At 45.3% G+C, this 72089-nt stretch overlaps 1 protein-coding gene across 1 annotated transcript; it reads right to left on the reverse strand.

The window, feature by feature from the left end:
• Positions 1 to 9163: 9163 nt before the first annotated feature.
• Positions 9164 to 31641, reverse strand: EVA1A (eva-1 homolog A, regulator of programmed cell death; the record flags this gene model as incomplete). Its single annotated transcript, XM_080711967.1, has 2 exons — positions 9164 to 9540; positions 31542 to 31641. The coding sequence occupies 2 exons, from the start codon at positions 31639 to 31641 to the stop codon at positions 9164 to 9166; spliced, it is 477 nt and encodes a 158-aa protein (XP_080568093.1).
• Positions 31642 to 72089: the final 40448 nt, after the last annotated feature.

Below are 72089 nucleotides of genomic sequence, written 5' to 3' on the forward strand. Positions count from 1 at the left end.
CAGTTCAAGGGAATAATTAGTGACTTGTGAGACATAATTTGAGAAATGTCTTAAAAGATATTGGTCAGAGTGTGGCCTGGTGTCACATGCCTGCAATCACAGTACTTGAGAGGCTAAGATAAGAGGATTTCAGGTTCAAGGTCACTGTGTGGTAACTTAAATAAATAAATAAATAAATAAATAAATAAATAAATAAATAGGTCTGGGGTAGCTCAGAGGTATAAATCTCCTGGGTTCAATCAGAGAGGGAGGGAGGGAGGGAGGGAAGAAGAAGAAGAAGAAGAAGAAGAAGAAGAAGAAGAAGAAGAAGAAGAAGAGGAGGAGGAGGAGGAGGAGGAGGAGGAGGAGGAGGAGGAGGAGGAGGAGGAGGAGGAGGAGGAGGAGGAGGGAAGGAGGGAAGGAGGGGAGGAGAGGGATAGATAGACTGGTCTGTTTAATGCACAATTTCTGGAATAAAGACATGATTTTCAATTCTAAGTACTATATTGCAACAAATAACTGGTTAGCAAGGATACCACTGTGTGCAAACTACAGAAAATAAAATAAGCTGATGGATTCATGGTTGGAGGGAGGGAAAATGACATGAAGGGACAGGTGGAGATAAATGTTCCGATTGGAAAGGAAGTTGTACGGTTTACAGGGCTGACATAAAAGCACATCCTTAAAACGTTAAGGGCTCTTTCCTTCCTGTTCTTCTGCCAAGGAGGATGTCATTTGGTTTCAGCTCAATACCTGGGTGGAGGCCACTTGGAAGCAGAAGCTGGTGAATGCAGCCATATCTCGTCACCCAGGTCCTCGGTCGCCTACTTCCTTCAGCTCTTCTTCACTCTGCAGCTCTTCTCTGTGCAACAGGCTTTACAACAGGCTCTTCCTTGGGTGTGGTCTCTGAGCTCTCCCTAAAACCCACCACTTGCCCTAGCCATGTGTTCTACACTCTCAACTTTCACATTTTTACCTCTTTTAGCCAGCTTGCCTTTGGAAACACACTGCATTTTGTGAGTCTTTATGGTGAAACCTATGATTCTTGTCCAACCCTAGGAGCATAGAGCTGATCAAGGTATTAATTTCCTACTACTGCTATAACAAATTACCATACATTCAGGCTTAAAACTCACTATTATTTTACGGTTCTGATATGTCTTATGGGACTAAAATAAAAAGGAACACAGGCTGCATTACTTCAGGAGACACTCGCAAAGAGTCTCTTTTCTCACATTTTCCAGCTTCTAGAGACTGCCTACTTTTTCTTTTTTTTTTTTTTTTTTTTTTTTGGTGGGTCTGGGTCTGGGGATGGACCCCAGGGGCATTCAACCTCCGAGCTATACCCCATGCCCTATTTTTTATTCTTTAATTTGAAACAGGATCTCACTAAGTTGCAGAGAGCCTCACTAAGTAGCTGAGGCTCTTGGCGAACTACAGTCCTCCAGACTCAGCCTCCTGAATGCTGGGATTACAAGCTTCCGCCTGCATTTGCAATGGCTGCCTGCATTTCTTAGTTCAAGGCTGCACCACTGGAACCTCTGTTTCTGTTGTCCTACCTCCTCCTCTGACCTTCCTGCCACCTTCTTATAAGGATCCTTCTGATGACATTGTACTTATCCAGGATCATCTCTCCATCTCAAGATCCTTAACTTAATCACATCTGCAATACACAAAAGGCCTCTTGCCGTGTAAAGTAATACATTCGCAGTTTCCAGGAATTCACACAAATATTTCGGAGGTGGAGAGGATTATTCAGTATGTCCCAGTTTGGAGGGGAAGATGGGTTCTGCATTGGTCTTTTTCTCTACTGTTATCCCTAGACCATAACTTTATGAAAGGCATCAGCAAAACTTTTTTCTAAATGACTGGATATTAAATATTTTAGGCTTTGTGGGCCAAAAGGCATAATCAAGAATGCGATAATATCAGTGTTTATATAACCATTTACCATGTAACTATTTAAGCCATGGTGGTGCACCCTTGTAATCCCAGCATTTGGGAGGCTGAGACCCGGAGGAATGCAGTTCAAGGACAGCCTCAGCTACTTAGGCCCTTTGCAACTCAGTGAGACCCGGTTTCAAAATAAAGAATAAAAATAGGACTGGTGGTACAGCTTGGAGGTAGAATGCCCCTGGGTTCTATCCCCAGTACTGGATTTAAAAAAAAAAAAAAAGGAACTATTTAAAAGTGTAAAACTCAGCCGGGCGTGGTGGCGCACGCTTGTAATCCCCGCGCTTGGGAGGCGGAGACAGGAGGATCGTGCAGGTTCGAAGCCAGCCGTGCTGGCGTAAGAGACCCTGTTTCAAAAATATAAAATAGGTCTGGGAGTGTAGCCCGGAGGAAGAAGGGCTTCCAGGAACCCCAGTACCACCAAAAAAATAAATAAATAAAAAATAAAAGTGTAAAACTCATTCTTAGCTTGCAAGCAGTACATAAATAGCTGGTGGGTGGACTTGGCCCATGGGCAGTAGTTTCCTGAATTCTGTTTAACTAAGTCTTAGAAAATAGTTCCTTTAGAAGCTCAAGACATTCAGCTAATCTCTTCTGGCTTATCTTGCCTTTATCACTTAGGTATGTCCTTGTCCCTCTTCTGTACACAATGGGGAGGAGTCGTCCACTGGAAGAAGTATCCAAATAGGGAGGGACCGTCCCTTAGATCCCAAGTATGTAAGAGTCTAACCCTTCAAAGTGAGCATAACATCGAAAAGAGAAAATGGGTTTCAGTTCTTGCATCCCTTCTCTACCTAAAATCCCCGATTCAGAAATGTACTCTTTTCACTCAAAAAGCTTACGTGGGAATATGCAGATACTGCCCTGATGGGCCAGCTTTTTTCTTTCCAAAACATATGCCAGATCTGATGTCAAAACAGGATATATGGCATCTGATACTATTCATTAAAAGGCTAGAGACTGGCTACAAACACAAATTTTTAGGACCACGAAGGAAATGTTTTAATTAATCGCCTGGTCTTTCTTGACTATACAGAGCTGGTTTTACGATTTGGAGTTGGAACAGGCTCCTTAGTATGTGCCCTGGCCTCGGGCCCAAAGAAATCTTTTTTCTTAGAGTCTTAGAGGTTCCTTGTGTTTTTTCAAATGAGAGCTGGAAGCCAAGGTCATTTTTAATTTCTCTGTCACCACCAGTAGGCCCAGTCTCAGCCTACTGCTGAAAGAAAGAAAGAAAACAAAAGGGAATAGATGGCTAAGAGAAAAAAAAAAAAAAACTTTCATATTGTAGTTCCTTCTCTCAGGGACTGAATGATGGCTTTTCCTATAAAAAGGAGATGAAATGTGTCTGGGGGTCAAGTGTCTTGGACCAGATGAGTGAGACTGAGATGGTCTTGAAAGCAGGAGTAATAATGGATACACGATGCAACTATTTTGGAGGCACAAGAGGCAGTCCCAGGGGCTAAGTTTTAGATGTTTCATTTCATTTGTTCAACTCCGAATGGACTGAAAATCCGGTGACCAAGTTAGGCTCAGAATAGCACTTATAGTTCAAGACGAAACACCCCTGGTACCTGCACCCATGAGAAACTCTTTAGGACTCTCCATATTTAGTTGAAATTAGAAAATGCACTGAAAGTGCTACCACACAGTCACATCCAAATTCATGAAGAGGAGGCTGCGGAGACACAGAGGTGAAGGAGGAGGCAAAGAAATGGTTAAGGGTACAGGAAAGAAAAAAGACAGATAAAACAGATGTTCATAAACTTAAGATATTGACCTTGCCACGATCAAGGTATGGGACTCTGTTGAACTGAGCGCTGTGATGAGCTCTGTTCCACAATTGGTGAGACTTAAGTCCTTGCTCTCTGAATTCAAACAATATTTAGCCAGGTACAGTGGTCCACCTGTAGTCCCAGCTACTTGGTAAGCTGAGGCAAGAGGAGCCTTTGGGCCCAAGAATTGGAGGCCAACCTGGGCCACACAGTGAGATCTCATCTCAAAAACAAGCAAGCAAAATATGTATTTGAAGAGCCGCTACTGTAAGTCAGGCCGTGCACAAGCACTGAGAATACAGAGATGAGATAACTGAGTACAGATGTCAGAAGCTCAGAGACAATGGCAGGGAAAGAAAAATCACATGAAGAGGAAGCTTGCAAGAAATAGTGGGGACACAATGGAAGCATTTTCTCTATTTTTAATAAGGAGGATAAAAACACAATTCATAGGGGTTGGGGATGTAGCTCAGTGGTAATGTGCTTGACTAGCGTGCATAAGGCCCTGGGTTTGATTCCTAGAACATGTCCAAAATATAAAATAATGTCATTCATGTCTTTCAAATTTAAAAGAAGTTACAAATTTTCAAATTTATAGTTAATGATATAATGAGGCCATGATGCATTTTTCTTTTCTTTTTTTTTTTTTTGGTGGTACTGGGGTTCCTGGAAGCCCTTCTACCTGTGGGCTACACTCCCAGACCTATTTTATACTTTTTTATTTTTAGAAACAGGGTCTTGTAAGCCAGCATGGCTGGCTTCGAACCTGCGCGATCCTCCTGTCTCCGCCTCCCAAGCGTGGGGATTACAAGCGTGCGCCACCACGCCCGGCCCATGATGCATATTTTCAAAAATACCACGTATCACTGTGAAAGCTGATACTCTGGGTGTTGTTTTTAAAATGCCAAATCCAATATTTAGAACAAGGAAATAATGTACCCTGATGTATAAAGACTTGTTTAGGCTGGAAAACAGGAGATTAACTCGTTTGCCCCTAAATTTTAAGAGGGGTCCATTTCTCAATTTGTGCAATGCCAACATAGATGGAGACGATGAGGAAAAACATAAGAAATGAGGCTAATTTTTCTCTGACCTACGGACATTAAGAGCAAGTTTAGCTGCTCAGAATTGCCACTCTGATAAGAGTGACTCTGAAGTTTTGCTGACAGCTCTGATGGGAGGAGGGGGGCTGCCTGACACACTTTACCTCAGGAAAGGAGGAGTCAAGATATGCATACATATGTCTAAATATTAGCATAAAAAGGATCAGTGCCATGAGTAACATAAACTAGAAAATATTTAAGACAAAGAGAAGACAAAGAGCAAATTGATCTTGATTCTCATGTGAGTAATTATAAAAGGAGGACGATGGCAAGGCGTAGTGGCGCACGCTTGTAATCCCCGCACTTGGGAGGCGGAGACATGAGGATCGCGCAGGTTCAAAGCCAGCCGCGCTGGCGTAAGAGACTCTGTTTCAAAAATATAAAAATAGGTCTGGGAGTATAGCCCGGAGGTAGAAGGGCTTCCAGGAACCCCAGTACCACCTGAAAAAAAAAAAATAAAAATAAAATAAAAGGAGGAGGATGAAAGTCTTTTATGAACATGGAGTAACTTCAATTGAAGGATAAGAATTTAAAAGTGGTAAAGGAGATGATTACAAAAGGCAGAAGGCTATTCTCTTTCTCCTACTCCTCTATCCACCCTAAAGACTCAAGAAATGTGTTTTTTCTACCAAGAAGCCTTCCAAGACTTCTTCAGGCTGGGCTAAGTATTCTCCTTTAATTTTACACATGTCCTGTGTGTTACTCTGATCTGCGGCGTCCCCTGGAACATTTCAGGATCAGTTTTATTCATGAACAATGAAATAGGAGTATTCCTATTTAGAGGTAGTTTAAAGCAGAGACTTCAAGAGCCCTTCCAGCTCTAGATTCAGGGATTTATCTTATCAGCTTCTTCTCTTAAATATACAATGTGGATCTTCCTGGTCCATGACTGGCCTGATGTATGATTACTCAGAAAACCACGCTCCTGCAGGTTCTGGAAGCACTTGGCGATTTCCTCACTCATGGCTGATGCTTTGGTAGAGATGGCTGGGAGGCTGAATTCAGCTCTGCAAAATGTCTAGTGGCATCCCTGGCCTCCAGCCATGAGTATCAGCAACATTCCACCCACCCAGCAGTGACAACCAGAATGTCTTCCTGACATCGTCTATTATCTCTTAGTGGGACAAATTGTCTTGTTGGTTGAGGGCTGGTAAGTCACTTAAATCTAAAACTTTGTCAGAAGTAGGCATTTCAAGCCACCAGCATGTTAGATGGTCTGAGAAACCACTGTAATATGTGTCAAGTGAGAAGATCTGTGGTTCAAAGTTAGAAGCCTGGACCCTTACTGAAGGGAGAGAAGAAGAGAACATTAAGAAAAAGTCAAAATCAGACAGTCGATGTTTCCTTCAGCAGTCTCACTCCTGTGACCCAAACACATGGCATGCAAAACTTTAAGGCAGAAGGATTTTATTTGGAGGCTCACAATCCTAGAGAGTTCAGCCCATGTTAGGGTGGCTTCCAAGCAGGAGCTGTGGCTACAAGTCCTCAGGGCATCATGGTGGGGAGCAGAGAGAGAGAGGGGGATAAGAGCACATTGTCAGCTCATAATGTCAAGGGAAGGAGAGGGAGCTGTAGTAGCCAACCAAGGAAAATAGACTGTCTCCAGCCATAACCCCAGCAGCCTACCTCCAAATGTGGCTGCATAGCATGACACATGAGCTTTGGGAATCATTTTAAATTCAATCCATGTCAATAGAAAAAACAAGAAAGCTACGCTAGACTGGTACAGTGGCTCCTGGGGGAGTGTGCTCAGCACCCTAGCTCCACTCCCTTCTCAGCCAGGCCTCTCCTCTTGGTTTCTAGTAAGGAAAGTTGGTGGAGGCTTCTGCACACCTGGAGAGGATGGCTAAGGCTCCTACACTTCCCAAAGTGTTTCAAGCTTCTTTTGTAGCTAATGCTGCTCAGTGAAAGGCCAGAGAAGTGAGATGCATCCATTCCATGTGGTCTTTTTCTTCTGCTGACTTCTGAGCTGGGTGAGTTGTGAAAGTCCAGAACACGCATGCACACGACCTGTGAGCTTTGCGGGGGCTTAACTAGTGGCGAGCAATCCAGCATACTTACCGGTACAGGTGTGGTGTGATCTCATCTGCGAAAGAAGATAAGACGAGCAGCAGAGACAAATAGAGCTGAGGGCTGAGAAAGACCAATCTTTTGATAGCATTTGAGCCCCTGGATCCAGACAACTCTGAAGCCAGATCCAACTCGGCCCTTCAAGTTTTGCGAATCAATAAATGTTTTTTTTTTTTTTAAGTTGGACTATCTTTTGGTTGCAAATGCAAGTTTCCTACACAGAAACTGGAACCAAGAGTAGAAAGATAAACCTAAAAAGTAAAACTGGGCAAGTCAAGACAAGGAAGGCTGGAAATCTGGGATCCTTGTTATTTGGAAGTCAAGCTGCTGGTTAAACCGTTTTCTAGTGTATTCTGTGCCTTAGAGGAATACTCACATCATCCTAATGATGGGAACATCATGGAGGTGGTAGAATGGTATCAGGATAGCAGAGTGATAACTGAGAAACCCAAGTGTCCTGAAGCCCTCGCAAATACTGTAGCCCTGACTAGCAAGGTTCATGATCATTCCCTACAACCAGCTTTCGCTGTATCCTGAAGATGAGAGATGCACTTTTCTAAGAGGCAGAGACCAAGACAGATGACATTAGTTAAGGCCCAGGTAAATGGGATGATTGTTGCGATTGTCACTAAAGGACTGACATTATAAGGGTAAAATTCCTGATCCAAGATGCGACTTATCAAGATTTTTGGCACTTGATATTGACCCAAACAAGGCTACCCAAAGTGAAATAATCAGGCCAGCTGCCTACGGTTTCCAGCAAACTGTACTGCCCTTGGCAACCAGAGATTATGATTGTTTATTCTTAAGATATCCCTCTAAGCCTCTATAACTGGGAGTGAATTACTAAAGCAGTGCAGACCCCCCTGGGGGATATCTATTGACCATCCTCTTAGGCATGGTGACAACGTCCCTAGACAAGAAAGATCTTCCCAGGAGGGGGCCTCTGGGGCACCCAGACAGGCTGACTAAGGGGTCTACTACAGGGCAAAAGAAGGGAGCCAACAGACGAGACAGAGCTCCCGTTTCCTGTTTATCTGTCTAGAAGATGTTGCTTCCTCCTCTGTGACCCATTTCTAAATGTTTCACAGTCTCGCTTCTCTTCCTTCCCTGCCCACTTCCTCTCTCCATGTGAGGACCGTGTCTTATTCCTAGCCTTAGATAAGTTGTGTAACAATAACTCAACTTTATTGCAGCCAACCAACAACTTATCACCTATAGAAAATGAAACACTGGTCACCACACAGGGAGCATTTCTCCATTCGAATGCTGGAGGGCCCTGGCAGAAGCCCATATTCACTCATATAAGGCTGTCACTTAAGCTAAATGTCACTGTAGAGAAGGCATACAACGAAAGAAGATTTCATGTGACCTTTATTTTTTATTCCGTCCCAACTTTGGCTTTAATCCTCACCCCTCCATTTCAATTCTCTTCTTGGAAATCTAAATTGATTTTTTTTTCAACAAAATGTCTAAAATCATGATTATCTGGGGTCATCATAAGCCCTTTTTCTTTCCAACAGGGGAGGAGGACGCACAACTTTAATTTTTATGCAGCACTTTCAAATATGTGTGTCAATAGATATTTTTATAAACGACTTAAAAACCCTTCATCCTTTGAGGTTACTGACATTTTCTAGTTCACTGACACATACCCCCCATTACAATCTTTCTATTCATTTTAATGAATGAGGTGGGAACTACACCAAAAAAATAGGATTTTAATCCCTGAGGTGCCAGTTAAAACGGAGAGGTTGCCATTGCAACAAAGGATTTAAAAAAAAAATTTTTTTTTTTAGCCTTAAATAATAAGCATGGATCATGCTATCTGGATCAGAATCACCCCCACAGCATGGGGTCACTTAGATAACTGCATTTCCTGGGTTGTGTTGCCCTGATATGTCCAGCTCTCATGCTATGAGAATTTATTTTTTTTCCTTTTGTAAAGGAATATAACACAAAGCCACGTAATCTGCAGAAACTTCTGAGATCCTCAGAAATCAAGAGAAACCATCGTCCCGGGTTCTCAAATCTCCATCCGCATTGTTGGAGAGGGTGTTTCAGCACCATTCCAAGACCTGGAAAAGCCATGAGCCCACTTTGGGCTTCCCACTTCTCCGTCGCCGTCGTAGAAAAGGAGAAACCAGTCCTCTTAGCCAGAAAATGGGTGGGCAGGGCCTGCTTTTCTCTGCAGCCCACATCCTGCAGAGCTGGGTTTGGCGCCTTGCACCCCTGTCCCCACAGATGCCCCCCTGCCTCCTGAGCATTTGGGGTCCCCGCAGCCCGCTAGTAGTAGCGGTTCAGGCTGCGGGTGCCGGGCACCTCGGGCTGCCCGTTCATCCAGATCTCCCTGATGATGCGTTCGCGCTCCTCCAGCCGCTGGGCGCGCTCCAGCTCCTCGGCCGAGGTGAACACGTTCTTGTTCAAAGTCTTCTCGAAGCGGCGGTGTCTCCGCACCGACAGGTCCGAGGCGGTGTCCGAGCCGCCGTCCTCGCTGTCGCTGCTGTCACTGCTGCTGTCCGGGTTCTGCGGGAACTTCCTCCGCGGCCGCCGCCGCCGGCAGTCGGCGTGGCAGGAGACCCTCATCACCAAGGCGGCCAGGGTCAGCACCAGCCCGATGCACACGCCCGACACGAAGTACAGCGCCGCCCGCTCGGGGTTCTCTGGGGGGAGAGGAGGGAGGGAGCGATTGAGAGAGAGATGGCAGCTTTATAAGCAGACACCAAACAGGTCTACGCCCCAAGTCAAGCCCCGAGTCACCTCTCACCCAGGCAAGCTTTTAAAAAAAGAATTATTTTTTTGTTGTTTATTTAATTTTTGGTACTGAGGTTGGAACCCAGGGGCATGCTACTTCTGAGCAACACTTTTATCCCCTCTTTAAATTTTTATTTGGATACCAGGTCTTTGCTAAACTGCTGAAGCTGGCCCGGAACCTGTGATCCTCCTGACTCAGCCTCCCAAGCACTGTGATTACAAGCATGTGCCACCAAAACTGGCTTATATCCCACACTTTGATGGCTACCCAAACTGCTCCCCCATCATGATATTTCTACCAGAAACAGTAATGCATGCATAGCGATGTGTATAGCAGCACAATGCATAACAGCCGAATTATGGAACCAGCCTAGGTGTCCATCAACAGACAGATGAATGGATTACAGAATTACAGGATATACACCCAGTGGAATTCTACTTAGCCATAAAGAAGAACAAAATTATGTCGTTGCCGGGGAAATAGAGGGAACTGGAGAATATCATGCTAAGTGAGATTAGACAGTCACAAAGTTAAAGGTCGGATGTTTTCCCTCATAGATAAGAGAGAAATTGTGAAATAGAGGGACTCTAGACAAAGGAGGAGAGACCCCAGTGGAGTGGGATGGGGTCTAACTGAAGGAGGCGGAGGGAGGAGGGAAATATTCTGATGGACATGATGTTCATACACAGATGTACCAATGCCGATCACAACACTGTGTATGGGGGAGGGTGAGAGAGTGGGCTGGGAGTTGGGGGAGGCCCCCGGAGTGCTGTGTACACGTGTGTCTCTATCACAGAACCGCATCATGGCATATGATTACAATGCACCAATAAAAAAAAGAAAGAAATTGTTTCCAGATGAAAGGTTAAAGAAAAACTATAATTATTTAGCACATAGTATTTGCAAGCAGCTGTGCTTAGGCGTCATTTGTTTAAGAGATGTATCTGTCTAAAGAGTCTTTTCACCTATACCAATATGTTTTGGCTCTTGAATTTATTTGTACAACCCTGTGAGTTATCTTTTAATCACTCTGATAGTTTCTGAGAATGTCCCACCTTCTGGTACTCATGGGTTGGACTTACTTCTAAGAAAGAGAATATAGGCAGGGAATGGTGACATGCCTGTAATCCCAGTAATTGGGAGGCCGAGACAGGAAGATTTTTGGTTTGGGATTGGCCTTAGCAACTTAGTGAGACCCTGTTTTAAAACAAAAAATAAAAAAGGCTTGGGGGCATAAGTCAGAGGTAGACTGCTCCTGAGTTCAATCCCCAATGCGAAAAAAAAAAAAGAAGGAAAAGAAAAATGAAATAGAATATAATAAAAGTAATGAATGATTTAAAGTTAAGGTTGCATAAGGCTGTGACTTCATCTTGCTTATTGCAATGATTTTCTCTCTCTCTCCCTCTCTCTCTCTCTCTCTCTCTCTCTCTCTCTCTCTCTTTCTCTCCTTGTTCCCTCTGGTGAAGCCAGCTGTCATATGTTCATATGTGAGTAGCTGTACAGAGAGGCCCAGTGTCAAGGAACTAAGGGTGGCCTCCAGCCAATCGCCTTCAAGGAACCGAACGGTGCCAATAGCCATGTGGGTGATCCTGGCAGTGACTCATCCCAGGTCAAGCCTTGTGGTGACCACAGACCTGGCCTTGTAGCAGCTTCATGGGAGACCTTGAGCTGGAGAACCCCGGCTGAGCCACATTCAGGTTTCTGAACCACAGAATCTGAGATATAAAATATGTGCCGTTTCAAGCCACTAATTGTGGGGTAGTCTGGACACAGCAGTAGGTAACACATGCAATCAATTGCAGGTCTAAAGCTGGTGTCGGCATCTGGGAATAATCTCATCGATGTAACTGAAAGAAGAGGAAGAATTTTAGCTCTTCCTTGGTGAAAGAAGAATATAATTATTCTGTTGATGAGCAATATGCTTAGGGGGGGCCTGGTGGTGAGCTTTAAGATTTGCCCTTACTAAGCACAAATGAGAATACAGGGACAGCCTGGCCCGAGTCACATGACGTGGCATGGGCACGCTGGCAGGACTCAAGTAGACATCAGCAAATTAAATTTCCATGTTCTGCTGGGGGTGGTGGTGCACGCTTGTAATCCCAGCGCTTGAGAGGCTGAGACAGGAGGACAGCAAAGGTTCAAAGCCAGCCTCAGCTACTAAGTGAGGCTCTCAGCAACTTAGTGAGATCCTGCTTCCAAATAAAGTATAAAATAGTCTGGGAGTATAGCCCAGAGGTAGAGAAGCCCCTGGGTTCCACACCCAGTACCACACAAAAAATAATTTCCGTATTCTATATTCACTTATAAGTATGAATCAAAACATATGCCATGCCAGGTGTGGTGGCACACGCTTGTAATCCCCGAGCTTGGGAGGCAGAGACAGGAGGATTGCACAGGTTCGAAGCCAGCCATGTGCGCTGGCTTAAGAGACCCTGTTTCCAAATAAAAAATGTATAAAATAGGTCTGGGAGTGTAGCCCGGAGGTAGAAGGGTTTCCAGGAACCCCAGTACCACACAAAAAAAACCCAAAACCAACAACAAAATATGTCATTTTGTGGTTTTAAATAATACAAGTGGGATCATAGATGATAGATATTTGCTTTTTAAATATAAGTCTTACAGAGATTTCCACATCTGTGTATTGAGGCCAACAACATTGTTTTTTATGATTGTTCAATAGCACAGGCCTATCAAAGTCAATCATGTCCTTACTGATAAGCATATAAATTTTTGTCTATTTTTTCACAATTATGATCAATGCTATAGTCAATGTCCTTACATCCTTGTACACATCTTTTCATGTAGAATTATTTCTACAGGTTATCTAGAATTAACCTGTAAAAATTGTTTCTATGGGTTTGTTATCTGAAACCACTGCATCAAACCAAGGCATTGTGAAGTTGAATGCATTCTAAAGAAATGCATTTTGAAGTTTAATGAAATTCTAAATTGCATTCAATAAAAAAGGCTCTGTCAGTCTAAGTACAGCACCTTGAACCCATGTGTTAATGATCCCTCTCTCCCTCTGAAAGCCCCATAGAAATGACAAAGGTGTGAGTTAAACTGATACAAATTGTAAGAACAAAGAGTAGAGTGGAGAAGAAAACAGAATCCAAGAGCAGTGAATAAAGTAGTCAATAAATAGGACAAAAGTGTGGTGAAGGAACCTGACCCTAAATTTCACCCAGCTGATGTCAGCAGATGCTGAAACCAAAGGAGCCTGGCCCTGAGGCCACGCAGCACAGCAGAGACACAAGCCCGGCCCAGTCTACCCCAAAAGAGAAGTGCTGAGAGGCAAAGAGGCTGTGGGAGCTCTGGGAGCACAAGGCAGGTGGAGAACTGAGCTCTGAAGTGGGGGCCTGAGGAAGAAGATGCTCTCGGGGCCAAGAGCTGAGGGCTGTGCTGAGTGAGCTCCATGAAGATGGAGAAAAGTGTCCCAGGCAGAGGGAGAAGCATAAAGAAAGACACCGAGATGTGAAAAAACATGTCTAGGCAGGAAAGTACAACAGGCTTGGAACAAATCTATAGGAAAATGTTAAATTCCTCTTTTCTATGGCAACCCTTTAAATATTTGGAAATAACTATCAGATCGCTAGGTTTCGAGTATCATTGAATACATTACTGTTATGCTCTGAATATCATAATATTCATAAAATAACAGAACCATAACATCATAATATTCCAGCGTAGAAAATAATAGATCCATAACCACAGAAAATAACTATTTCTAATCATACAGCCCCAAATCATATCTACACTATCAATCAAAATATTCTCGTGTACTGAACTTACTGTGAAGTAGACCATGTAAGTATTTAAGGTGAGAGAATTAAATCATATTTCTCCATTAAAAAAAAAATCCTGACCACTAAGATTCTTCTCAATTCAAATGCCAAAACTTCACTTTGTATCACCCTAAGTTCCAGGGTGTTGAGATTTTTTATAATTTTGATACCGTCACCTAAACCAATCTCTCAAAGCCTACTATTGGTCACCAAACCAAACAGGTATAATGCTAGCTAAGACAGCATAAAAATAATGAACAAGACTATGGCCAGTAAAATCACTATCCTGGCCTCTAGGTGAATGAGACCCAGTGTGTACAAGGAGCCTGCTGATCTTCAGTGGCTGTGAATTTCCTGATCATCCTGGTGTTCAGCACAGAATTCTCCACCTCATCCTCAAGCTCACAAAATGTCTCACCTTATCTGAACCCCCACTACACTGTGGCCCCATTAGCCTGGATGCTTTCTGAGGAAAGGAACAGAATCTTAAGTCTTTGAATTTCCTAAACCCTCATAGAGTATGTTCCTGAAAACTCATGAAATCCTGGACATCATCATTCCCAACCTTTTTCTTTTTCTGTTCTACTTCCTGCCTTCCCCCCACCTCTCCTCTTCCTTTTGAAACAGGGTCTCACCAAGTTGCTGAGGTGCTTTACCTAAGTTGCTGGTGCTGGTCTCGAACCTGTGATCCTCCTGCTGCAGCCTCCCAAATACTGGGATTACAAGAATGTGACACCATACCTGGCTATTTGTGTGTGTGTGTGGGGGGGGGGTCTGGGGATGAAACCCAGGAGCATTCGACCTCTGAGCTATACTCCCTGCCCTATTTTTTATTCTTTATTTTGAAACTGGGTCTCACTGAGTTGCAAAGGGCCTCACTAAGTAGCTGAGGCTGTCTGAGAACCACGATCCTCTGGTCTCAGCCTCCCAAATGCTGGGATTACAAGCGTGCACCACCAGGTCCGGCTCTGGCTACTTTTTGTAGTCTTCAAATGAAATAAAAAGCTGGAGCAAAGAGAGGTTGTGTGACTTCCCTAGGCCATATAGTGATTGAAAAGAACCAAGCAGCCGGGCGTGGTGGCGCACGCTTGTAATCCCCACGCTTGGGAGGTGGAGACAGGAGGATCGCACAGGTTCGAAGCCAGCCGTGTGCGCTGGCTTAAGAGACCCTGTTTCCAAATAAAAAGTATAAAATAGGTCTGAGAGTGTAGCCCGAAGGTAGAAGGGTTTCCAGGAACCCCAGTACCATTAAAAAAATAGAAAGAAAGAAAGAAAGAAAGAAAGAAAGAAAGAAAGAAAGAAAGAAACCAAGCAAATACAAGTCTATCAGTTCTTAAATGCAATCCCTTCTTATCATTTCCTGATGTCTCTATGGAATCTATGATGAGCTCGTCTTCACCAGGCACAAATGATGACAAGCTGGAATGAGCCAGCATCTTATCTAGATTCTAAAGCAAACCTAGAAAGCTCTTAAGCCCTCAGTTACAGAGGACACCAAGTCTTGGGACAAATAAAAGCCCTAGACTTGACTCTCCACAAGATTTGTCTTTCTTTTGTGAAGTGTGTGTGGGCGGGAGGTCTTTCCTGTATCAGTCAAGTGACCTTGGACCAATCCCAGCGTCACTGAACCTCCAAGCCCCATAGGAGATGCTGGTGCAAGACAAAGCAGAACTGGACTGGAGAGAAATACCAGAGTGTGTGAGAAGTGCCACTGGGGTGGGCTCAGCGAACTCATGATGGGTGACAATTGTCAGTGTGTCCAGGAATGGGAAACCCAAGAGGCAAGAAAAGTTCAGTCCAGGGTGGGCTATATAAGTTCCAGTGAGAATCCACAAGTAGAAATCACTGGGATAAAACACAATTAAAAGCCCACTTGCTGGAAAAATGGGATCCTGCTGTTTATCAAGATAAAACCTCTCCCAAGGGCCAGGTCGTGGCTCCTGTGCTTTGTCCAAAGTTTCAAAGTTCTCTTGGAGCCCTTTTGCCTTAATAAAGGCTTGCCTCCCCCTCACAAATATGCCCCCAGTGCTAACAGAATTCATCTTCTTTCACCAACTGCATCAGGCAGAAAGAGGGTCCTTGTAGTCCAGGCAACAGCTGATCAGGGAGTCCAGGTTCCTCCCTTTGTTTATACCCCCATACCCCATAAGGCCACAGACCCTAAGTCTTTATGTCTGAAAGGGCCTGATAAGCAGCCTTCACAGTGGGAATGCGTGCAAAGAGGCACACAGGCACAGATGACATTAAGGGAATGAATTCCCAGACCTTGGACGGGCATTTTCTCTGTTCTTGCTTATACTGGACTGACTCAAGAAAGCGCTTGTGGTAGAGGGATGTGCTCACCTGCCCCACTCCCCACCACAGCCCTTCCCCTCTCCCCACCGCACACAAAAGGCAGACTCCCTCCATGTCCTGCAGCTTACCACCCTGTGCTGCCCAGAGTGCAAACCTGGCCACCAAGCAAAATGACTCAGAATACGAATGCCCATGGCAGGAGGCAAAGGCCCCTAAGGACTATGAGATACATCCGTTTCTGACTCCAACTCAATTCTTAGTTTTCAACAAAACAGAAGAAAGGCCAAAACAAGTTGTCAGCTGACAGATCATTAAAAATAATTTATGATGATAGATCACTCCGAGTTTTGGCATAGAGCACAAATTTAACCCAAAGACTTGGGTGACATCATTATAATAAAACTTTTTTGGTTCCCATCTATGTATTTATGGGAACAAGCTTTCCCAGCAATCATATGTATGAAAAAGTAAAAACAAGGAATAAAATTTTTATTGAATCATACCTCACTCCTTTGATAGGTGATGCTCGCCCACGATTACATAAACTAACAGAGGGGCTTGTCCATCGCTTCAACAGACACATTTCCTGTAAATTTTAACTTTATATTAAAAGTTCCCCTCTACCTTCCAACCTTATAGAAAATATTTCTCACATTCAACTTTTACCTCAAACTATCCCGTTTCTCTCTCGTCTCCTCATTCTTCCTCCTTTCTATTTTCAGCTGTTCTTTTTCTGTGGGAGGCCTTTCTCAATCTACCAGACATCTATACCCAAGGTCCAGGACCATCTTTGACTCACTTTGGCTTGTATTCCCTAGATCAGTCTCACCCACTGTCACCTCCCTCCCAGCACACAATTTGGGTTCCCGGCACCTGGATTATCCCTGCGGCCTTTTACTTCACGATCGAATTCTGGTTCCTCTCACCTCCATTGTATTTTATTTTGAAGATGAAAGTCAATGCAACATTTTAAATTGTGATTCCTATTGTAGGTCTTAAATTCTTCCAAAAATAAAGAAAGAAAGAAAGAAAGAAAGAAAGAAAGAAAGAAAGAAAGAAAGAAAGAAAAGGGAAATCTCAAAGTCCTCAAAAATCTGGTTAAAATCTTCTTGATCATATCCCCCAAACTTCTCCAGAAGAGCCTTGACTCCAGACAAGCCAAGGGTTCTTTATCTGCTTTTTTCTTGTCTTTTTATTTTTAATAACTGGAGATTGAATCCAGAGGCATTGTACCTTTGAGCTACACCCCTCACCCCCAGCATTTTCTTAATTTTTATTTTGAATCAGGGTCTCCCTAGGTTGCTGAGCGTCTTGTTGAGTTGCTGAGGCTGGCCTTGAACCTGTAATGAGGAGGTAGAAGGATATAGGCAGATAGGAAAAAGGCTTTGGTAGAAAAAAGCTAATTTCCTGAGTTTCCTGAGGGGAGACAAATGCCTGAAACTCCAAAGGCTCAAAGATAAGAAGACCAGAGCTTCACAAAGCCATCCTGAGTTTCCTAATCAACAAACCCACCCAGCAAGTCTGGCATTCCTGAAAGGAGACCCTTCAAAGAACTTGCAAATGTCCTATGCAAATTCTCCTTGGAGTCACCACAACCACAAACGGACTTGCAAGCGGCCAGGCATCAGCCAGTCAGATGGCAAAAGTGGGTCACTTTCCCGCTCGGGACCCCCTCCCCTTTTGGGGAGCTGTTCTCTCTCTCACAGGTCCTGTTGGCCCTGAAAGAAGGCAGAGCAGCTGTTCTCTCTCTCACAGGTCGTGTTGGCCCTGAAAGAAGGCAGAGTGCATCTGAGGGCACGTGGCTCGGGCGACTCTCGAGTAGTGACCTGAAGGCCTCTGCTGGACATCATGGCTGACCAGGCCCTTAGGGGTGACCTGTACCTCTTTTCTGGCAGATCGCGTGGACTCTGGGAGAAGGTAGTTTGTAATTGACGGCACTTGGCTCGGGCGACACTCGAGTAGTGACCTGAAGGCAGCTACTGGACAACAGAGACCCGACAGCCCTTAGGGGTGTTCGGCCACTTTTCTCTATTCCCTTCTGGCAGACCACGCAGACTCTGGAAGAAAGCAGCCTGCACCTGAAGGCAATTGGCTTGGGCTACTCTCAAGTATTGTCCTGAAGGCAGCGGCTGGACCCAGAGTTCCAGCCCCTTTGGGGGTGTTCAGCCACCCTTGCCCCATTCCCTGCTGCTTCCAATAAACCTTTTACTCCCCTTCCTGAGGTCTGCGGGTGTCATTCTTCGCTCTCCGTAGACAAGAACTCGCAGGGGTTTTCTCGCAAGAACCCCCCCCCCCCGTTTCATTTTGCACACATGGTTTTAAATCAGACTAGCCCTTGATTATTTGCTAGCTAACCAAGGAGGAGTTTGTGCTATTGCTAATACTTCCTGTTACATACATGTAAACTCCTCAGGAACAGTAAAAACTAGAACTGAGGACATTCCAAGACAACCTAAGTGGCTACAAAAAGGAGCTGCAAAATCGCTGTCACCCAAATATGGGAACAGATCCAAAATATGTTTCCATCTGTTACCTCATGGCTGCTGCCCTTTTAGGGCCCTTTAATCATGTTAATTGTCATTCTCATCTTCGGTCCATGTCTTCTTAACATGCTAACCAGTTCATCTCTTCTCATTTAGAAAAGTTCAAGCTACAAACGGTCCTTCAAATGGAGCCTCACATGAATTTCCAAGCCCCAGTCTACCATGGCCATCTAGATTGCCCGCCTCCGATGGGGTCCTAACTGCCGCTGCCCCCACGACGCCCCCTTACAGCAGGAAGTCGCTAAGAGCGGTCATCGCCCGTTTCCCTAACGGCAGTTAGGGTTTCCTATTCGGAAGGGGGGATTGAGGAGATAGAAAGGAAATAGGCAGATAGGAAAAAGGCTTTGGTAGAAAAAAGCTAATTTCCTGAGTTTCCTGAGGGGAGACAAATGCCTGAAACTCCAAAGGCTCAAAGATAAGAAGACCAGAGCTTCACAAAGCCATCCTGAGTTTCCTAATCAACAAACCCACCCAGCAAGTCTGGCATTCCTGAAAGGAGACCCTTCAAAGAACTTGCAAATGTCCTATGCAAATTCTCCTTGGAGTCACCACAACCACAAACGGACTTGCAAGCGGCCAGGCATCAGCCAGTCAGATGGCAAAAGTGGGTCACTTTCCCGCTCCGGACCCCCTCTCCTTCTGGGGAGCTGTTCTCTCTCTCTCACAGGTCGTGTTGGCACTGAGAGAAGGCAGAGTGCATCTGAGGGCACGTGGCTCGGGCGACTCTCGAGTAGTGACCTGAAGGCCTCTGCTGGACATCATGGCTGACCAGGCCCTTAGGGGTGACCTGTACCTCTTTTCTGGCAGATCGCGTGGACTCTGGGAGAAGGTAGTTTGTAATTGACGGCACTTGGCTCGGGCGACACTCGAGTAGTGACCTGAAGGCAGCTACTGGACAACAGAGACCCGACAGCCCTTAGGGGTGTTCGGCCACTTTTCTCTATTCCCTTCTGGCAGACCACGCAGACTCTGGAAGAAAGCAGCCTGCACCTGAAGGCAATTCGGCTTGGGCTACTCTCAAGTATTGTCCTGAAGGCAGCGGCTGGACCCAGAGTTCCAGCCCCTTTGGGGGTGTTCAGCCACCCTTGCCCCATTCCCTGCTGCTTCCAATAAACCTTTTACTCCCCTTCCTGAGGTCTGCGGGTGTCATTCTTCGCTCTCCGTAGACAAGAACTCGCCGGGGTTTTCTCGCAAGAAACCCCCGTTTCAGTAATTTATCTCAGCCTCCAAAGTATTGGGATTAGAGGCTTGCACCACCAAGCCCAGCTCATTATACACTTGTCTCACAAATATATTTTCCTTGTGTTTGTTCTTCACTCCTTTGCTTAAATGTCAGATTCTGTGACTCTAGTCAAAAAAAAAATTATTTTTCTAATTGGATAATTAACCTTCAGTAAAACCAAGCCCTCCTCCCTTTCAGAAACATAGTGCTGCTCAAAGTGACATGCCTTGAACTTTGCAAACATTTAATTCCCTCTTTTGGCAGTATGAAACATACTAAACAAGTTTTCTTAGAATGCTAATAAGGATCACTTAATAATGAATGTAAAAATTCTATGGAAGATTATTATGAAAGCAAGCCCTGGCTCAAGACAAAAAGATGACTACTTCATTTGCTACCTGTCTCTCAACCCAAAAAGAAAAATTCCCCAGCCTAGAGGGGATCTGCTTGGGTCCCACTCTGAGAGGCAGAGGTTACAGTGGTCAGTTTCACTTTATTGTCCAACTCACCTTGTAAATCAACCTTTCTTCTGTTAGTATAAGTGTCTAGCATTAAAACATGTTGATTCAACGAATCGTGTTGGTAAGTCAGAAGCAGGAATAGGCTGCCTTTTAAAACCCTTCAGAGCTCAGCAGTCTACTATGGCAGCAAACCAGGCCCTGTCTCTGGTGGAACATGAGTCTGAAGCTCCCTAATTCTGTCTCCATTTGTTGGAGACTTGTTTATATTCCGTACAAGGGTTTTTAGATCATGAGAGAGTCCAGCATAATCCCACTGGCTACATAGTCCAGCGAAATAAAAATCAAAGGAAACATAAATCCTAAACAGACACTGCGGATGAGTTTGGATGAGCTGATTTCTTCTCAAACCAATCACTAGGGTGATCTCTTCATGCCCTCTCTGCCCAACACTGGAATCTCAGAATGTTAGAAATATGCAGATATATACATACTGCAGATGTGCTGTGTCAGTCAACATTCTCACTGCCATGAACCAACAAACCTGACCACACAACTTAGAGGAACGAAGATTTATTTACTGACAGTTTTTGGAGATTTCAAGGTTCAGTCCATATCAGGCTGGGTCTGTGGAGCCCAGGGCATGGTGGTGGGAAGCAATGGGGGTGGAAGGGGGTACAGAGGAAACAAGGGCTCTGCTCCTCACATCATGACAGAGAGCAGGGAGAGGAGAAACCATATAATCCCCAAGGCCACACCCCAGGGATCCCTGCTGAGGAACAAAGCCCCACCTTCAACATTGCTGCCTTGTTTCCATGAGGGTTAGGGGGACATCTTAAAACCAAACTACTATACATACATAGACCAAAAAAGGTGGAGACACTCACAGGGAAGGAAGGAGGGATGAGACAGGAAGGAAAGAAGGGAGAGAAGGAAAGTACATATAATGATAGGTAGGTAGGTAGGTAGATAGATGATAGATAAATAGGGTGATCTATCATTTTTTTGCCAGAATATGAGATAATCCTCCTGTACTGGTTATCTTTTAGCCATTACCACAATTCAGGAGAGCAGGTAAGTATAGCCAAGATGAGATGTGTCTAGGCTTTCACCAAGATAGAAAGCTATTCTTGACAGTAAAGGTAGAAACACAAGTCGTCCTGGCTTTCACAACCTGTCCTCACTTGACCTGTGAAATAGACCTAACTTTGGAGATAAGTGTCTGGCTTCCATTTGGAAAACCAATATTCTCATTTTCCCTTACCTAGTTTACCATCTAACCTCTACTCACAATGCCTTGGTTTAAAAAAAAAAAATCCTCTTTTCCATACAGCATCTCAGACACAGATTTCTGAAGAAGCCCAATAAGAGCAACCAGACAGGGCAAAGGAGTTCACTGGGTCACCCTGGGTCCCAGGCTGGCACCTCCGGGCTGACATCCATGGCTGATATAATTTGCACCATACTGCTTCACTGCTCTTTTCTCCCGCTCAAACCAGAACTGTAGCTCTAGGGGGGTTGTTTTTTCTCTCCTCTAATATTTTCTGCCCCAGGTCACTTCCTCTTGGCCAATGATCCATCCTAGTCTTCACCAGATCCAGACAGCTGTTAATTACCCAGGAAGTGTAGAGGGGAGGGCTATTGTCGGTTGTTTTCCCTTCATAAATAAAAATAAATGTATTGCTGTATCTGGTTTCCTGCAGGGTCATTGTTTTCATGGGCAGGAAGAGGCCCTATGTGGAGGTCCTGGGGCTAATCTCATTTGCACCTTCAGGGGTATGATCATGCCCAACAGCTCTGCAGGAGAGGACTGCAACAACCTGCAACAACTATGCAATGGCCGCAGCCTTTCCCTGCCTGGGCTTTCTGGTTGGCCCTAAGTCTTCCAGTCATTCCAGTGGAAGGGATTGTTTTAAAGTGGCTTTTGGAGGATAGCAGGACTTGTGCAGAATCAGACAGTGCTTGGCATAACATCTTCTCTAAACTCTCAAGGCATTAGAAGGATGTCTTTTCATGGGATCTGTACCACCCTACAGGAAAGGGAAGGTTCCCACTAAAACTTCTGTTTTGTTTGAAATGCTGGAGGAGCTCCCCTCCCCTCCATCCCTGAATTATTCCTTCTCAGGAAAGGAGTAGGGGGAAATCTCTGTCCCCACCAGGCCAGCTCTGCTGTGCGGTCCTTTGATTTTACCCCCTTCATCTTCTCTCCATAAGGAAGCTTCCATTTCTTTTCCCTCAATCCTAATCCACCCACTGGCTTTTCTCCCCTGCACCAGAAAATTCCTAGAGCTTTACAAACCATGCTGGGCTATGGTTTGGAAGCGTGTCCTCCAAACATCCACGTGTTAAAGGCATGGGCACTGCCCTGTGGCATTCCTGGGAGGTGGTAGAACCTTTAGAAATGGGGTCAGGGGGGAGGAAGTTGGGTCACTAGGGGGAGTGTGCTTGAAGGGGACATGGGAATAGAACTATGTGTATACTTATATTTCTGTGCATAATATATGGTATAACATCAAGAGTGAAGAATAGGAAAAATTATAAAGCCACCAAAATCACTACCCATTTTTGTCTCTCTTTGCCTCCCAACCACCACCAAGTAAACAAGCCTTCTCTCTCTGCCACACACTCTTGCCTTGACATGCTGTGCTGCCACAGGCCCAAAGCAGCAGGGCCGAGTGACCGTGGGCTAACACCTCGGAAACCATGAGCCAACATTTTCTTCTTAAAAGCTTATTATGCCAAATGTTTGTCACAGTAGTGGAAAGTTGACTAAGGTACTTGGGACTCATGTGAGAAACCCTGACACATTCTCTTGTGTGTGTGTGTGTGTGTGTGTGTGTGTGTGTGTGTGTGTGTGTGTGACTGGGGATTGATCCCAAAGGCATTCTACCTCCAAGTTATACCTCTAGCCTGATTTTCTTTCTTATTTGGAAACAAGATCTCACTAAGTTGCCAAGGCTGACTTTGAACCTACGATCCTTCTGTCTTAGCATCCCAAATACTTGGATTATAAGTGTGCACCACCATGCCCAACTCTCTGATGCTTTCTCTAATCTGGCTGTACCACTGCTAAAGTCAATGTTGTATTCTGATGCCTTTCTAGCTTCTTGAGTTTGGAAGACAAGAACAATGTGTCATTAATTACCACCAATCAACCTAGGCAGCACTGTATGTAGCTGTGTTATAATTGATAGAAGCATTAACTTTCCCACACAACCATGAGAAATGTGAGGGCAGAATGATTCACTTTGATTTCTCAAAGCACACAGTCCAGCACATTACTCATGGCTTGTATCTCAGAAGCAATTTCTGAATTAAATCACGAGTACGTGATTTCTAAAGGTTCAGTTTAAGAAATGTATTACATGTGGATACATACGTCTGTGTGTGTACAGACAAAATCACCAGAATCACACAACCTGCGTATAACTACACAGTATACAGTGAAGTGAACCTTCAAGTCACTTTTATTGTTATATGACAAAGTTCATATAAACACCTACATAATTATGTTTACGGAGCACATATCACTCCATAGTCTTTCTCCAGTTACATCTAATAATGGGTTCCTCGTATTCCATCAGTCGAATCTACCACAGTTTACAAAAATAGTTTCCTGCCTTTGAAAGTTCAGTTATTGAAAAAAATTAGAAAAAATAATGATGGAAGGAATATGTTTGTGCTTTTACTGCCCCTTCTTGTGCTTGTTTATTCTTTATTGCCTTACAATGGATTCTCAAAAAAAAATCTCTGTGTTAAACAGGATACACATTATTATAGCTCTTGGTACACATTGCCAGGAGGTCTATCAAAAGTGCGTCATTCATTTCTTGCCATCAGCCATGCCTGAAAGCACTTCCTTCGCCAAATCATCTGTAGCAGAGATATTCCAACTGTTACATTTTTTTTTACAAATTATATAGATTATATAGTTCATTAAAAAGATTATTTATCCCACACATCTTATTGTGAAGCTACAATGCCTTGGGCACTGCTTCAGTGCTAAAGACACATAGGTCCTCAGCTTCATGAGATTAACAGTATAGAAGGGGATAATAAAAAAGAAACTATGACAATCTCTCAAATGTCCAAATTTGTTCTGGGTGTGGTGGCGCATGTCTGTAAACTCGGTACTTAGGAGACTGAGATATGAAGATTGTAGGTTCAAGGTTAGCCTCAGCAATTTTATGAGGTTCTATTTCAATGGCAAAAAATAAAAAATAAAAAGGGCTGAGGGTGTATACAAGCTTAGAGATAGAATGTCCCTGCCCCAGTATCAAAGGGGGAAAAATAGTCCAAACTTGTGAATATCATGAATTTCATAATGAAGGGCTAGGTGCCCTCACTACTGAGAAACCACCTCAAGCTTATACATGGTTAGGATTCTGGCCAATTGCTATATGGTCAGCACGGCTACCATTAAAATTATAGATTCAAAGAACATTGGTTAGATGAAAATCTCCCCAAACATCTACACTGAAAAAGAAATTACTCTAAGCAAAGTCAAAAGACAAATGACAAATTAGGAAAAAAATAGTTGTGATGTGTAGCAGACACAAAGGGCCCAATGTATAAAAAAGCACCCAGAAAGAATGTTAAGATAAAAGACCAAAAACCAATAAAGAAAATAGATAAAAAGAGCCGGGCATGGTGGTGCACGCTTGTAATCCCAGTACTTGGGAGGCTGAGACAGGAGGATAGTGCAGGCTCAAAGCCAGCCTCAGCTACTTACTTAGTGAGGCTCTCAGCAACTTAGTGAGACCCTGCTTCCAAATAAAGTATAAAATAGGTCTGGGAGTGTAGCCCCGAGGTAGAAGGCCCGTGGGTTGTAAGATCTTCTCATACATCTTTCAAAGAATAAATTAGTAAAACAATTTAAAGGGCAATTTGGTGACTTTTTCTTCCTTATAATTTATGCATATTTTTACTTTTGGAAATGTACTCTGCCAATGCACTTGAATATGTATGCCATAGTTTGCAGCAACTCTGTTGCTGTTTGCAAACCTCTGAAGCACTGCTGTGTGCCATCTGTAACGGACTAGTTCAACTGTGGCTGGTCCTCTTATGCAATGGAATGGGATGTAATTGTCTCAAGGAGTGAAGAAGTTCTATCTGAAATATCTCAGTGATGTATTGTTTGGCGAAAAAAGCAAAGTGCAAAACAATGTGACTGATATGCTAACTGTACATAAAATAAGGGAGGAGTTGAACTACTTGCTCATATTGTCCCACACCTGCATAGAGAATTCTGAAAGGAATACAGAAGCCTTGTGTTACCTCCAGACTGAGAGCTGGATGGAAGGGGCAGCTCTGGGATTAGATTCTTTTTTTTTTTTTTTGTAGTGCCAGGGATGGAACCCAGGGGCATTCTATCACCAAGCTATATTCCTAGCCCTATTTTTTATTATTTATTTATTTACTTATTTTAGTGGGTCTGGGGATGGAACCCAGGGGCATTCGACTTCCGAGCCACAACCCCTGCCCTATTTTTTATTCTTTATTTTGAAACCAGGTCTCACTGAGTTGCAGAGGGCCTTTTATCCTTTATTTTGAAACAAGGTCTAAGTTGCAGAGGGCCTCACTAAGTAGTTGAGAATGGCCGCAAACCTACGATAGTCCTGTCTTGGCCTCCCAAGTACTGGGATTACATACGTGCATCACCATACTCAGCTGGGATTAGACTTCTTGCTCTATATCTTTTTACTGTTTGTTCATTGGGCCATGCTGATTCGCTGATTTATTGAGTATCTGAGAGCTTCCGCCCACTATTGCATCAGGATACATACACAGCACTTCAAAAAGAAAACACCAAATACCTTTCTGCTCCTGAAAGTTTATATTCTAGGAGGAGAGAGAGAGAGAGATGACAGATTAAGTATGTGGTATATTAGATGATGATAAAGTGATAAGAAAAAGAAAACAGGAGAACTAGAAGGTTGATCATGAAATATTGAATGCGTGTAGATGGGATCAGGCAGAGGGACCAGTGTGGAACTCCTAGAGAAAGGGACTTTGAAGGAAAAACCTAAAGGAAGTGGAAGAGTGAGCCAGGCAAATGTGTTAAATATTCAAGTCATTAAATCTTTCTAATAACCGTATTAGAAGTCATTAATGGGACCATTATTAGTAATGAGATTATTATCCTCATTGTTGAGTATGACATTCTGATTCCAATGGGCTGCTTGCGAATAGTTAAAACAAGAAATATTAACTCAAGTACTAACACAGAAGGAAACAAAATTCGCACGTGGAGAACACGGATGAGCAAGGTAACTCACGTGTGTGCAGGCCACCAAGCTGAGGTTTTCAACTCTTGTAGGCAAAAAAGGAAGCCTGTTAAATCATACAGTGTTTGGATTTTTATGCCAAAAGTCATGAAGATCTACAGAGGTATTATGAAAAGAGTTGCATTATCACACCTCAATTTTGGAAAGATCATTTTGCTAGAAAATACAGACTATGGAAGAAGATTGGAGGCAGGAGACTATGGACACCATTATGGCAGCCCAGGCAAACACATGATGGGGCTTGACTCAAACCAGTAATGGCAGGAATGAAGGAGAGGACCCAGCTAAGGGGCTGTGAGAGGTGAAATGGGCTGGCCCCTGAACAACGGGATATGGGCTGTGAAGAAGACACATCAAAGGTTAAAAGTATTATTTCTGGATTAGGTGATGCTCTAGATAGGTACAAAAAAGAAGGAGTGTGTGTGTGTGTGTGTGTGTGTGTGTGTGTGTGTGTGTGTGTAGCATTGGGGATTGAAGCATTCCACCTCTAAGCTACACCCCCAGCCTGATTTCTTTGGAAACAAGGTCTCACTAAGTTGAGGAGGGCCCAGCTAAATTGTTGAGGCTGGCTTTGAACCTGCAATCCTCCTGTCTCAGCTTCCCAAGTACTGGGATTACAAGCATGCACTATCACAGCTGGCTTTTAGAAGGAGCATATTTTTTTTTACATTGGTTTTTTTTGTGGGTTTACTTTATTTTTTACACAAATTTTTTATTGAAAATAAATGGTATACATTTAAACTGTACTTGGTGCCCTCTTCCCCCCAACCCCATTTTCCCTCCCCCCTCCCACCAATGATTGTCCAGGGTTACCATGCCATATTCATACTTTTACACATATTCAGATGTAGACCCTCATTAATCAAGTTCAGCCTTCTTCCTCTCCTATCTTTCCATTCAAATTTTGCTGAGATTTCCCCTCCATTATCTGGAGTCCCTCTGGTATCCCCTATGTTCCCTAGTTTGGGCATATTAGAGGAAACATATGTCCCTTCTAGAAGGAGCATATTTAAACAGAAGAATAATATTCCATTCTAGGCCAGGGTGTATTTAAAATGCATAAAAATATATCCAGTGGTCATTTTCAGAATGCATAGATACTTGCTAAGGAAGTCAGAAAATAAAGAGGAATGATAATTGCCTAATGTCTATATAAGTCAAAATTAATATCCTAATAAAATAACATTTCTTATTAGAAATATCAGTAAGCCATAAAATACTTTAAAATATAGTCAAGAGAGAGAAAGTTAAATACACACATACCCACACCATTTTAGCACCCAGCTGTAACTTAGAATAAAATGTGGTTACATTTACATATGGATAAATAAAAATAACGGGATTATACTGCATATGCTCCATGGTAACAGTCTTTATTCATTTAATAGCATGTCATAAGCATCCTTCTAATTCAATTAATATTCACCATTTTTTCATTTTTCATGATATAAGCAGTTCTTCAGATTAATCATTCTTAAAGTAATATTTCTGCTTTTATTCCTAATTACTTCCTTGGGAGAAATCCCTAGCAGTGCGACTGCCGAGTGAAATAATATATATATTAAGGACTTGGATAGATATTGCCAGATCATTCTCTAGAGAGGCCGCAGCAATTACAGCTCCATTAGCTCTATGTGCAAGTACCCATTTCCCCACATTTTCTCTAAAACTGAAGTTTGATGCTCAATCACTTAAATCTCTAAGAAGTGTATAAATAAACATGCAAACTGCATTGCTCTTTCTGTTTCGCACTTACTTGCTAGGATGCAAACTGTCCAGACTTTATCGGCAACTCATACTTTTCCTTTTGCAAACGGCTAATACCTGTCCTTTGCTTCCTGTTCTTTCAGAGAACGTCTCGATTTCTAAGATCTCCTCGAATGTACCAAGCTTTAACACTTCATCACCGATACTACATTTTTTTTCTTCAAAGTTCATCACTTGTCATTTATTTTTAGTGAGCATGTTGGCAAGCGCATATTTTTAAATTATTGGAATAGTCCAGGTTTGAAAGGACTGTTGTGAAGAATGAGATCAAGATGTATCAGAAGCAAGCAGAAAAGCCAAGGCACTGTGTGAAAGGCTCAACTGAGACTGGGAATGAGGAGTTTCCACCAGCCGCAAGCTCGCAATGGCAGCAGCACTTGGCAGCTTGGTTGCAGAGGGACAATAGGTCAGCTTTCTCGGGTTCTCACAGAGGAACCCTAGCGAGAGCCAGAAAGTAAAGCCAGCCCTTCCCCAAAGGAAATCCAGTCAGAACCCTGGTCCCTTCCTTCTCATCCAACATCCAGAAACATCAAAAAAAAAAAAAAAATGAAAGAAATTTTTAAAGAAATAAACCTTCATTCCAGTAGCACAAGAGTCATTCCAAACATGGAGCGTTTCCACGGTTTTTTAAATGGCTCTTTATTGTACAGGAACAGCATCGTGTCTCCAGAAATGGTCTTGAGGAGGATGCCACGATCTTCCTCAAGAGTTAACTATGGACCAAGGAAGGGGAAAATATTAGACCCCTCCAATCTCACATGCTCTCTGTCTCCCTCTCTCCTAAAAAGGTTCTCAAAGACCTGGACATCCCCCCAAACACAGACACACACACACACACACACACACACACACACACACACACACACTGAGGAGTATACTCAAGAGTTAGAGTTTCATCTAATAGTTTAATCAGAGTTGGACATAGGAATAAGGCAGTTGTATATATTAGCAAGTATGTGGTTAATGTAATGGATCATGTGAATAGGACAAGAAACTGCTGGTGTTAGGGTTTTCTAGAGGAACAGAACCGAGAGAGAGAGAGAGAGAGAGAGAGAGAGAGAGAGAGAGAGAGAGAGAGAGAGAGAGAGAGGGAGAAGAGAGAAGAGAGAGAGATTGAGAGAGATGAAATACAATTTACCAATTTTTTCTATTATAGACTGTACTTCTGGCATATCTAGAGATGAAGTACAATTTATCAATTTATTCTTTTACTGACTGTCCTTCTGGCATCATACCTAAAAGTCTTTGCCTGACCCCAGGTCAAAAAGACTTTCTCAGGCTGAGGTGGTAACTCAGTGCTACAGCACTTACTTTAATCCCTAGTACCACCAAAAAATAAATAAAAACCTCTTATATTTTCTTTTTGCAGTACTTGGAATTGAACCCAGGAGAATTCTACCTCTGAGCTACACCCCAGTCCTATTTTTTATTCTTAACTTTGAAATAGGGTCTCACTAAGTTGCCAAGGGCCTCACTAAGTTGCTTAGGTCAGCCACGAACCTACAATCATCCTGTCTCGGTCTTCCAACTACTGAGATTACAAGTGCGTGTCACCATGCCCGGCTCTCACCTTCATGTTTTAAAGTTTCCTGCAACTTTACAATTAATTTACTAAATATATTTATCAGGGAGTGCTTACCATTTTAGAATCACTTTTCAGTCATTGAATCTATTTATAGGATCTGATAAATATCATCTTAGCTACTCTACATTCAATCTCATTGCCTTCTCTTTAAATCTTAGCCCACATTTACTTAAAAGAAGCATTGTCTTCCTATGTCCCAAGCAGTATTTAACCATTTAAACCTTAAAGTATGGAGAAAGAAGGAAGATTAGAGAGGAAAAAAAAAAAAAAAAAACCAAGGGTCATGTACCTTCAGCCTTGACAAGATCACAAGATACACAGTAAACACCAGACCATTCAATGAGTTACCACATTCAGTGGTCACTCCTCAGGGTCATACTGGCCCAAATGGAGAACTGCCAAGTACCTCCTGTGCCGAGCAGAGCTCCAAAGTCCAGAACTCTGTTTGCTCTCACCAAAGTCTTTTTAAATATTTTTTTGCAACAGCTGATTTTGCAAGTGTCCTTTGAGACCTTGGGAGCTCCAGGCCCTCTATCTTCACGACAGTCAAGTGCTCAACATCCAATTGCTTATAAAATCATAGTGTCAGAGTTTTAAACATCTTTATTCAGCTCCAGAGTCCTTTCTCCCCAATACCTCCTTGAAGAAAGAACAAAAATGAAATTCCTCTGATGTGCGGGTGTCCGGGAAAGGATGCACAAGTTACCAGACTTCCTGAGTAGGATGAGGAGCTGACCAATGACCTGGGTTTCTCCGAACCAGGAAGGCAGAACCCGGAGCAGGAAACACATACAGTATATGTACTCTTGCCAACCACAAAGGAGCCAGCTTGGTAAGCCCTGAGAAGTCTCTTTCTTCAATCAGGATGGCATCATCAAAGATCCTCTTGCAAGGAGAAGGCTTCTGTTTTCTTTAGCCTTAGTGTTGGCTTGGATTTGCTGTTGTCAATAGAAATGTCAGGTTGTTGTTGTTGTTGTTGTTGTTGTTGTTGTTGTTGTTGCAGTACTGGGACTGAACCCAGAGGCATTTGTACCTCTGAGCCATACTCCAGCCCATTTTTAATTTTGCGTTTTGAAACAGAGTCTCTCTAGGTTGGTGAGATGCTGGTCTTGAACCTGCGTTCCTCCTGTCTCAGCCTCCTCAGTACTGGGAGAAATGTCAGGTTTTACATTTGAACTTTCAGGTCATCACATATGAGCCCTGGCTAGTGAATCAGAAAGTAAAACCAGCCCTTCCTCAAAAGCAATCTGATTAGAAGTTCAGTCCCTTCCTTTTCATACAACACCCAGAAACATCAGAAAACAGAACAAAGCAAAAGCCAGCTGTCAAAAAAAGAAAGTCAAAAGCTCCCTCAAGCAGAACAGGAACGACTGGGTCGCTACCAAATTGTGGGGATTTCCATAAAATTCTAAACAGTTCCTAGTAGACGAACCACAATAGGGCTGCAAAATTGATCTGGAGGAGACAGTCGGCCATTTGCATATAGACTCATCCTTGAACCAAGAAAGGGACAAATATCAAACCCTTCCAGATTTGCATACCCTGTCTCCCAAACACTTCAGTCGGCCTCAAAACACAGAACATATACATACACATGCATGTGCGTGCACACACACACACACACACACACACACACACATGACCCACTTGCGGTTGAGAACTGCTTAGAGATTACAAGGCTGAGGGCTCTCCATCAGCCCCCTTCCTCATCAGAGCGGATGCACAATGACAGAGGTCAACAGTCGCCCTGGGTCACTTCACTCACTGCACTGAAAAGAAACTAAACGTCTCCAGAAAACAAAGCTCTCAGAACCTTTTCCCGCCAAATTAGAGAATATCAACCTAGACCTTCCATCTCAAAACTATAGCATTTCTCTACTAAGATCAGACGCAGACATGGTCACTCAGGAAACAGCTGCAGACCCAGCCCCAGGCCTCGGCCTTGGCCCTGGGGACCAGGCACCTACCTGAGACAAAGGAATAGGCTGCCAGGATGTTGCTGAGCAAGGCCATGTCCGTGCGCTCGGGGGCCGTCGGCTCCGTGCTGTGGCTGAAGGGTAGCCTCATGTGGTACCCAGGTGAGACCTCCTGGAGGTGCTTCGGCCCGATTGGCGTGGCTACTCTCCCGCTCTTCTCTTCTGGATAGAAACATAAAGCAAGTGATGAGACACACTCTGCTTCCCTGAGCCTGTGCTCTGGGTAGTCTGGGTGCAAGAAAAGAGAGGCAGTCTCCTAAACGCCAGCCAGCTTTCCTAGCCACGGAGCCACAAGGATCCGAGATCTTGTCCTCTTTATTCCGGCAAGCTTCTCGATTTGCAAGGAAGCAGCAGCTCCTTACATTTTTCTCTCCTAACCTCTCTCCTTTGGCCTCCCCATCTCCTCCCAACTCCGCACTCAAACACTCCTCCCTTTGAACATCCTGGTACTCTACTGCATTCTTGATGGTTCACCTTTGAAGAACAGTCCACTGGGCTCAGTCATGATCTTAATCACTACAGTTTAGTCCCATGCCACACTCTGCTTCTCTCCTGTCCTGCTTTCCCCGGAGCCGGCGCTCACAAGTGTACTTTGATCAGTTTGCCTTATCCTTGGGTCAAAGAATGTGCACTCTTGGCAATGGGTCAGAGCTGGCTCTTCCAGTACTAAAGAGTTGGTTCCGGTTCTAAAATGCCCAGAAGAATTCACAAGCTCGGCTGCTCCCTGCCCCCAGCTCCATGACTCTATCCATGAGTGTTATAGACCAGCCTTGCACACACATGCACACATGCACATGTGCGTGTGACATTCTTATGGCCCATGTAGAGCACACTGACAGGGGCCAGATAGGAACAGGGCTCTCTCTGTCCCGCTGTGGGGCCTCTGGCTGGAGGAGCACATCCCCTCCCAGCATCTTCCTCAGACCCAACATCATCATTACCCAAATCACCCAGCAAAGGCTACACAGAGATCCTCGGGATGGAGGCAGAAGAGTGGCAAAGATCCCAGTAACTTGCATTAAAGTTGCTCTAAGCAGAGCTCAGGGAACTAAGTCACAGGGGACCAGAGGAACAGAAGCTGCCAGTCCCTGGGGAACAAATAGGTTCTCAGTGGGTTGCAGAGGTTAATGGCACCGGCCATAGTCAGAGGGACTGGAGAATTGCAGTTGTACACGATGGCTGGAATGGACCACAACAGAAAAGACAATTCTCACTCTGGAAAATTCCAGCAGGTTTCAGGAAAGACCCAAACAAGGGAAGGCAGATGGATGGGAACAACTACAAGGTTCTTAGAGTAGCCAGATGAGTTTACAGGATGAGGCACGAGAGTTTTAAGGGTTCTAAGAAGGGGCTGCTACTGTTGAGGGAACCCTGAGCTTCTGACCAAAGCTTGGGGTCTCCTTGAACAGCCACTTGAATTCCTAAGGGGTGATAACTGGATGACACAGGTGGATATTTAGAGCTACCGAGCGGAGTTCAGCAGGTCTGAGGAAGAGAATGAAGCTGCTGAAGTCTGTCTGAGCACGTAGAGAGATGAGGCTATTCCAGATCCATTCCCTCCGACCCATTGCCCTAACACCACGGTAGCGCACGTCTCATTGTCTCATTTCTGGGATGCTGCAACAGTCGACCTCATCTCCTCAATGACACCTTCCTACTCCACCTAGCACCCACTCACTCTTGCCCACAGTCTCATCTCTTGACAATATGTTCACATCACCACACAGCACAACTTTCAACTCATCCCACTGAACTGTTTAACATAACACACATCCATGGCCACAATATCTGACCCTTCCCTTAATTCAGTCTATATTCTCCCCAACTGCCAGTTAGCATTCTCACCGCTGTGACCCAAACACCTGACACAAAAACCTTAGAGGAAAAAGAATTTACTTGCTCACACATCTGGAAATTTCAGATTGTATATATGTAGTCCATATTATGCCTGTTTCCTAGCAGGGGCCGGGATGAAGGTCCTCAGTGAATCATGGAGAGGGTAAGAGAGAAAAAAGGTCAAAGAGCAGGTACTGCAGCTGGGCAGGCTGGGTCACACATGCTGGACCTGGCCACGCCCCCAGGGGCCAAGCCCCACCTCCAAACGTAACTGCCTTGTCTATCACATGAGGTCTAGGGACATTTTAAATCCAGATAACAGACTGGTTTTAGTCTCCAAGCACACTAATCTCTTTTATCTTTTCATGTCCCTAATTATGTACTTCCTTTTGACTAAAATGCCCCACTTCCCCTCATCTGTTTGGTGAATGTTTCCTTTAAGAGTATTAAAAAGTTCTATGGAAATCTCAAAATTCTATTGACTTTTTCACAGAAATAGAACAACTCACATGAAAATTCTTATCCAAGTGTCATTGCACGCCTGAAATCCCAGTAATTGGGAGGCTGAAACAGGAAGATCACAGGCTTGAGGCCAGCCTCAGCTACTTAGCAGTGCCCTCCACAACTTAATGAGACCCTGTTTCAAAATAAAAAGTAAAATAGGGCTGAGGATATAGCTCAAAGGTAGAATTATTCTGGGTTCTGTCCCCAGTACAAAAAAAAATCCTATAAAATCTCAAGGAATCCCAAATAGCCAAAACAATCTTTAAAAAATAAAGTGAACAAAGTTGGAGATCTCATTCTTCCTGATTTCAAATTTTATTATGAAATATGGTAATTAAAAGAGTATAGGATTAGCATAATACATGCTTTTAGACCACTGGAAGGATCAAAGCCCACAAACAAACTTTTACATACATGTTCAAATGATTTTCAAAAGGCATACCAAGACCACTCAGTGGGTGAAGAACCATCTTTATAGCAGTGTTAGAAAAACTGAATATCTATAGCAAAAGAATGAAACTGGACTCTTAACCTTACATTACATAGAAAACTAAAAATTAATCAAAGATCTAGATGTACCACACCAAACTTTTATAAGACTCTCAGATGAAAACAAGGGGGAAGCCTCACAACATTAGATTTCAAAGTGATTTCTTAGATAACACCAAAAGTCTAAGCAAAACAAAAAGTAAAAATAGGTAAATTAGACTCCAGTAAAAATTAAAAACTGTGTATCAAATGACAAAAAAGAATAAAAAGAGCTGGGTGTGGTGGCACACACTTGTAATCCCAGCATTCAGGAGGCTGAGACAGGAAAATCATGGTTCACAGACAGCCTCAGCTACTTAGTGAGGCCCTTTGCAACTCAGTGCGACCATGTTTCAAAATAAAGAATAAAAAATAGGTCTGGGGGTGCAGCTCAAAGGTAGAATGCCCCTGCGTTCCATCCCCAGTACTGCAAAAATATAAAAAATAAAAAGGCAGCCTCTAGAATGGGAGAAAATATTTTCAAATCATGTATCAAATAAAGGGTTAATGTCCAGACTATATAATGAAGCCCTGCACTCAACAACACCAAAAATTTGAAAAATGCACACTTGAACAGACATTTCTCCAAAGATATACATAGAGTCAAGAAGCACATGAAGAGAAGTTCGACATTATTAGTCATATAGAGAAGTTATAGATGTAGGGCAACTGAAACCTCTGGGTGGCCCTTCCTGAAGGCAGCCGAGAGCAGGGTCAGCACCCTTTTCCATAAATGGCTAAAAGCAAACATATCAGGCTTTGAGGGCCATATAGTCTCTGTTACAATTATTCAACTTTTCCAAGTAGTACAGAAGCAACAGATGTCAATGAATGAGTGTGGCTGTGTTCCAACAAAACATTCTTTACAAAACAGAAAATGATCTCCATTCATGTGGCCCCCCACACCATTCCAGAGAAAGATCTTTTCTAGAGAACGCTCTAGGGCCTGTCAGCCAGCATCTCAGAAGACTCCCTTTGGGACAACACCTACTAATTTTTACCTTACTCTATAACAGCCTTCTTTCATCCGTGGCCCAAAGCTCCTTCATCTAATTACTGACAAGAGGCAGTACAATTGAAAGCAACATCTTCTTCCCATCACATAAATCCCATAATCCCACATGCTGCTGTCTTGATGAAGATAGCAATAACTGCGTCCCGTGAACACGCTCTCCTAGAGTGAATGACTAATTGGATGCATGGTATGTTATTTCCACTGGCTCTCATTTGAGAGATAACCTCATTCCCATTGTTGCAAATTTATATTCTCCAGAGCCTTGAGTCTGCCCAGTTATGCTGAGTACAGTCACGAACGGCAAAGTGTAAAGAGAAATGCCCCTGGTGACAGAATAATTCATCCTCTATTTCAGTGGCAGCAGTGAGCGTTCTCTGAGCCCCATGCAGGTGACTAACATCACACATCACACGGGACTCGGGGGGTAGTAGTCTCATTATTACTTTAACTACCTGGGAGACGTGTCCTGTCAGGAACAGAGAAGTATCTGGTAAGAAGAGGTCATCTCTGATGATGCTGGTTTCAGCTGGGAAAGGCGTTAACCCTGGTTGGTCCCACTTGGCTTCTCAGACTCTGAAACAAAAGATGTGACATAAAAGCCATCACACACATCCGTAAGATCACATCCTGCCTTAGACCTGGTGCTGCCATGAACACAGCATATGGCAGTGTTGGTAGTGTGTGTCTCGACTTTGGGAGAGATGGCCAGAAACACCAACCTCCCTAGGTTACTGCAGAAAGGAAACAAAAGGTAAAAGATCAAAGGCACATACTTCCTCTTCCCTCTTCTTGGCCCCAATCCACAAAATAGCTAAGCAGGTCTGGCCTCTCATGGGTGAAGTCTGCAGGTGACCTCTTTGGAACACGAAGCGAGAGAATTCAGTTCCCAGACAGCAATGCCCTCAGGGACCATGAAATGAAGTCCCCACAGCTCTGTGTGGGCACAGAAAACCCACGCATGCTGCTGTCCCTTCTACACAGAAGACCTCTGTTCAACCAGCCTGGGAAGCTCCTTCCTGAGCCGGCTTCACTCGAGTGAGTGGGAAGAGTGGGATCCGGCACTGAACACTGAACAGCCCTGCCCCACGTGTACAACTCATTCATCTGTTACCACGGCACTCGGCTGGCTCTGGCAGCATCTGACTCCTGGCTTTTTATATTTTGATTGATCCTTAGCTGCTTGGACTCTGCAAAAGATTGACATCACCCTCCTAAGTCAAGAAATTAGAGGCAAAAGAGAAAAGGTAAGGCGTGGCAGGAGATTGGCAGTTCCTTACAGACTTGTGTCCCTACGTGCAAACGCAGGCTCTGAGGTCCTTGACCCTCCATGCTATACCCAAGAAAAAACTCAAAGACTGACCCCAGGGCAGTCACTTGAACAGGCAAAGGTTCAAATGGAAAAATAGCTCCCACGCTGCCCAGGCTGGGGAGGGGAGACAAGCGGCCCCGGAAATGACTGAGCAGGGAAAACCTTCATTTGCCTGGAGGCCTCTGATAAGCATCTTGGATGACATATCTGCCAGCCACTGGCGTCTTCTGCTACAACAAGCTTTCCTCCCACCTGCCACAGCCAGTGGCTTCCAGGGACATGTTCTGGACCTTAGGAAGAGGGGTGATTGCCCAGAAAGGCTTCCTCACCTCTGAGATCTGGGTCCTTGGAGGAAGGACCATGTCCTAGTTCCTCTCTGTGTTCCCAGAGCCTCCCAGGACAAGCGCGCACCGTTAAGGCTCAGTGAGGGCTGGATGCGTGACTCACAGTCAGAGGACCTGCTCTTCGGTCGGAAGCTTGCATCGCCTGCTCCCACGCCCAGAACCAGCCAATGTGCTCCCCAACCTCTCCAACACTGAGCATTCAGTTTATTATTCTCATCCCAGGCTCAACTTTCTCCACACCGCCTGGATAATACTACTGCAACACTCTGTGCTCCCCAGGACCCCTCTGCTGCCCCACCTACCCTCGGGTTTTGCCCCTAAAACCACTCCAACCCTCATCTGCCTGCGCTCCTGCCCAAAGGCTGAGTGCTTCTAGGAAAAAAAAAAAAAAAGATAATTTGTATTTGCATCGCTGCAAATATTTTGTATAAACTCAGTCAGTTGAGGCCCTGGATGCTGCTAGGAGGCCCCGCATGCATTCCTGACATCTCACTTCCTCATTCCCAAACCGCCACCTCTTTCTTTCAAGCTCATTTCTCCACTCTCATTTCTCCCATCTCCCCCGAAAAAAACATAGGACACCCTCTATGAACTCTAACCTCCCTCCCCTCCATTTCTTCCTGGCCTTCCTCCCTCCCGTCTCTAAGGAATTTCCATCTGTGTTTTTGATCAAACCATCCCCTCCAACGGGATGGTGGTGCACACCTGTGATCCCAGTTCTTAGGAGGCTGAGATAGGAGGACTACAGGTTTGAAGCCAGCCTCAGCAACTTAGTGAAAGCCTGTTTCAAATTTATAAAAAATAAAATAGGGTTGGGGGTATAGCCCAAAGGTAGAATGTCCCTGGATTCAATCCTCAGTACTGAAAAAAATCCCTTCCTTCCTTCCTTCTGCCTACAGGACACTATCCCCTGGCTGACTCACCTTTGTTTCATTTTCCCTGTTTAAACTGATCTCCATCTCTGTATGTTAAAAAATAGAAGAATGTATGAACTACATAGACAGGCTACATATATGTATAATGTGTTTTCAAACCTTCAGTTTTTTCCTTTCTCATCAGGTTCTTCCTCCCATATATATGTATAAGGTGCATATATGTACATATATATTATATGTATACACACACACACATATATATATACATATGTATATTTTAAAAATATGTGCATGTACATAGCACACATACATATCTGAGTACACAAGTGTACATGTCTGTATATGGATACATGAGTACACTCATATATATGTATTTGTATGTGTGTAAGTATATCTGTTTTTCTCAAATCCTTCCTTAATATCCCAGTCACTCTCATTTATCTTTCAATCCACTGGCATCATTGTCTATCATAAACTTACTTGCCTCCACCCTCAAACGCTCTTCCTTTTGCTCGGCCTCCTGATAGTTCCCTGTCGTTCACTCTCCTTCCCTCCCCAGTCAGACATCTTCAATAGAACCTGCATTCCTCTTTCCATCACTTCCATTATTCAATTCTCAGTCTGCAAAAATTTAGCTTTGTAGCCAACCTTTCTATCAAAATACCATCAGTGAGGGGGCCCTGGTGAAAGTCAAGGCTAGGCTTCCAAGAGTGGCTCAAGGACGGAGACCATGAGCTCCTCTGGGCTGTCAGGGACTCATGTTCCACCTTCCTCCCTATGTAGTAGTTAACACAGTACCTGGCCCATAGTCGCTTTAAGACAAATTCTACCACAGAATGAGAGTCAGTCAAAGTGCGTGGAGCTAAGATTGCAAGACACCGGTTGAAAATAGAATCAATGGTTTCTGGATCTTATATAACTTCTAAGACCCCAACAAGAGCTTTGTCTTGATTTGAGCCTAGGAGCTGAGTCCAGGAACCAGATGTTGGATCTCGTTTGGCCATAGACAAGACTCACAAGATGGCCACAGTCCCTGGAGTCCCGATTCTGTTACAATACAATAGAGATCTAACAGAGTCTGAGGTCTTCTCATAGAATTGGGCAAAGATCCTAAACACAAGATTAGAAATGGCTCACCAAAAGTTTCTAATTTTAGCATACTATGATGCCTCTCAACCTTACAGACTCCCTTCCTATCGCAAGGTAAAACCCGTGTCTTAAGTCAATAAATATTTATGAAGTCCCCACTGAAACCACTTAACAAAGCAGTCTGCTATAAAACCAAGGGGCTGAGATTGCCCTGAAGGAAGGTCCACATCTCAGTCACCCTGGTGCGCAATGTTGACTCATAGTGCTTCCTTTAAATGAATTAATCTAGAAATGAATCAATGTGAGAGAGATGTGCAATCTAGCTACCTACAATGCAAAAAAAAATTAAGCATAAAGACAAAATAAATTAAGTGATATAGGGGCAGGTGGGAAAGAGTAATTAATTTCAATTATGGGGTAACAATGAGGAGAAGCCATAAAAACTCCTTAAAGAGGTAACACCCAAACTAAATGTTGAACTGAGAATTTAATTACTAATGATATGAACAGCTCACATTTGTTGAGCCCTTCCTCTGCAACCATGCAGTCTCATGAATGCTTAATAAAGAATCTTTAGCTGCATAACAACGATCCTGCATAACAATAAGGCCATCTCTCAGATGGGGAAACTGAGTTATTGAGAGGTCGAGTTGACCAAGAACACCCAGCTGGAAAATGGTGGCGCTGGAATTTAAGCTCAGGCAGGCAGCATCTTGACTTCTAAACTATCATCCCCCGGTGTAAAGAATGGTATGGGAGACAGAAGAAAGAACATGGCGCATCTGGAAGAAGAAGATGAGTTAAAGTCGATGACACATCTGGAGCGAAGGTGTAGACAAAGAGACCCAATAAACATTGAAGCTGGAAAGACAAAGTTGGTGTTGGATCCTAGAGAAAATGGAATGCCTTACAGAGGCCAAGCTTTCCTTCATGGGGACCAAATAAACTAACAGGAGAGGGCTGTGGTCAATTCTGTTTTCTGGGAAGATGCTAGAGGAAGTGTGGAGAATAATGAAGTCAGAGATGATATCAAAGCTCATGAGGATTCTAACTAGTCCAGGTAGAGGATGATAAGTGCCAAACCCTGAAGAAGGAAACTAGCAACCCAGAAACAAACAAACCAAAAAACAGGTAGAGGAAAACAAGCAAATACCCAGCAAATGCCTATTCTCCCTAGCCAAAAGACCAGAGAAAAGGCAGTCTCGCAAGACAGGAAACTTAAATATCTACTCTACTCTAGCCAACCACCACAGAAAAATAGTGGTCCTGCCAATAGCCACACGAGCAAAACCTGAGCGGAGAGCCCTAGACTTCCACCCTCAAGAGAATATAACAAAAAAACTCCACTATCTCTGCCAGACTGACGTCCAAGGAGGCCAGGCAGAGAGATAAGACTGTCATCCCAGATAGCTGGTACGGGCCACCCTGTTTGTCGGTCTCAGTGGAGACGAGATGGAAAGCTCGGACTTTCACCCTGTCTTGGTCTGTTTTGTAGTGCTATAACAGAACACTACAGACTGGGTAGTCGATAATGAACAGAAATTTATTTATTGCACAGTTGTCAATGCTAAGGAGTCTAATATCAAGGTGCCAGCAGCTGGCGAGGGATCCCATGGCAGAAGGGAAAGACAGAATAAAAGCAAGATAGCAAGAGGGGGCTGAACTCAATCTTATAGCAAATCCATTCACTCCGTAACCAAGCCTCTCCTGCAGGAACAGCCATGCATTCATGAGGGCGAAGCCCTGGTGACCTAGTCACCTCCTGACAGTGCCACACTGGGGATCAACACAGGAACTTCAGAGGTCATCCTCAAACCACAGCACACCACCACCCAGAAATAACTAGATATCCCTCCCGCTCCCTGCTGGGGATCAGAGGAGCCCTTGAGGAAGGTCAGGACTCCCTCCCCACCAGTGAGTGGTTACAACCCGGGACCACATGGGATTCAACACTCCCTTCCTCATCCAGCAGTAATGAGGGGCTCACCAATGGATGCCAACACCGAGATTAAGAGAGAAGGGACAATTACCTGGCAGAGAAATGCCCAACATAAAAATGCTTCAACGAGCAATTATGAAGATCTGGGAAACAAACAAAAACTGAAAGCCTTGGCAAAGAAATAGAAAGTCTCAGTAAAGGAACAGAATATATAAAGAAGAAATGAAATTTTAAAATTAAAATTATGATAACCAAGATGAAACACTCTTCGTAGATGAACTCAATAGCAGAATGGAGGGGACAGAGGAAATATTGTGAAAGAGAAAACAATTAAAGAAATTACTCAGTGAGCAAGAGAGAGACAAATGAAAAAAATGAACAAAGTCTTAGCAACAAAGATGACAAAAGATCTAAATGTGTGCCATCAGAGGCCCAAAAGGAAAGGAGAAAACAGAAGGGAAGGAGAAAACAGGAAGAAAAAGTAATTGAAGATAAAATGGCTTCAAAAAATTGGAAAGAGCAGGCATGGTGGCTCACACACGTAATCCCTGGAAGGCTGAGACAGGTTCAAGGCCAATCTCAGCCACTCAGCAAGCCCCTCGGCATCTAGTGAGATCTCCTTTCAAAATAAAAAATAAAAAGGGCTGGGGGTGTATCCCAGAGATTGAATTCCCCTGAGTTCAATCCCCAGTACCAAAAAAAATTTTTGGAAAGAAATATAAATTTATAGATTCAAGAAGCTGAGTAAAGCATAATGAAGGTAAATCCAAAGAAATACATTCCAAGATAAATCATAAACTTTTGAAAATGAAAGCACAGAAAAAAAAAATCTTGAGAGCAGCCTGAAAAAAGATGACACCTTGGCTATAGGGGAAAGACAATTCAGATGATAAAGGACGTCTTATCAGTTACCATGGAGGCAAAGACAATAGAAGATGCAATACACCACACCTAAGGAAAGAAAAGAATGATCAACCTAAAATCCATACCCAGGGGAAAAAATATTTTTCAAAAATTAGGGTGATCCAGGTGTGGTGGAACACACCTGTAATCTCAGTGCTTGGGAGGCTGAAACAGAAGGATCACAGGTTTGAGGACAGCCTCAACAAGTAGTGAGATTCTCATCAACCTAGCAAGACCTTGTTTCAGAAATAAAAATAAAATAGGGTTGGGAGCGTAGCTCTGAAATAGAATGCCCCTGCAATCAATCCCTAGTACCACAAAACAAAACAACAAAACAAAAAGGGTGAAATCAAGACATTCTCAAATAAAGGAAACCTAAGAGAATCCGTCACAGGTAGACCTGCCCTAAAATAATGACTAATACAAGTCTTCCAAACAGAAAGAGAAGGATAAAAAAAAATCCAGATTATCAGCAATAGAAAAGATAACAAAAATATAGGTAAATGTAATAGGCTTTCATTTTCTGTGAGTTTTCTAAAATTGTATCTAACAATTGAAGCAAAATTTTAACACTTCCTGATATGGTTCTAGATGTATATAAAGGAAATACCTGATAATTATACTATAGATGTAGGAAGACAAAGAACATAAAGAAAGGTTTCTTACTTCAGCAATGAAATGACACCAGTAGGCTGTGCTATGCACATAAAATGTAATGTCTATAGCCACCACTAAGAAAACTAGACAAAGAAATGCACTCAGAATCACTATAGAGAAGTCAAAATGGAATTCTAACAGTGTTCAAGTAACATAAAAAAGGCAGAAAACAGAGAATCACCTATAAAAATACAATAATAATAATAATGATAAGCAGAGGATAAAAACCAAAATGGTAGAATTTAATCTGAAGTTACTTGATTGGCGAAGTAGATTTACAAACACGACCCATTTCTACGCTGTCTATAAGAAAACAAACTTCAAATATAATAGGGGCAAATTTAATGAAAATGGAGAGAAATTTTGTATCATACAGTAGTTAATGAAAGGAAAATAATAGGCCATGTTAATGCAGCCAGACAAAGTAGACCTCGGAGCAAAGAATATTACTAGAGATTCTTTTAAAAAGATCTGTAAAATGCATAAACTTCTAGCAAAACTAAAGACAGGAAAAGACACAAATGATCAAGATCAAGATTAAAACAGGGATGCCAGGCGTGATGGCGCACGCTTGTAATCCCCACGCTTGGGAGGCGGAGACAGGAGGATCACGCAGGTTCAAAGCCAGCCGTGCTGGGTTAAGAGACCCTATTTCCAAATTAAAAAAAAATATATATATATATATATATATATATATATATATATATATATATATGCATGCCTGGGAGTGTAGTCCAGAGGTGGAAGGGCTTCCAGGAACCCCAGAACCACCAAAAAAAAAAAAAAAAAAAATTAAAATAGGGATAAACTGAGTGTGGTGGCACACGCTTGTAATCCCAGCATTCTTTTTTTTCTTTTCTTTCTTTCTTTCTTTCTTTCTTTCTTTCTTTCTTTCTTTTCTTTCTTTTTTTTTTTTTTTTTTTTTTTGGTGGTACTGGGAGTGGAACCCAGAGGCTTTCTACCTCCGGGCTATACTCCCAGACCTATTTTTTAAAATATTTTATTTGGAAACAGGGTCTCACTAAGTTGCCGAGAGCCTTACTAAGTAGCTGAAGCTGGCTTCAAACGCGTGCGATCCTCCTGTTTCAGCCTCCCAAGGGCTGGGATTACAAGCGTGCACCACCACGCCCAGCTGTAATCCCAGCATTCTGGAGGCTGAGAGCGGAGGGTTGCGGTTCGCAGACAGCCTCGGCTACTTAGTGAGGCCCTTCGTAACTCAGTGAGACGCTGTTTCAAAAATAAAAAAGACGAAACAATAGGGCTGGGCATGTAGCTCAGAAATACAGTGCTTCTGGGTTCCATCCCCAGTACCAAAACTAAAGATAAAAAAATAAAACAGGGATATCGCTTACCCTGAAGATGTCAAAAGGATAATAAAGGAATACTGGATTAGCTTTACCCACATGAATTTGACAATTTAGAAAACATGGATCATTTCCTTAAAAATCGTGAAGTACTACCACAACTCACCCAAAGTGACAAAGATAGTTTACATATCTATAATTATTAAGGAATTGAAATCATAATTTTAAAAAATGTCTCCAGACCCAGGTCATTTCACTAGAAAACTATCCAGTGTTTAAAGAAGAATTAATACACATTCTATGGAATCTCTTTGAGAAAGTCAAAGAGGAAGGAAGGAAATGCTTCCTTATTTGACTCATGAAGCTAACTTGACCCTGATACTAAATCCAGGCAAAGAAAGTACAAAAACAGAAACCCCAGGCTCAGGATGTAGCTCAGTGGTAGAGTACTTGCCTAGCACAGGCAAAGCCCTGAGTTCAATCCCCAGCACTGCAAAAATCAAAGCAAAACAAAAGACACACACGAAAAAATTCAAAACCTTCAAGAAAATATATACATATTATAAAGGGGTTTTATATATATAATATATACATTATATTATATAACTTCTTTACATAATATCAGCAAATAGAATTCAATATTTGATCTAAAAAATTTTACATTTTTATGACTTTTTATGACATGATTATGAGGGGCTTATGGCTTGCTGAGTATTTACAAATCAATTGATGTAATCTGTCATGTTACCAGACTACAGAAAAAAAGTCATATTGTGTGTGTGTGTGTGTGTGTGTGTGTGTGTGTGTTGCCGGGGATTGAACCTAAAGCCTTCTGCATGCTAAACAAGCACTCTTAACACTGAGCTATGCCACCAGCCCCAAGAAAAGTCATGTTAATTGATGCTCATAGATTGGGAGACCCAAAGTACAAGCAGCGTGGTACCAACTCTGGGGAGGGCCTCTGCACTCCATCACCTCATGATGGGCATGGCGCTATAAAAGCAAAAGTGCATGCAAAAGGAGTGATCACATGGGCTGAGAGGAAAGCCCCAGAGTGACTGGGGACTGACAGGCATCCTGGAAGAGCCACATTATAATCCCTCCCAAGGACACACCCCCAATGACCTAAGGCCCTCCCACTAAGTCCTGCCTCTTAAAGGTTCCTTCACCTCCCACACTGCCACCCTGGAGACCAGGACCCCAACACATTAACCTTGAGGGGACAAACCACATCAAAACCATAGCAGAGCTCAACTACAGGTCATTATAATTGGTTTGTTCCAAGATTATGTGATAGCATTTAGAACCGCATTTTCTCATCATGTTGTATCTGGATAGAAAGATAAGCTAGGGCTCAAGCCACACGGACTTTGCCAAGAACGCTTTTATTTTTTCTCCCCAAATGGGTAGCATATCCGAAAAATGTGAAAAGCAACCCTATCCTAAAGTTTCATTGTACAAAGCAAATGTTGAGTTTCTACAGCTGCTGGCTTCGACCTACCCAGAGGAATCATCTCAGTGAAATATCAATCTCCGAGAAAGCCACACTGGGATAAGATTGCACAGTAATTCAAGCAGCATGTGCAAAATTTATTTAGTGTTTGGCCGGGAATGGTTTTAATTATGTGAAGTCTTCGGAATGAATAAAAAGAAAGTGACTGAAGATGTTGGACTAAATCAGTCGTGGAGGCTCTGGATGCTCCCAGCCCTCTCTCCAGTTTTCCTTGATTTCTGCAGTTCCCCATCCATAAACACAAAGCAAACTCCCACAGAACTGCACACTGACACCGTGAGAACCAAAATGAAACCAGCAACAAAATCAGCTGAGATAGGAGACACCAGGGCAGCAGCGCAAAGACCTGCGGTGGATCCAGGGCAAGTGTCCAATCACGGGTCCTACAGCCAGGGTAGGGCCAGAGCGTAAGAACCCAAAGGAGTGTTCACAAATATGAGAGGCAGGATGCAAGACGCTTCTGCCAGAGTCCTGAGCGAGAGTCAGGTGCAGGGTGTGTTGTGCACCTGCTGGACATGTCGCACTTCTCAGGAGTCACTGGGGAGGGTGGGTTGGAATGAAGGGGCAGGTGGAGCCGGGCATGGTGGTGCACACTTGTAATCCCACTACTTGGGAGGCTGAGGCAGGAGGATTGCAGGTTCACAGCCAGCCTCAGGAACTGAGGCCCTCTGTAACTTAGTGAGACCCTGCTTCAAAATAAAAAAATAAGCCGGGTGTGGTGGCGCACGCTTGTAATCCCCGCGCTTGGGAGGCAGAGACAGGAGGATCGCGCAGGTTCGAAGCCAGCCACGCGCGCTGGTTTAGGAGACCCTGTTTCCAAAATGAAAATGTAAAAATAGGTCTGGGAGTGTAGCCTGGAGGTAGAAGGGCTTCCAGGAACCCCAGTACCACCAAAAATAATAAAATAAAATAAAATAAAATAATAATAAAAATAATAATAAAAATAAGGCTTGGGGTATATAGCTCAGGGATAGAATGTCCCCTGTGTTCTATCCCTAGTACAAGAAAGAAAGAAAGGAAAGAAAGAAAGAAAGAAAGAAAGAAAGAAAGAAAGAAAGAAAGAGGAAGGAAGGAAGGAAGGAAGGAAGGAAGGAAGGAAGGAAGGAAGGAAGAGAAAAAGGAAATAAAGTCACAAGTAGGATGGAGGCAGTGCCAAATCTCACCCCTGAGGATAAGCAGTACAGGCACTGGGCCCTGGATCTTTCAGCTAGACAAGAGTTGAACCAATTCTGTGAGACTTAAAAATGATCAATAAACTGAAGTCACAGGTGTTCCCTAGGCCGATAGAACAGATAAAAAACCCAGGAAGTTGTTGTTGTTGTTGTTGTTATTTTAGGGAATGTTACTGGGGATCGAACCCAGAGGCAGTTTTAACTCTGAGCTATACCCCCACAAACCTATAACCAGGTTCAAGAAGGAATTGTGAAAATCCAAAGACATGTGTTGCCTCTGGGTCTTGCTCTGCGTGGAATGCACTTCTCCGTCTCACTGCACTTCCGAGCCCCATCTGTCCTTCAAGGTCCACATCACATCACCTCCTGCAAGGACGTTCTCTGATCCTGCCCTGCGTACCTGCGTGTTTCCTCTTTTGGACTCTTGTGACCGTGTGTGCCACCCTTTCGCACTGAGCAAAAGTATGTGCTTTTTAAATAGCCTCCTATTGGGTTAGAAGCTCTTTGGGCCTTACATCAGATTCTCTTTTATGAGAGAGGCATAGGGAGACCTAAAACCAGACTGTGGCCAGTTTATAAGAAGTTTGGAGATGGGGACAACTTTGAGTAGACCCGGGTCCTATTATAACCTCAGAGTGAGAGTTAAAGGTATTTAGGAGTCATCAGCAGAAATATGAAAATAGATGAGGTCAACTGAGAAAGAATATCAAATGTAAAGAGAAAAGGTGTTCTATGGCCAGAATCTTGGAAACACACCATCCCTCAAACATCAGTTGGAGAACAAGGAAACTGCCAAGGGAATTGGCGGGAAACAGTTATATGCAATAGAAGATGATCACAATCTTCATACCACCCTGGACATGAAAAGGATTTTAGCTGCACCCACATGTCCTGAATAATCCTGCCCAAGCTCCGCATGGCTCTTCCCTCTAGACTTACAAAGTAGAGCAGGACATGCTGGCAGGTGTGTAGATCTTTAATTCAGGACATAAAAACGGGTGAACTGCTTGCCGCCATTTCATTCCTAACCAAGCCAAAGTGTCAGTCTACTCCCACGGGTGACTCAGGTCCGCTCCCGGGGCTCCTGCAGCTGCAGAGACCTCACCGCAGCAACAGAGTGCTCGACAGAAAACACGCAAATGGGAAGAAGAAGCAGTCTGGGTATTGTGATTCTGTTCTGTGTTGGCCCTCCAGTCCCAAAGGTGACTGAAGAATATTACGATGATTAAAACCAGGGCATAAGTACAGGGATCCCGAAGAAGGCAATGCAGTCCCACTCAATGAAGACAAACAGCTGAGCACCTAGTAGGTGCAAATCCCTGAGCTGGGCAGATATTCATCTGATAGACCAGCAACTGGAAGGCCCTTAAACTCGCCTGCAAAATGCCCCACATCGGGCCACGATTTCCTTACCCCATACCCCAGTACAACAAGGTCAACCTAGTTCTCACAAGGGCTACATGAATATTTGATCCAAATTATATTTTTTAAAATATTTTAGCCGGGCGTGGTGGCGCATGCTTGTAATCCCCGCGCTTGGGAGGCAGAGACAGGAGGATCGCGCAGGTTCGAAGCCAGCCGCGCGCGCTGGCTTAGGAGACCCTGTTTCCAAAATGAAAATGTAAAAAATAGGTCTGGGAGTGTAGCCCGGAGGTAGAAGGGCTTCCAGGAACCCCAGTACCACCATATATATATATATATTTTTTTTTTTTTAACTGTAAACCAGCAATCTCAAGCGTGTTATGCCAAATGTGAACAACCAAGGGTTTGTAGTGTGGCTCAGTGGGAGAGTGTGCTTAGCCCGCACAAAGCCCGTGGTTCAATCCCCAGCACAAGAAAGCAGACAAAATGTGAACAGTTACTGACCCTGTTGATTTATAGACCACAGGCTAATATATTCTTACCCACTTCAGAATAAATATGCTTCTGCTGTAACCATGAATGTGTCTGAACACATATAGATGTGTCATTAATTAGGAAGTCTGTGGTTCCAAAAGGTCTTTTAACAACTCAGATCTATGCAAGTCCTTTCACGCTGTAAGACTATATGAGCAAGGAAGCTATCACCACCTGGACTCCCCGTGCCATGTTCAGCTAAAATGTCTGGCAAGGCTCGGTGACTTCCACTGAGTTCACAGTCCTTTAACCAAAGAGTATGCCACAAGCTGGGCGTGGTGGCACGCACTTGTTAACCCAGCATTTGGGAGGCTGAGACAGGAGGATCGCACAGGTTCGAAGCCAGCCTCAGCTACTTAGTGAGGCCCTTTGCAACTGATTGAGGCCCTGTTTCCAAATAAAAAAATAAAAAATAGGTGTGGGAGTGTCGCTCGGAGGTAGAATGCCCCTGGGTTCCATCTCTAGTACCACAAAAGAAAAAAAAAATGTATGCACATAACCACACATAACAGGTCACACGTTGTAAGTGTGGCTGTTGCTTTGGTGCTTGTTTTAATCTTACATCGCTTGGCACTTTTACAAATCGGAACAAGACCAATTTCAGCAATGTAAGGCCACTCTGTTAGGTCATCTCCTGCAACCGACAGTGTAAGCGATAAAATCAACAACTGAAGTTTGGGTTGAAACACGCCAAATTAATCATGTTTATTGTGTTAAGGGCTTTAAGTGGTTGCTGCGGAGAAATGGGCACTAACGTTTCTGGGGGAAAAAAACCAATACCTTAACTTTGGGATGTGTTTTCTGCCAGATAAAGACATAAATTGGTGGAAGGACCTGTCCATCTCTCTCTCTTTTTTTTTTCAATTAGATACCTTAAAATTAAGGAATGCAAAAGTGGCAATGAGTCAAGGTTAAAACCAATTTTTCCTATGCTCTTCTTTCAAGTTTTTGCATAATTTTAATCAGAACTGCCTAAATCTGCAAGTATTTTTTTAAAAAGTACTATCACTTCCAATATCTGTTTGTCACAATTTCCCCCAGATTGTAGAGCCAGTACAAAATACAGGGGCGCCTTTGATAATGAGGATGCTAAGAGGTCACAAGTGCGCCACCAGACATTCAATTTCAACTTTCATACTTATCATAGCACTCTCATTGTTCTCATTAATGAACCATAATTAATAAATGAGAAATCTCAAGTGAGTAATAATATAACACACTAGTAATAAAATAATAAGCAATAATAAAATGTTGGTTTCTTCTGTTCTACTCCCTGATAGTCCATGTAATATTTCATTTGAAGTGTTTTTTTTTATTTTTGATGGTACTGGGGTTCCTGGAAGCCCTTCTACCTCCGGGCTACACTCCCAGACCTATATTTACATTTTTATTTGGAAACAGGGTCTCCTAAGCCAGCACGCGCGGCTAGCTTCGAACCTGCGTGATCCTCCTGTCTCTGCCTCCCAAGCGCGGGGATTACAAGCGTGCGCCACCACGCCCGGCTGCTAAAAACGATTTGAAAATCACTGTACCATTTAATACAGGAGAGAAACCCAATATGCTAAAAAGTGGTAAAAGAAACAGATCTTTTTGACTAAAAGGACAGACACTAAATGAGAGTGAATATGCTTCAAATACAGCCCCGGGTATGAATTCAGGGCTCAGAAAAATATTTGTCAAATTCATCAGTGGAGCAGAAATATCATGTCCTTGCTCATGGAATTGGGAGAGGGGGACACATGAGACATGGAAACGTGGAGAAGGCTGTGGAGGACGTTCCGCCTTCCTAGAGAACCATCTCCCTGCAGATAAGCAAGTAGCACCAAGAGAGGACGGTCAGGAATGGCCAGGTGTGGCCTCTGAGCAGTCGGGCCAGCACAGCTCAGGCAGAAGCATGAGGGAAATGATGTCCTGAGCAGAGATGTCTCTGGACTTGGGGTAGAGAAAAAAGTGGTGACCTGACCCGTGACCTAGGGGGAAGGAGGCCAGAGGAAAAGTGTCGGGACACAGGGCTCATCACCCTACCTTCACAGGGGAGGCAGCTGCTGCCCCTGGTATTGCACTAGGACTGAAGGGACACTGACTGCAAGCCTCGATGTCTCTTCCTGGGATAAGAGGCTCTTACCAAATGGAACACAAGGAGCTAAGAAGAGGGCAGAGGAGGGGTCGCAGTTGGCTTCCTGGAGAAGGTGGCCCCAGAGATGAGCCTCAAAAAGTAGGAGTCAATCAGGTGTGGTAGCACACGTCTATAATCCCTATACTTGGAAGGCTGAAACAGGAGGATGGCAGGTTCGAAGCCAACAGGAACTTAATGAGGTCCTCAGAAACTTAGTGAGACTCTGTTTTAAAATAAAAAGAAACACAATGGATTTGGGGGTATTGCTCAGAGGTAGAATGTCCCTGGGTTTGTCCCCAGAATAAGAAGAAGGGAGGTGGAGGAGGAGGAGGAGGAGGAGGAGGAGGAGGAGGAGGAGGAGGAGGGAGAGGAGAAAGAGGAAGAGGAGAAGAAGGGAGGAGGAGGAAGAGGAGAAGGAGGAAGAGGAAGAGGAGGAAAAAGCAGAAGAGAAAGAGGAGGAAGAGGAGGAGAAAAAAGGAGGAGGAAGAGGAGGAGGAGGAGGAGCGTAGGGTCAATCAAATAAACAGCAGAGGGTGAGGGAGGGGAGAACCTCCCAAATAAGACAACATTCACTGAGACAGACAGGATCAGAGAGAGATCTGCGGAGCTGGAGAACAGCAAGCACACCAAGATAAGTAAAGAAAAAGCGAAAGGGAAAAAAGACGAAGAGATGAAACTGCTGTGGGACTGGAGCCAGGTCATGGGGCCCATGCGCTCTCCAGGGCTTTCTCCTGTCAGCACTAGCAGGCCCTGGAGGACGCTAAGCTGGGAGCAGCACAAGTGCAGGCTCCCTTTCCTACTCAACATTGCTCCTGTGGCCTCCCATAACTCTTCAAGAACAGAAAATGTCTTTTTCGTCTTTTCACCTTGATATCCCTGGAGCTGAGCGGAGTGCCTGAAATGCAAGAGGAACTCGACCCCTATTGTTATAGGAATAATAAATGAATGGGCAAAGTGCAAAGCGAGGGAGAGGCAGGGAGGCCACACAGCAGGCGCGGTCTAGAGCACAAGGGAGAGACAAAGGCTGAGAACTGGGACAGGAAACCTCTGAAATATAATAGACCGTGAGTAGCTGGACACGGTGGCACATGCCTGTAATCCCAGTTCTTGGGAGGCTGAGACAGGAGGCTAGAAGGTCCCAAGCCAGAAAGTGGTAACTTAACAAGACCCTGTTTCAAAACTAAAAATAAAAAGGGCTGAGGATGTAGCTCAGAAGTAGAACTCCCCTGGTTTCAATCCCCAGTACCAAACAAACAAAAAGACAAAACAACAGCAACCAAAATGAGCAAATACAAAAAGAATTTTCATGTCCCAAGCAGCACGTAAAGAAGGGGACAGAAAAATGACTGCAGGCAAAGATATCTTGGGAGCTGGATTGAGATCTACATGGACATCTCAGTCTAAGGAAGATTCTGAAATATTCTTGGGAAAGGACTGTGTTATGTGTTGAATTGTGTCACTCTTCACCCAGAATGAAACGATGGTGAAGCCATCTTCTGTACCTCCAAAGTTTTACCTCATTTGGAACTAGAGTTTTTGAAGAGTTAGCAATTCGGGGTTCCCAACCTGTGACCTACCACCATACTGTCTCCTCCATATTTTAACATGCATACATGAGGTTTGAACCATAAATCCAGGTCTGAGTTTTGCTTAGCATCCTGAAATCACAGAATAAGCTCACATCTAATGACTTTTGCAGATAGAACATAGGTCCAGAGATACATCAGAGCCTGAGAACCCTAGAAGGGACAAAGAAGAGAAGGAACTTCCCAGGATCATAGATGGGCCTTCGTGCCACACCTTGAAGGGAGAAGGTTCTACATCTCAGGAATGGTCTAGGCTTGGACAGCAGACTCCACTGAACTTTCAGCTCTATCACTTTCTGGCTCTGTAACTTTGGGCAAACAAGTTACCATTTCCAAACTTTGGTTTTGAAAATATTCTTAAGAGTTCTTAAGAATTGTGCCCAACAGTGAGATAACCCATGTAATGGTGACCATCAGGTGACTTTCCTTTTGGGTGCATTGGGGGAGGGGGTACTGGGAACTGAACCCAGGGTCATTCTAACACTGAGCTATACCCCCAGCCCTTTTTTAAATTGCTATTATTTTTAATCTTGAAACAGGGTTTCACTAGGTTGCTGAGATCCTCTCTAAGCTACTGAGGCCAGTCTCAAATCCGTGATCCTCCAGTCTCACCCTCCCAAGTACTGGATTACAGAAGTTTGCCATCATGCCTGGCTTTAGCAAGTGACCTCCTGATTCTAAGTCACATATCAAAATGGCTATATTTTCTTTTTTTTTTTTCACTAGAATAATCAGTCCACCAAGTGCTAATGAAACACTTAGACATATTCTCATCAAACTGGTCATGGAGTCCTGCCATTTTTCTTTTGGAGCATGTCACAAACCATTTCCACCCACTGTCTCTTCTTTAGCTGCTTTGAATTAAAGCACTACCTCCTAAATGGCTTCCCTACCTCCATCCTGTCCCCATCTTCTAATCCAACTTTCAACAAACCACTAGGATTAGCATCCCCGAGCACCAGTGGTCAACTACAGCTCATGGGCAAATTCAGCCCACTGCCTTCTTTTGTATATGAAGTTTTATTGGGACAATGCCAGGCTTATTCATTTACATGTTGTCCATGGTTGCTTGGGCAGTACAATGGTTGAGCTGAGTAGCCATGGCAAAAACTATATTATGGCCCCCTATGCTTAGAATATATACTATCTAGTCTTTCATACACCCCCCCCAAAAAAAAAAAAGTTTGTTGGCTCCTTGGAAACATGTCACTTCCTCCAGTGAGTTGCTCCTAATTTCCTAATTCAAAAACTACACAGCATAGCTGGTCTGGCTCATCTCTTGCCTAGGTGCTGCTTAAGCTGGACCATTGCTAAAAGAGACCTTTCAAGCAGGCCGTGTTCTTCCACCGAGAACACCACCACTCCCTTGTTACACAGAAAATGCTGCCTATGCTACATAATTCCCTTCCCTGCTAACGTCATTCAGAGTTGGCCCCTCAGTCCTCTCCAGGAGTCAGGCACTTCTCCCTTGTCTCTGTCTAAAAACCATGAACACTCTTCCAAACACTTGCTTGTCTTATATATAATGATCAAGGGTCTACTTTCTATCTGTCTCTTTCCTAGACACTTTCAATCTAAACTGTTTTCTCCCTCAGTCCCTCCTAGACCATCCTATTCTGACCCAGCATAGCACTTACCATAGTGTGTCTTCAGGTATTAATCTGTGTATTTGTTTCTCGAACATATGTCCCTTGACAACTGTAAGCTCCAAGATGATGAGAACTAGAACTATCAGAATCACCGCCACTAGGGCTGGGGCTCTAGTTCAGCGGTGCAGCAGGTGCCTCGAATGCACAAGGCCCTGGGTTCCATCCCCATCACCCAAAGTCACTCACCCCTACTTTACCATTCCCCAGCCTGGAACCAGCCACATAGCAATTGTTTAAATTGTTAATGAATGAATGATGGATTGAATGAAAAAAATCACTGTATTACTTCTCCTAATAAGTCCAATGCAAGAAAGGTGGCTGGGTGTAAGCACCGCTGTTAGCTTGGCTGTGGATATTGAAATATACATACAGCCCTCTGCAGTCATTCTTGGAATCAGCATGAAACATGGACATAGGCCTTCCCTATGACAGAAAATTTAGACCTGGTCAGGCTGGATTAAAACCACAAAGGATTCTGCATCTTCACTGAGCCCCTCTGTGGGCTGACCCATAGGGTATCACAGCCACAAGGTCCTACAAGAAGGACACCCTCTGCTCTGCAGAAAGACACCTGCAGCTCCTTCTCTGTCCCTAAGGAGAGTGCCTCTTTGTTCATCACGCCACACCCAGCCAAGGGCGCACTGCACATGCCCACATCCAAGTTGGAGACCCAGCTGGGATGGGGCAGGGAGGTTTCAGGCAGCGAACGCCCTTCCTAGACTCCTACAGTATCTCCCAGGATAGAGAGAGCCTCCAAGATTGAAATGCGACTCTAGAAAGATGGCCTGCTCGCTTTTCCCAACACCTGAAGGCTCAAGATGAAGCAAAGAACTCAATTGAGTTGGTGCTTCATGTGAAGAATATATATATATATATATATATATATATATATATATATATATATATATATATATATTCTGAGGCCATTTCCTGAGACCTTTCTGTAGGTGCATCATGCATCTTTGGGAGAATCCCATCCATAAATCCTTCTGGGAAGGTGCATGCATTTCATCAAGATGTTTCCAAGAAGAGCAAAGATGCCATTTCAACCAAGATGAATCTATGAAGTTGGCAACCAAGCCCTAACTCTAGCCCTGAGCCTCAGGGGTGTCAGTGCCATGAACCATGGCAAAGCTGAATTTCTTGTTAAGTCAAGCTTTTTAACCCTCTGTGGATCTCCTAGTTATTCAAACACAGGGATTACCTTTGCCCCTAGATAAATACATTGTCTAAGAGTCTGTTGGACCTGTATTCTGTAAGTCTGGTTAAGAGCCAGGCATGGTGGCGCATGCTTGTAATCCCAGCAGTTGGGAGGCTGGGACAGGAGGATTGCACAGGTTCGAAGCCAGCCCCAGCTACTGAGTGAGGCGCTCAGCAACTTAGTAAGACCCTGTTTCCAAATAAAGTATAAAATAGGTCTGGGAGTATATCCTGGAGGTAGAAAAGCCCCTGGGTTCCACCCCCAGTATCACACACACAAAAAAAGTAGTAAGAAAATAAACCTGCTTACAAAGCATCCATAAGGAAATGCCAGTTTTTTCCACTATTAAAAATTTAAATGGCAGCAACCACATCATCTAGGGTCATTCCAGTCAAATGGCTGTCACCCCAGAAAACCTCCTTAAGATATGCCTCCTATTTCCTCCAAGAAACAGTTTTCCTTCACCCCCAAATACTTTCCTCTGCTCAGGGAATCAGGAGTCTTGTGCCCAGTCTAAAGCCGCTGTCCCCTCCCTCAGCCCCCACTGTGCTCTGGTCCCTTTCCAAGACCTCCTGCCACTGGGCTTGCCCACCTCCCCAGTATCCACGGAGTGGGCAGCAATTCCCTGTGCAGTGCAACGTGGGGCCCTGCACATTGTTGCTTCAGAGTGTCTTGTGGAGGCAGATGTGATGGTTGATATATACTATCCATGAATTTGATAGCATCTGGGTTATCGAGCGATGATGATTCACCACAGGGCATTGTGAAAGTAAGCTTCTCTGCTCCACCTCTTCAGGGCTGAAGATTTGAAACACCTGGGCAGGACTTCTTCAATGATATCCAACTGTCAATGTGGAAGCTCTTCTGAACATGGGAAGAAATATTGAAAATCTTTGTAGAAAAGGAACGGGAGCATGAAGATACATTTCCCAGTGGGAAGGCAGCATTTGCAGCGGGGCCTCCTCAGGCTCATGCCTATTCATGTGCAAGTCCCCTTGTCTAAAACACTGCCTCTACTAATACCTCTACCCACCGTCTTCCCTCTCTTCTGACTTCCATAGCTGAGCTCTGGAAATAACTGTCTATGCTTTGCATCTCCACTTCCTTGCCTTACGTTAGTTCTTTTTTTTTTTTTTTTTTCGGGTTTGGGGATGAAACCCAGGAGCATTTGACCTCCTAGATACACCCCCTGCCCTATTTTTTTATTCTTTATTTTGAAACCAGGTCTCACTGAGTTGCAGAGGGCCTCACTAAGTGGCTGAGGCTATCCGCAAACCACGATCCCCTGGTCTCAGCCTCCCAAATGCTGGGATTAAAAGCGTGCACCACCACGCCCGGTCTTACGTTTGTTCTTTAACCCACTCATGTCATAAGTCACCAATAGCTTCTTAATTCCCAAGTCTATAGACATTCAGTTTATGTGAACTTGCATGTGATCCAGTGCTGTTGAGCTCTCCCTCCTGGACACTCTCCACACTCACCTCCCATTTCCTTCTGCCTATCTATAGCTGTCCTCCTTGCCCTCACTGGCTCACCTCTTCCAAAGAGGACAGTGTTGCACCCTAGTTATACCCTCTCCCTCAAATCAGGGTAGCACAGGCCCTGGGCTATAACCCTAGGTCCATCACTGATAGCTGTGTGGTCTTGGGCAAGTTATCATCTCTGTGCCTCTGTTTACTCAGCTGTAAAAGTAACAGTAGTCCTCCTTGGTAATGGGTGTTGGGAGGATTAATACACATACAATGCTTGGAACCCCCAGAAAGCATTAGCCATTATAATTCTTCTAACAGCACTCTATGACGCTTCTTGATCAAGTGATCCACCCCATGACTTCACTACCTTTTGTTAAGTTGGCTCACGCATCTGAACACCTCTCCCCTGCATGTCAAGCCCACAAAACCATCTGCCTACAGACAGCTTCCCCTGGCCATCCTTGACACTTAAAACCGAGCTCATCATCTTCCCTACAAACACTGCTCCTTCCTCCTCCCCCGGCTCTTCCTCCTCCATCACCTCCTAATGAATAGCCCCACTATCGTTCCCCTTGGTTCCCCAAGCCAAAATGTCACGTCATCCTAGACTCCTGCCCCTCCCTTACTCCCCCGGCTAATCAGTCACCAAATTGTGTGGACTTTATTGCCAAAGAATTCCTTGAATCCATGCCCAGTTCTCCACCCCAGTTGCCAGCATCATAGTTAGAACCTCATTATTTTTCACCTGGATGATAACAAGCAATGATATTAAAAATTAAGACAGGCTGCTATCATCACAAGCCATTCTGGATTAACCACTGTAGACACTTCACAAATGCTATCACTTATAACCCTGACCCCCGCCAGCAAAACCATCCAGAAAGGAGGACTTAAGATCCTAATTTTCAGAGAAAAGAGAGGCTCAGGGACATGTACTACATAGCAAGTTACACAGAGATGCTGAGGGGCAGAGCCGGACATGGTGACACACACTTGTAATGCCAGCATTTGGGAGGCTGAGACATGAAGATTCAAATTCACAGCCAGCCTCAGCTACTTAGTGAGGCCCTCTGCAATCTGGGAGTATAGCTTGGAGGTGGAATGCCCCTGGGTTCCATCCCCAGTATCCAGAGAGAGAGAGAGAGAGAGAGACAGACAGACAGACAGACAGACAGACAGACAGACAGACTGTGGGACAAGGACTGAGTTACGCCTGACTCCAGACCCCTGGCTTTTGCCACCATCTAAACTGCAAGGGTGCCCTAAGTGGACTTCCTGCCATCTGTCCTTTTCTTCTCCCATGTCTACACCACTCCCAGAGAGGTCTATTATTACAATGAAATTCCAACCCTGTCTCTCCTTTGCATGAAGTCCTGCAGTCACTCTCAAAGTAAAGTTCAGCATCTTCAGCAAAGCCCTTCCGCCTTGCTCCTTAATAGGTTCACCTCCCTACTCTCTAACCACACCCATCCGCCGACCTTTCCTGGAGCACACTGTGCCTGCTCACCCTGCCACCCCGCGCCCCTCACCTGCAACTCTGCCTACCTTCCATCTCTCCCATCAGTCTCCTCCCCGTGGAAGTCACGGCCTCAGCCTCCTGAACAGGACCTGTTGTCCAAGCTGAGTTTAGGCGCCCCTCCCCCAGCCTCTCAGGACACTGCCACTAAGCACTGTGTTTTAGCAGTGCAATTTGCAATGGTTTGGGTGTGGCCCCCAGAATTCACCTGTTCGAAATTTAATCCCTAAAGTCAAATGGTAATGGTATTTGCAGGTGGGGCCTTTGGGAGGTATCCAGGATTAGATGAGATCATGAGGGTGGGACTCTTATGATTGCATTAGTGACTTCTTAAGAAGAGAGACCCGAGCTGGCCTGTTTGCTGTTTCCCCACCACGTCAGGATCCCGTAGGAAAGCCCTCGCTAGGTGCTCAATTGGATTTCCAGAACCATGAACTAAATAAACCTCTTTCCTCTGTAAGACACCCAGTCTGTGGTATTCAGTTACAGTAATAGAAAATGGACTAAGACAACATTCCTATGTTATGCCAGAGTGCAGAGTAGGCTGTGGTGATTTGGGAACCAACAAGCTATATGCTCAGCTTTCAGAGAACTTAACTTTGGTAAGAAAGATGGAGAGAGCAAAGACTACCTTGCTGTCTCTGATTCCCTTGTCTGTCTCTACTCCAGACTGCCGAGCTCACTGGGCAGAAAGAGAATCTTACTCTTCTCTGTGTTCCCAGAGCCTTGAAATACACCTGGCAGCTGAGGGTGTCAGCAAACACTGACAGGTTGCGTTGAGCAGACACCCAAGGCCACCAAGCCACCTCCTCCGTGAGCGCAGAGGAGCCTTCACAGGGACACCGCTCTCAGTCGTGTGTGTCATTTCCAGACAAGGCAGCCAAGTCACTTTTCCTGAATTTTCATAAGGTTCTCGGGTGTAAAGTTGGGGAACACACAGGCCAGTGTTCCTGCCCCGTGTTAACTATGGAGACACTGAGGGCTCACAAGTCCTCACAGCAGGCCGGTGGCTGTCCTGACTCCCTTCCAGTGCCCATTCCCCCATCCACAGGTTCCCCCTCACACCTCAGGGTAGCAAAGCCAGGAGCTACTGTCAGAGGCTGCTCAGCCAAGGGGCACGCAGGACAGGGGGCCGCGGGGAAGGCACCCGCGTGTCTTCCAGTGGGAGATGCCACCTGCTCCTTCTCATGGGCTGCCACAGCCGGTCATGTCCTGACAAGATGAGCAAGCAGGAGGGCAGACAGCCGTGTTTTTATAGGTTTCCCGGGGGAGATGGCGCTAGGCAGCCCTGTGATCTCAGGTGTCTGCAGGAACAAGCTCCCCTGAAGTCTGTTCCCCGCAGCCACTGCCCTTCTGAGTGACAGGCAGGAAGGGGAGGGGGTGTCTCTCCCAGCAGGTGTTCTGCAAAAAAACCTAGTTTTCCTCCAAAGTTTATGGTGGCCTCCACGCTAGGCAGCATTTCCGCCTCCTCTCCAGGACAAAGTGCAGGCTGCCTCTGCGATCAAAGAGGGGGCGAAAGGAGGAAGAGAGCACCAAATCCCAGAGCAGAGAGCTTCGTACTGCCCCGGGGAAGGCCTCAGAGATCTGGAAAGCGAGAGGGGAAGGGAGGAATGGAGGAAATGGCTGCAGCCCACACTCTTGCACTTTCTGTTTTGAAAACAGAACTTCTCAAACAAAGAGCATGATCTTTGATGGGCATACTCTGTCCCAAGACTGTCCAGGGCAGTGGTGAAGGGCTCACACTCACTGGCCTAGTCCTGGCTCTGGCCCTGGGTCTGCTGTTTAGCTGTGGGTCTGGGTCTGCTTCCTTCTCCAGTACTGACCATAGAGGAGATTTGTCAGGATCTACTTGGTTCAAGCACCTAAAGCCCCCTAGCTCGGGGGCCTGACACCCATCCCAGGTGCTACTAGTATAACAGCCCACTGAGAACCACCTAGGGGACTATTTTCTCTGACTCCGCCCCCCAGCACCTGGCTGGACAGGGTCTGTCTCGGCACCTGTCTGCATCTTCCAGTCATGGTCCACTGTGTTGTGTCTTCCTGTCTATGTCTCCATTCAGACTATGAACATCTTCAAGGTGGTGACTGTGACTTCATTCTCTCATCTATCATGAAGCGCCTCCTGGGGATCAGTGGTGTATAAAAAGCGAAGAAGTATGAACCCGGCATGGTGGAACACACCTGTAATTCCAGTACTTGACAGGCTGAGACAGAAGAATCTCAGATTCAAGGCCAGCCTGGGTAACTTAGCAAGATCTTGTCTCGTGATTAAAAAGAGAGAGATGTTCTGGGGGTGACCTATGAAAGCACCTATATCAATTTTCCAGTCAACAGGCACATGTACCCATCTTCTATGGGGAGCCCTATGCAGTAAGTACATGCAAAAACCTTTAGGCTCAGAGAACTGCAAATGTGAACACGATTCCCAGAAAATGTGTTTGTCCTGATAGCAGCTCACCTGCTGGAACACTTGCTGGAGTTTATATAAAACAGACTTGAGTATTAAAATTAATCTCCCTACTCTTCTCCTTCTCTCTGTCTCCTTCCCTTCCTTTTCTCTCTCTCTCTCTCTCTCTCTCTCTCTCCCTCCCTTTGTCTAGAGAGAAACTTAGCAATTCATACAGCCTTTTGGACGCTCTAAAGACAACTGTTCCAAAGCCCAGACTCTAGAGGGGCCATGCACAGCGCTCACCAAAACAAAACAAAGCCACCCCCACCCAGGAGCTCAGCTTTGTTTAGGCTGTGCTTTCTTTGCTCACTGGAGACAGTGTCCCTCCCTGGCCCCTGCACACTGGCCCCACTGCCCCAGGAGGAAACAAGGCCAGCAGGCGGAGGCACTATTCAAAGTGTGGGACACACCTGAGCTGCAGATGCCCCTTCCATTGTTTCCTACAATGCAGAGCCAGACTCTGGGGCTGCTAAAAAGTCAGAGTCGCCTCTCCAGGTCTGTCTCGTGTCCTCCAGTTCCCAGTATGCCTAAATGTCTGTCTGGCTGTTTCTTGGCTTTCTACCTCATATACACTGTCTCCTGTCTGTGACACACTTCGATCCCCAGTCACCCCTAATCCAGCAAGTCCTACTTACATGTTACTTACTCAGCTCAAAAGTCCTCTTGGGAAGCCTTTCCTGAGTCTTCCAGCAGAAGGCTAGCTGGCCCCTCTGCGCTACCAGTTCTCTGCTCAGGACTCTCATTTTACTGAATACACTCTGATAGTCAGTTCTCACACCACCATATGGCATGGGCAGTGGCCTTGACGATGTGGACCAGGTCTCCATCTGCGTGTCTCTGGCACCCAGCACAGAGTTATTTCATTGCACCTGTCTCCCAACTCCACGCTAATGCCTGGGGATCCCGCCACCATGCTCATCGAAGGCCCCAAATGCCTCTTCCAGACCCAAACAAGATTTCACATCAAGTCAAATGCTTCACCAAGAACCCAGTCCAAGAGCCAAATGGAGCAAAGCATATCTCCCTTCTGCCAGGAACCAGCTTCAGTAGAAATCTGCCTTCCGATCAGTTAAGAGAAGCTCCCTGTGGTGGCAGCGAACAAGGAATGAAATCAGGAGCCCAAAGAAAAGGCACCCAGCCTGATGCCCCTTCCCACACATCTCCCAGGACTAGTTTATCTTCTGGGCCGGGTTTAAAAGCCTCAGTGTGAATACACGTGACACTCAAAGGTCTGGGATGACTGTAGTCGCTATCATCCTGGAGGAATTTGTTGCTCAGATCAGCGGGGTGGTGACCAAGGAGGACTGTCAGAAAAGAGTAAGGGTCTGAAGCCTGAAGGGCAAGGCATTGCTGCAGGGATCCACAAGAGCTCAGGAAAGTCTCTGCCCTGCTCTACCCTCAAGCACAACCCTTACTGCAGCGTGTCCACTGCCCTAACAAAGCCACGAGCCCTTGCACATGTCAGGTGACCTCATCCCACAGCAGGCTGGGGGACAGTCTGCCAAAGCAAGCAAGGTCAGGGAGATGACAGCTGTGCTAGACAGCTGTGGAGGAGGCAAGAGCACACAAAGGTGCAGGTAATAATGGAAGGCAGCCTGGCCCATAGAGCCAGTGGCCCCGGGACAGCAAGGCGCAGGCTCCGCTGCAAAGCCAGAGATGCTTTGGGGGACATAAGATCTAGGTTGGTGAAGAGATCAGCTGTAAACTAGTATACGTCATCACACAGAACTCATATGCAGTCAGCACCTGGTTCTGAACCTGGTTCTCCAGTATCCCATATGGGTCATCTAATTCCTTTAACAAGTTTTACCTTTCATAGAGAAATGTTCCTTCCTTATGACATTTGGAGGGACCGGGTACTCTGCATCTGTCAAACACAAGGTGGGAGAGCCGGCAGGTGTCATTGATTCATCCAGACCCCATCCGTTGACCAGTTTCCCCATGTTTTTTGTAACAAATGCATGCTGCAAAGGGCTTGGTAAAGACAAAACTGACCTCACGGAGCTCCTGAACCCATCCGCGCCTCTCTTTTCCAGTCAGGGGCGACTTCACTCCACCTTCAAATGGTTAATACTGTTCTGGCCCTGATGAGGTACCTGTAGGCTCCACTTGGAATTGAGGTCAGTGGTGCTGGCCTGGCAGTGTCCGGAGACTACCACAGTGTCCTGCCCCTCTGTGACTGTGGGCAAGGCGGGGAGGAGAGAAAGGAACAAATGTAAAATAAATGGCACAGCTTACGTCACTAGTGCAGTGCAGGTGAAAATCTAATAGATTGGGTTCCCATGAATGTGCTCAGCAAATCTCAGCTCAAGTTTGCTGAGTGCTGACTTTATGCCCGGTCCTGGGCTAAGCCTTTATCTGCACAGTGTGTTGAGTGTGTATAATCCAGTTGTCTATCTGCAATCCAGATGTACATATGAATCCTGGCCCCACTATTAATGAGCTGTGTGATGTTAGGAAAACATTTAGCCTCTTAGTGTCTTCATTTCTCTTTCTTTTTTTTTTTTTGTGGTACTGGGGATGGGACCCGAGGGCATTCTACCTCTGAGTGACACCCCCAGACTTATTTTTTATTCTTTATTTTGAAACAGGGTCTCACTGAGTCGGCAAAGGGCCTCACTAAGTTGCTGAGGCTATCCATGAACCACGATCTTTCTATCTCAGCCTCTCAAATACTGGGATTACAAGGGTACACCACCATGCCCGGATCTCCATTTCTTTATCTGGAAAGTACCAATACTAACTTTAAAGAGATGTTAGGATTGTGTTAAAAAAAAAAAACTCATAAATGCTAAATGTGAACCATGTCCTGGCACAGAGCAGGCACTCGGTACGAAGACGAGCAATTATCCCATTAATCTGTTACACTCGCCTGCAAAGAAGGCAAACTATTTCTTCATACTTTAGCCAATAAGGCTTTAAGAGACTGAGTCAGCCTTGCCTAAGGTCATGGATTTAACAAGTGGCACCGCTGGGACCTGGAGGCGGGCAGCCAGACTGAAAGCTCAGCCCTCGTCAAGCGCAGGGCACCATGTGAGGTTCTAAGTCTACTGAGACCGGTGGAGAGAAGAACAAGGGCTCTCTACATGATGCAGTAAATACTATTAGACAGATGCTGAAAGAGTAAGAAGGGGATGAGGCGGACCAGCATCGAAATGTCTTGGCAACTGAAGAACGCTTCTTCCGACAGGGACTGGAGAGCACCACTCTCGAATGATGAGTTTGCCAATCAAAGAGAAGAAAGGACATTGCAAAGAATCAGGACACGGCGTACCAGAGGAGCAGTGTGTTGGGGGTCTGGCTGGAGGGCAGAGGAAGTAGCCAAAGGTGAGGCTGGGAAGGTGAGTCGGGACCAATCCCAAAGCACTGTGCATGCAAGGTCAGAGGCTGGGTTGTATTTTCCAACGAGGGTGACTCTCAAACTTGAGCACACAGAGGCATAACTTTGTCTGCTTGTAAAACACCTGTAGATCCCTGTCCTTTCTCTCAGCCCTGGGGACCAACATGAGTTCGAGGGGCAGCACTGTCGCATGTCCTGCTGTGGACTTAGCAACAGAATTCTGGCGCTAGAATGCAGGGAGACATGAGGATGGAGGCTGGTATAATCCACCAAGCTGGAGCAGATAAAAGGATGAGATTTGGAAATAACGGCACTAGATTAATTGACTCATTAAGCTAGGGTTTCTCAACCTCAGTGCTATTAACGTGTTGGGACAGATAACTCTGCATTGGTGGGTAAGGGACTGTCCTGTGCAACCTGGGACAGTAAGCAGCATCCCCGGCCACTACCCACCAGATGGATAACCGCTTTCCCCACTTACACAGTAATGGCCAGAACTGTCTCCAGACATTACCAGATGTCTCTAGGGAGAGGGAGGGCAAAATCAAAACCCCAGTTCATAGCCCGGGGCTGTGACACACGCCTGTAAACCCAGAACCTGGGAGGCTGAGACAGGGGGATCATAGGTTTGAGGCCCGCCTCAGCAACTTAGTGAGACCTTCAGCGACTTAATAAGACCTCACTTCAAAATTTTAAAACATTTTTAAGAGTATAGCTCAGAGGCCCCTGGGTTCAATCCTGAGTCCAAAAGAAAAGAAAACTAGTTGAAAACCATTGCTTTAAACCCTACGCTCCCTACTTTACACACGAGGAAATCCAGCCACAGGAAAAGTACAGAAAGGCTCTAGGCAGGCTTCAAACACTGGTGGTCTGGCTCCAGGACCTGTCCCCTAACCACCGCACTTAACTGCCTTTCGGAGAGGACAGAGCACAGCCAGCTTTCTGAGGCAGAATTAGGATTTGGTGACCGGATGCGGGGAAGGGGTGAGGGAGGGAAGCTCAAAGGTGAAACCTCAGAGCTAACCACTGAACTGCAGATAGTAGGTACTAAATAAATACTTTGGATTTGCATAGAATCAGGCCATATTTGCTCAAAAAGGACAAAGCTTGGTTGGCGGTATGAGCATGCGAGAAGTGGCGGTTCCAGCTCAGACTGAACAGAGGAACCTCTGTAGGGCTGGACTTGGTATGTGTGGCACAGACGCCCAGCTGGGCTCCAAATCCTGGCCGGGCCCCTTCCAAGCTGTGTGGCCTTGGCGGTTACTTAATTGGTCCGCACTTCATTTTGGCCATTTGTAAAAGAGAGGTTGGAGCCCCTACTTGTGCACAGCTCAATGTGAGCGCTCAGGTAGGTAGGAAAAGGGCGAGCTGGCGCAATGTGGAGGTCCTCCCCCTTTCCGGAATCTTTCTCGTTGTCTCCACGGCCCATAGCTCCCCAGACTGAGTGCGCCCCCTTTGCTGGGACCCCCCCCCCCCCCCAGGATGAGCGGGAGGGGCGGGACCGCTCTCCACTAGCCGAGCCTCCGGTTGAGGCTTTAGGGGGCGCCAACAGCCTGCTTCGCTCTGCAATCCAGTCTGATCTAGGGGTCTTGGGGTCACCCAAGGCGCGCGGGAAACTGGGTGCCTTCGAAACTAGCCAGGTGACTAGTTCAACGTGCGCCACGGAAATCTCCGAAGGGACAGCCCCCGGGTCAAAGCCCAACAGTGCGGCGGGCCGGGCCGCTCCGCGCCGCTGCGGGAGCCTGGAGCGGGAGACAGGCGCCCAGATTTGGAAAGGAAGGACCAGCTCTCGGAGGGCGAGCTGCAGAGGCAGGGAGCGGACAGTTGCGAGATCCAGAAAAGGAAGCGCCTGGGGCAAAAGAAGCAACAGGAAAAGAGGAGGCAGAGGAGGCAAAAAGGAAAAGGAAAAGGAAAAGCAAGTGCTGGGGAGTGCGAGTTCCCAGGGGGACCCAGCCTACCACACCTGGGCAGGGGTCCGGGAACAAAGCGGAGGCTTCAGGTCAGAAGTGCTCGGGGTGCTTGGGCAAAGGAGGCGCCGGGGCGCAGCGGGCGGCTTGGATCCCGCGCCCCCGCGCTGGGGGGCGCCGCTTACCTCCGCGGGGACTTTGGGGCGCACTTCCGGGGGGCCCGGAGCCGATCGCCGAGGGGAGGGCGCCACAAAGCGCTGCTGGGGTGCGGGCTGGCACCACCGGCGCCCGGCAGAGAAATCCCGACCGGCCGCCTGCGCTGGGGCGCCGGGTCCCGGCCTGGGGGCTCAGGGGCGGCCGCGCCGAGCCCCGCCAGCGCCGGAGGAGCCCGAGTCAGTGGGAGGGAAGGGCTGTCTCATTTCCTTCGGTCTCCCCCTCCTCCACCCCCGCGGCTCCGGACCTGCCCTCCCAGGCGCCCGCCCCCTTCCCGGAGCCCGCGGCCCGTGTGGGCGCTCGCAAGACGCGAAACCTGAACGGCGGTGGCGCACGGCGCCTCCCTCCGCGCCAACTTAGTGCAGGCTCCCCACTCCTGCCCGCCTCCCTCCCCGCGCCCCAGACTCGCTCCCAGGCCCCGAGGCTCCCGGGCCGCCGTCCCCGCCCCGCCCGGCCCTCCCGCCAGTCCCCCGCTGCTTAGGAAAGCCCAGATTTGGAAGCAGACCTCCAACAGGCTCCCGCCGCCAGCACCCATCCTCTCCGTCCTGTCCGGTCCGTCTGCTCTTAGCCTGGATTAGAAGATCCAAGCCAGACAGGAAATAACCACTTCGTTAAATTTGATCAACTGATTTTTTTTTTCAAGTGAAGAGTTTAAAGTCTGATGCCTAATCTTGAAGGAATATTCGTTTTTATCGGAAAGAGAGCAGTCGAGGCCTTGGGCCTTGCTCACTCGGGGTTGAAGTTTTGTTTTTTAAAATTCAACAAGTATTTATTGAGATTCTGATAGGTTGCTGGGCTGGGTGTTAGAAATGCAGGCTTGAAACCAGAAGGGCTCCTGGTTCCTAGGTAGTCACAGGTTACAAATGTAGAGAGAAGAGGTCCTAGGATGCTGAGGTCTCTTAAAACTTGGGTGGAGGAGCTGCAGGGTCAAACAGCCCAGGGCAGAGGCCCGAGGGAAGGACCAGGCACCCAGAAGGTGACCTAGGGAAGCACAGAAGCAGGCTAGTGAGCCACAGAGTGGAGCCAGAAGAGAATGCTGTGCGGATCCCCCAAGAAAGGAAGGGAGCTGCAGGGAGCTGTGGGCAAAATCCAAACGTTGACCAGGAAGGGCCAGATAGGATAGAGACGAGGAAAAGTTGCAGGAGAGAGGTATCTCCCAGGCAAGAGAAACCAGTAATCAAGTGAGTGACCACAATTCCGGAGCTGATCCTGGAAATGTGTTCCAGGGACCTGCAGTTTTAACAGGACAACAGACGGAAACTTACTAGAAATAGAGATTCTCTGTCTCCCTCCCCTACCTGCTGGATCAGAATCTGCATTCTAACAGAATTCTCATATGATTCAAATAAGCCTTACAATTTGGAAACATTGTTCCCTGGACCACTGGCTATAGTATTGGACTGTGGGGCCCTGACTTTGTTAAAACACCTTGGGAACTTTCAAAACTTTTAGGAGCCAGGCCCCAGCTATACTCCCACAAACAGTTAACTGGTTTGTGGTAGGACTCCCACATCAGTATTTGTGTGTGTGTGTGCACACACACATATGTGGGGCTGGGGATTGTACCCAGGAATATTCTACCACTGAACTACGCTCCCCATCCCTTTTTATTTACTATTTTGAAGTAGAGTCTCCTTAAATTGCCGAGGCTAGCCTCAAACTTATGATCTCAGCTTCCCAAGTACTGGGTTTACAGGCCTGTGCCACCACACCTGGCTCCACATCAGTATTTTGGAAATGTTATTGGAATGATTTAATACAGCCAGAGTTGAGAACCACTGTTCTAGGCTTATTCAAGAGCTACTTAATTTAACCTTGATATGCAGCTCTTCAAAAAGGAAAATAACACCTGCATTCAGTTATCCCGCTCTAAAGCCCCTTGTTGCCCCAATGAATCAAGAAACCACGTTCAAGCCCCAGACAGTCATTAAATTATTATCTGAACTGCAGTAAGTGCCCCTCTCTTAGACTGCAGTCTTTTTATCTGTGAGAAAAGCATCCACTTGACTGACTCCAAATCCCACACCCTGGCACGCAAGGTGCCGTCATCGGAGCTCCCCCTCACTTGCCAGCTTTATCAGCAGGCAGCTGGAGAGGCAGTGCCCAGAGGCATGTCTTCTGATGTAATGCAATGTGCCAGCCCAGGGCACCGCATGCACAAATGCCAGACCTCAGAGGCCTGTGTGCTGAGCATAGGGCCACACATACCCAGTGCTCAGGAAATGCATTTGAATGCCAGCAGGCGAACATAGACTTTTTGTGGGACCATTTGGCTGTTTATTACTTTCTAGTGACTGGTAAGTTCCTTTCCCCCCAGGCTGGACAAAGGATATGGATGTACCCTGACCCAGTCTAGCTTTGGATATACAATTGCTGCGACTACTAAGAACTACCAATAGATGCTGAATACCTAGCACACACTGGTCACTGAGCTGCGTTCTACATATATATATATACATATATATATATATATATATATATATATATATATATATATATATATATATTGCCTTGTTTCTTTCAAATGAAGCAGGTATGGTTGAACCTCTGCACTCCAACAGCTGTGACAGGGATGGAAGGATGGAGCTTCTGTCTAGGGTTGCCTGTGCCTCTTGTGCAGGAGGATGTAAATGAATTTGTGGCTGGCCATAGCGCCCGCCCCGTAAGATCCTGCAGGTCATTCTCCTTAGCATGCGTTCTTGCATAGAGACGAATCTCAAAGGAAGTGACTGCTCCAGGATCCTGCAGAGACAGATGCTCAAGGTGAGGACCTCTGAGCTATGACTGAGTCTTGGAAGAAAACTCAAAGCCAGGCTCTGTGGTGCATGCCTGTAATCTCAGTGCTTGGGAGACTGAGACAGGAGTATCGCAGGTTTGAGACCCTCAACAATTAAGTGAGACTGTGTTTCAAAATATAAAACAAAAGAAGGTCTGGGGGTGTAGCTTAGAGTTTGAACCTCCATAGTTTCAATCCTCAAGTTTTTGTTTTTGTTTTGCAGCTGGGGATGGAAATCAGGGGTATTCTACCTCCAAGCTATACCCCCAGTCCTATCTTTTATTCTTTGTTTTTTTTTTTTTTTGAAACAGGATCTCACTGAGTTGCAAAGGGCCTCACTTACTTGCCTTGGCTCTCGGTGAATCGCAATCTCCTGTCTCAGCCTCCCAAATGCTGGGATTACAAGTATGCACCACCATGCCCAGCTTTAAGTAAGAAAGAAAAATAAAGAAAAAAAAAGAAAACTCCTCAAAGCTACTTACTTTCTTGTTGCCTGCACATATATAATGTGTATGTATATAAATATTTATGTACTGCTGTGTGTGTGTGTGTGTGTGTGTGTGTGTGGTACTGAGAATGGAACCCAGGGGCATTCTACCTCTGAGCTACACCCCAGCCCTATTTTATTTTATGTTTTTAAATTTTGACGCCTGGCTCGGCGTGGTGGTGCACACTTGTAATCCCCGCGCTTGGTAGGCAGAGACAGGAGGATTACGTAGGTTCAAAGCCAGCTGTGCTGGCTTAAGAGACCCTGTTTCCAAATAAAAAGTATAAAAAAGGTCTGGGAGTGTAGCCCGGAGGTAGAAGGGCTTCCAGGAACCCAGTACCAAAAAAAAAAAAAAAAAAAAAAAATTGAAGCCTGGCATGGTGGCGCATGCTTGTAATCCCAGTATCCCAGTATTTGGGAGACTGAAACTGGAGGTTCGCGACCAGCCTCAGCTACTTAATGAGGCCCTTCACAACTTAGTGAGACCCTGTTTCAAAATAAAGAATAAAAAATAGGGATGGGGGTATAGCTCGGAGGTAGAATGCCCCTGGGCTGCATTCTCAGAAACACACACACACACACACATTGAAACAGGATCTTACTAAGTTGCTGAGCCCCTCACTGAGTTACTCAAACCTGCAATCCTCCTGCCTCAACCTCCCAAGTACTGGGATTACAAGCATGCACCACCATGCCCGGTTTATATATTGCCTTTAATGAGATCCCCAGGTGCCAAGCCCTGTGTTTGGCCTTTTCTCCTAGATTTCTTTTAATCCTCACAGCATCCTGTGGGTTAAGTACGCTTGCACTCTCCGATTATAAATAAGAAAACAAACATCACGAGGTAGAGATGTGTTTGTTCCTGAAGCTCAGGTTTCTTCAGTGCACTCTGCTGCCACTGCCGTCCCTGCCCACCTCCTCCCACGGTGTAGAGGCCTCATTTCAGGTCCCAGCCGCCTGTGGTTACAGGTCAGCAGAACTCTCTGTGCCCGTGTTCCCACCTGTCAAATAAGTGGCTCTCAATTGTTCTTTTGCTGAGGGACTCTGGTAGCTTGACACCCCATAGCCTGAGAAGAGATGGGGGAAGATAACCCACACACTCAAGAGAAGCTGAGAACAGAACCAGGCATGAGATGGCACGTGCTTGTAATCCCAGTATGTGGGAGGCTGACAGGAGGATCGCAGGTTCAAAGACAGCTTCAGCAAGTAGTGAGACTCTCCTCCACCTAGCAAGACCCTGTATCAAAATAAAAATAAAAAATTAGGGCTGGGATTGTAGCTTGGAGGCAGAATGCTGCTGGGTTCAATCCCCAGTACCACACACACAAAAAAAAAAAAGGAAGAAAGACAAGAAATAGAGAACACTGGGGTGATTTATCCCAAGATGAGAAGGTGTGGTGCTTCCCTCATAGCACAATTAACCTAAGAGAGGGAGACATCTGTTTTCCATCCCTAGAGGAATAACATTAAAGAAGAGCAATGGACACCAAAGAAGACTTAAGGTTAGATGTGAGAAAGGAACCCTGAGCCCTGTGCTAGGCCAGGGCAGATGATTGGTAGCTACCTCATGAGCGGCTCCACCGGACCTCATGCGGTCTATCAGGGTGGCATTGAGGGTGGAGGTGATAGGTGACCCCAAGGCACAAAATGGAAGAGGCTGGGCAGAGGGGGAGGAGGTCTGCACAGCTGCAGCTCTAACCAGAAGAAGAAAAGAGTTCATAGGGGAACCAGGATCTGAAGCTCAGGATCTGCAGTAACCATCTTATGCTCAGGTCCCGGCTCGGGCTGGGCACTGGTGCTTTGTTACGAGAAGCCTTATTGGTGTGGACAGGGGGTGTCAACAAGCTGGGCCTCCACACAGAGGGCACAGAGCTCCCGTGACCACGGTGGTCACACACGGGGATCCTGGTGGTTCTCATGTCCTGTACAAGAGCATCTCCAGCTCATGGAGAAAGTGTAGGCCCCTACGCCCATCCAAGTAGCTCAGAGGAGGCACCATAGTTTAACCCTGAGTGATAGGAGGCTGTGGCATCCCCGAGCAGCTCAAACATGATGACAAGATCTCATAGGAAAATCTCTTCACCCCGCCATTGCTGAGCCCCATCAGTCTGCTGCTGATAGACATGATTTCAGCCACCTTTCTGCTGCTTATGTTTCCAGAACTCCTGTCCTGTTTTCAGGACAGCCATTTGATCATTTTACACAGGTGCATTGTGGCAGAGTTTCGCTAGCTTTTACCTCAGATGAAACACAACCTCAGACTTTGATGATCCTCCATTTACCTGATGAGCAAATTATGCATAGAACCCAAAGGCAGACATCAAAATGAAGCAGAGCTGCTAGCCTATGGTTTACCTCAAAATGATGAGCCGCTGAAGGGACCTCCAGATGCCTGCAGTGAGATACTTCCAGAAATGTCCTGGCCCCAAGTCCTCTAGTGCCATGTAGCACAACTCATCTACCAGCGCAATTTAGTCTGTCATTTCTTGGAGACCTGCTCTTCACAGGGAACTGTCCTCGGCTCTGTAGCAGCCTTACCGTACATTGAATTCAGCCCTCACCCCGGGAGTGTCCTCAAATCACAGACCAGAACAGGTGAGCCAAAATCTCTGGGGGCGGACTCAAGATTGAGAGCCACTTTTGTAGAAAATGCAGAGACAAGACTTAGGTCTTCACAGATAAGGAGCTTACAAAACAGGAATAGCTGAGTCCAGGAGTGGATGATCTCAAGAAGTCATCAGGAAAAGAAGAACACTGAAATCACCCCCCCCCAAAAAAAAATAAGACACATCAAGACACTGTCAAAGGGACAAACATCCCTGGAGTCACTTAAGTGCGTGACATCATCCCCACATAGTGGAGGGTCGGAAATCTGGTTCCATCCTAGGAAAGTACAAATGATTGAAACCAGAATCCACGCCTGCCCCTCCTATGGCACTGCTT

This window comes from Muscardinus avellanarius, assembly GCF_963383645.1.
Source record: "Muscardinus avellanarius genome assembly, chromosome: 15".
Lineage (NCBI taxonomy): Eukaryota > Metazoa > Chordata > Mammalia > Rodentia > Gliridae > Muscardinus > Muscardinus avellanarius.